Source organism: Strigops habroptila, chromosome 1, assembly GCF_004027225.2.
Source record: "Strigops habroptila isolate Jane chromosome 1, bStrHab1.2.pri, whole genome shotgun sequence".
NCBI classification, from domain to species: Eukaryota; Metazoa; Chordata; class Aves; order Psittaciformes; family Psittacidae; genus Strigops; species Strigops habroptila.
The window spans coordinates 3,754,895-3,826,111 of record NC_044277.2 but is presented as its reverse complement, the minus strand read 5'-3'; the positions used below and the strand labels follow the sequence as shown (position 1 = coordinate 3,826,111).

At 50.1% G+C, this 71,217-nt stretch overlaps 1 protein-coding gene across 2 annotated transcripts; it reads right to left on the bottom strand.

Moving 5' to 3' along the window:
• Positions 1-11,721: 11,721 nt before the first annotated feature.
• On the bottom strand, positions 11,722-61,165 carry PTP4A3 (protein tyrosine phosphatase 4A3). Of its 2 annotated transcripts, none has more exons than XM_030503446.1 (6): positions 61,012-61,165; positions 23,729-24,551; positions 21,970-22,062; positions 18,164-18,294; positions 17,439-17,513; positions 11,722-16,259 (listed from the first exon to the last, which is right to left on the bottom strand). In XM_030503446.1, the coding sequence occupies exons 2-6, from the start codon at positions 23,831-23,833 to the stop codon at positions 16,142-16,144; spliced, it is 522 nt and encodes a 173-aa protein (XP_030359306.1). In that variant the 5' UTR covers positions 23,834-24,551; positions 61,012-61,165; the 3' UTR covers positions 11,722-16,141. The 2 variants fall into 2 exon arrangements, with proteins under 2 accessions (XP_030359306.1, XP_030359310.1); XM_030503450.1 differs by lacking the exon at positions 61,012-61,165 and adding an exon at positions 47,528-47,798.
• Between the last annotated feature and the right edge of the window lie 10,052 nt (positions 61,166-71,217).

Sequence of the window (71,217 nt, the reverse complement as noted above, 5' to 3'; positions counted from 1 at the left end):
AAAAAGCAAATCAAAAAGTGTGAACTCTGCAAACTCTGAATCCAGGCTGAAAGATTTTCGTACGGAAATCAACAACATTGGCACACACAAGAAGTAAACATGGTAAAACCCCTATAGTCAACTACTATATGGGTTCAAACTTAAACAGAGGAAGTTCAGGTTAGATATAAGGAAGAAGTTCTTTACTGTGAGGGTGCTGAGGCACTGGAACTGGCTGCCCAGAGAAGTGGTGAATGCCCCATCCCTGGCAGTGTTCAAGGCCAGGTTGGACAGAGCCTTGGGCTTCGTGGTCTGGGGTGAGGTGTCCCTGCCCATGGCAGGGGTTTGGGACTGAATAATCTTAAGGTCCTTTCCAACCCAACCCATTCTGTGATTCTGTGATTCTATTTCACCATTCAAGAGAGAAAAAAGGGACAAAGAGCTTTGTGCCAGCCAGCAATGTGGCTTGGTGACCCTCAGTTTTGCAATGACACACGTTGTCTTTGTTATTCAACAAAATCCAAGGTCCTCAAATTTAGCTAGTTGCACAAGGTTGCATTTAAGTGCTGCTGAGGCCAAGGCGATTTAAGCACACAGCTCTGCGGAATCAGAGCCTCAGCCTGTAAATATTTGTTAACTTTGTCCAAGAACACAGGGAACACAAATCCTATGGATTCAATGAGTGGCTGGTGCACCAGTTGAGGCACTCGACCCTTTCTGTTGCTTAACCAGAAAAAGGACTTCAAACAACTATTCAAATATCTGCCCTTTGTTAATCTTTTCATGGTAACTATTATCCCGATAGACCAGTACCTTGTATGGCTGCCTATGAACACAAGGCATTATTATCTGTTCCATATACAATGGAAGAAAGCAGAGAAAAACTCCCCAGAGCATTCAAAATGTGTAATTAAGATAAAGGTGCAAAAAATCAAAGGTCTTTACTCGCATCTATCTATGTTTTCAATGTCAGCTCCCCAAATAATGACACGATAGAAATGAGTCCAAATGACTTACAGGAGAAAAAGACCTGAGTCAAAGCTCGTGAGGTAGCTCATGAGTTTCAGCTCCCATTATCCAGTTTGGTTTATGTGCCACCTAGAACTTCCAGCCCCACCTGCAAGCTGAAAGGGTAGTTGGACATTTTGCTCAACTGTTGTTCATTTGAGGTGTGTGTTGCCTGTGCTTTTTGATCCAAGGCTGGAAAAAATATCTTCTGCACATTACTACTAATAAATGCCCATCAGGAAACAGGTTCTAACTCCCCAAACTTTGCACTCCATGAGGAATACTTTATCTAACATTGTGAGATGTGCAGCTTCAGTAAAAGTATTCTTAAGGTGATGTGAGGTTCCTCTTGGAAGATCTCTGGAAGAGCAGACTCTTTGTGCACCCTCCTAGGACCGTTGATCTAGAGACTGATAGACTTCCTAAAAGCCAGCATCCAGCATCCGGGAGTAATTCCTTGGGCTGGTCTTGACAGACTTCATCCAGGAAGGGTTTGGTCCAGCAGCTCCAAAGGCACCAGCAGTGAAGTTATTTCAGGAACAAGCTCCCATAACTACTTGCTCCTGGCACTCAGTGTGGAGCTGAGGAACAGAGATGTAGTGAGTCTTTGACAGCTCTGGGTAACATTCCCTCTGGTCCTGGGCCACTCTCAGATGATATGAGACATCTCCCAGCTCGCTGAACTTATCTTCTTTACCTCCAAGATGGCAGAGCAATGCCTTCAATACCACATGGTGAGACCTGATGGAGATTTGTTACACGCTGCCTTGGTTCTCTCGCAGCTGAAACCTGACACATCAATAATGCTTGGTATACACAGGATCCTTCCACCGTCCCTAGCATATCTGCTCTCCTCTAGGTTGCAAGAGACCCTTCTATAGACCAGAGCACAGACATGAGGGAGCATCTGTGCCCACAGACATGAAGGAGTGAGTCAGGCTGCTCCAATTGAGGAGAACTGATTTACCAGCAGAGCAGTCAAGGGTACACCCCAAGCCTCCAGCGTTCACCAGCTCTGCATCCATATCCTCACCTACTGCCTCCTCCTACAACTAACAGTGATGTTTGCCTCCCCAGGTTGCTGGTAGGATCTGAAATGCCTCCACAAGCCTCCAGTTCTGAGTTAGGTGTCCCTGCATGTAATCGGGCATCACTATGAAGCCACATCCCTCAGCTCCTCCTTTCCTCCTCTCTCCAGCATGCATCCCACTCTTGCCTAAGCCCATGCTGAAGCTTGCATCTTCCTACATCCTCTCTCACTCTTTTTTTCCGCCTGTGAGGAAGTCTGGTGCAGTGGGAAATGCAACACAAACCAAAGCATGAGTGTACAAGGCTGTGAAGAAGCTCCCCAGTGAGGTCCACGCTTTCCTTTCAAGGGTGCAGAGCTGACAAACAGTCGTGAGTCTGTTTCTTCCTCAGAGGGGGATGAATTCACAACTCATCCACCCCAGCCAGCAGCAGGGCTGGGTTCAGAGCAGTCTGTGCAGGTCTGCAGAGCAGACACTGCTCTCCATCATCCCTGGGGTTGGCGGTCCGCAAAACCAGTGATGGTTTATGGTCTCCCAACAGTGCCAATCACAGAGCAGGGCTGCAAGACACCAGGGAAGGCTTTGCAAACGCAGCGGGGATGCTCTTGGCACAGCAAGCTGCTTTTACACCACACCCCAGCTTTTTTCCCTTGTTTTCCTTAAAGAAGCAAGATTTATGTGATTCATCCTGGGCAGTTTCAACCCCAGTGATGCTGGGTAGAAGAGCCCTCAAGGAGATTGTGTTCCCTCCAGATTTGCAGGGGAAAAGCAGCCACTGCCCTTGGGGACCGTGGCATTGAGGGGGCCCTCCCTGTATTTGGCAGAATGCAGGGCAGAGCCTTGCTGAAATCATGGGTGAAAAATGGGCTAAGCTGTGTCTCTGAATCCATGGGAGCCCCTTTACCCTGTTGCTCACCTCTGCACATCCAACCCTAATAGCCCCAGGCATAAAAGGTCCCAAACCAGTAGCTCTTCCAGATGGAAAAGTGCAGAGGTGGCATTTTGGGTCGGCAGGGCCTTGGCCTGGATGAACAGTGGCATGGATGTACAGTGAGTAAGAGACTTTGGGATGGGTTGGAATGGGTGGTAAGGTGGGACTGAAGCTTTGGGCATGGTGTGCCACCCATCTTATAGATCAGTCTGCAGGCATGGACTGTCCCCTTGTTCTGTGGAGGAGAAGGATGGCAGAAAGACCAGACAACCCTCTATTTTGCTATTGTCCTGTTCCAAATCTCCTTGGCTTCATCCCCCACTTCTTGATGTACCTTTCCACTGGTGTGTCACGCTAGTGCTAGGGCTTGCACTGACAGCTCCCCCAGCTCTTGGTGCTGGGGTCTTCATGCAGAATCATGCATGGCAGACTGGCTTTGAAAGCCTTTCCCAGTCTCCATGCTGGGCTGGACTATGGAGGGGTGCAAGCCAGGAACCACCTCTCTTGGCTGCCCACAGCAGGACACATATTTCTACAGATCTCAATTGCATCAACCTGTTTTGTAGGAGACACAGGCACAGACATTTCACCCAAGCTGTCTACCAAATCAAGGTGGTGGTTGGTGTAGGGTCCCAGGCCGGTTAGCACTACATGTCCATGGTGGACAACGTGGCTGAACCCCTCTCCATGGTCAAACAGGGGAGACCTCATAGCATCTCCTTCCACCACCAGCAGCATAGGGAGGCCAGGATATCCTCAGCTTCCCAACAGGAGTGCACAAAGCAAATGCCCCATTCACTTAGTCCATCAGATGGGGTTGCACACACAGCCATCATGTTCATTCCCCATCCTGGAGGGATGGCTTATTGCCACAGGATATGATAGGATTGGCAAGCCTGGCTGTGTGTGATGGGAGGAAGAGAATTGAAAGGGCAGGATGCTTGGATTCATCCTGCCAGGTTGTCATCTCCCCCCTGGATTTATCACCCGCTGCTAATTAGAGTCAGCCAGCTCTGTCTGATGTGGACAGGCCCTGGCTGTGTGCTTGCAGGCAGGGAGGACACAGCTTTCCACATCCAGGAGAAGGGCTCTTGGATTCTGGAGCTTGGCTCGTGTCCTCAGGAGTTCGCAGGCTGAGGGGGGGGTGGGAAATGTGAAGGGCAGCAAAAGAGAGGCAAGCACAGACTGAGCCAAGCTTTTCTTCTGGCAGCTGGCAACAGACATTCACAGGGGGATTATTTCCTTTTCTTTTCCTTTTCTTTCCTCCTGAAATGGCACAAATGGATCCTGGAGGAGAGACGATTATTTAAACCCTCTGGTCCTTCCAATGTGGTCAACCCTGAAGGGCTGCAGATGCTTTTCAACCTTCGCTCTCTGCCCTATATGCCAGGATCCCATCACTGCCCTATATACCAAGAACTGCAGATCCCACCCTGCTCATGCATGTATCATTCCCACCCAGAGCCCTTTTCCCTGGATGGAGACGCAGGAAGGCAGCCACGCTGCCCCGATGATCCCCCCCATTATCATCCTGGGGACACTCAATGACACAGCTGGGGTTGCGACCGATGATCCGCAATCTCGGATGCGATGCAGGGAGTGGGAAGGACCCGCGGCGCAGTTTGGTTTGGCAGCCCCTGACAGACAATAAAAGGTCAGGCTGCAGAGGAGCTTGTTTTGTGTTGTTTTATTTCCCTGGCTTTTGTTCAAGGCTGCGTCCTTAAGGACGGGGATTCTCTATGCTGGTGGCTGAGAGCATGGGTGGGCAGCTGGCTCTTTGTGCTGCGGGGTTTGTAGAATGCAAATGCTTTATGCAAGCACAGGCTGTGAGAGGAGAAGGCTGGGGTGGATGTGAGCTCAGGGCAAGAAGGTGGTAGAACTGTGCAGCAGGATATGGCTTTGTATCAGGTCCAAAAGCCGAAAGGTCTTCTCTTTTACGATGAAGTTTTAGGGGTTTTCAGAGGATTTGTCAGATCAGGGATTCAAGCGTGTATTGTGGAGGAAGCTGCACATGTGGGATAAAATGAGGGTAGCTCCTTTCCAAACAGAGCCTAAGATCGAGCAACAGGAGAGTTCATATGGAAATGGTCAAGCACGGTTTGATGATGTGGTCCAGTGATCTCAGCAGACCAGCTGCTTCACTCCTTGTATTTGGGTAGGCTTTGATGCTTTAGAAGTGGTACCATTGCTTCCTAAACTTCTCAGGGCAGGGACAGCTTCACACCCAGCCTGATCCCTGCTGTCCTGCAGGGACAAAGACCTCAACACACTGCTCTCACACAGAAAGGGATTTGCAGGGTCACCATGGTTATGCATCTCCAACAGCTCGGAGAGGCAAGTTAAGCTCTTGCCTGGGATATCCTCCCTGCTGTCATTATATCTAACTTCTAACTGAAATTTAGAATGCAACAAGGAAACTGGTTCTTAGATGTAGAGCAGCTGTTTCAGGCTCAACCCAAGCGGGGCTAGAGCTTGGTTCCTTGGAAGATGCAAAGGCTTTGATGCATGGGCCAGTATCTTTCGGTCATCAAAACCTTTACTAATATGGTTCTAAGCCTTAAGAGCCTGCTGAGCAGCTCAACTGCCTTTGTTGGCCAGACATATCTAAGAGTGATGTCAGGCTAATAATAACAGGCTGATGGTTAATAATAACAGTCTGATCTCCCATCTGATTTATGAAAGCATAAAGAAAAGAAATATAATAAATGCCAGTCATTGTGGTGTTATGGAAAAGGGGTCTTGTACCAACTTGATTTCATTCTTTTAGACTTTAAAGTTGGTTCATAAACATAACTGCATATGCAGTGGCTTGTAAAGCATTAGATTTGTACAGCGTGGCATTCCAGTGGGGGGAAAAAAGCACCACACATCAGTCGAGCACATGTTGAATGAGCTAAGAGTTGGCTAAGTGACAGATCTCAATAAATGGTGATCAATGGGGAATTGCTAGTGACTGGGTCTGTTTCTTCAGTGGAAAATCCTAGGCCCAAAGCCAAGCAGCCTTCTCCACCAGTGAGCTGGAAATAAAGGCAAAATAGCTCCTGAAGAAGCTGAGAAGGGAATAAAACGAGGTGGATGAGGACAGACACAGGGACTGGTCAGTCCCTCTTGGTATGAAGCTTTTTCCATGCAGAATTTATCCCAGCCAGCTGGAAAAGGACTCCACTGGTGGGCTTAGGGATTGAAGTGCAATGGGCTACAGCTCAACCTCCTCATGGTGTGACGTGTGGTAAATCTGCATCCCATGATAGAAACACTCCCAATGGAAAACAGGTGACAAGTTGACTGATAGGTGCGTGTAGAGAAGTGACTTAACTGCTTTAGATGCAGTCTGAAATTGGGTACAACATATAGTTCTGGTGTTCACACTGTAGAGAGGATACTAAATTGTCTATGTGGGGAGCATGCAGTCTGGACATAACATCCTCTGCAGCTATAGACACCTTAACCCTAACAGAGGGAGCTGGAGTTGGTCCATAAGAACCCTAACAAAAGGAGCTGGAGGACACAGTTGCAGTGTCAGGAGAAGGTGCATACCCCAGGGGAGCATCTTTCTGAAGTGTCTTTCAGTGACCCAGTGTTGCACCCTATGAGCTATACAATATTCTTTTCTTCTCTGGGATCATCATAAGACTACAAGATAATTCAGGCTGGAGGGGACCTCAGGAGGTCTCCTGCTCAAATCAGGGTCAGCGATGGGGGTCAGCCCCATTGCTCATGGCTTTGTCCTGAAACCCTCTTGGGATGGAGTCAGCAGATAGAACAAACTGAGGAGCTGCAACAAGGACTCAACTTTGCTTCCCGGGAGTGTCATTTGGCTGGAGTAGTTACAGACATGTCTAACTCTGCACTACTGAGCTGTGTTCTCTCCTTCAACCTACCAGATTTTCAACCCACAACAAGCCCCAGGATGTTTGGCCCTGGCATTTGGCAGCACTGGGTGAATTTTCATGATAATGCTTTATCACAGCCCTTCTATTGAGTGCTGAGCATCATCCATGCCTTGAACCATGGACCCAAGACACATTTGGCTATCCATCTCTGTCACCCTCAGCTGCCTGAGTGCTGCTAAACAAGCTGGTGCTGTTTGTTCTAAAGATCAGAGCTCATTTAAATGCATTGCTTTTCCCTGTCTCCACTGATACCAGACGAGATGCCCTGGCTGAGGTGAGTCAGTCCCTGGCTGAAGCCACTTATCTGTGCCAGGCGGAGGCAGCTCTCGCATCCTGCTTCTCCCATCAGGTCTCTAATCATCTCCCACCCCCAGTCCTTGGACCGAGCCCCAGCTTGGCTGTGACACGTCCCTGGAGGCTGCCTGGTTGCTGTGGGAGATGATGCTCTGCTCCGCGAGCCCCAAGGGAGATGTTGCAATAGAAACCAGCACCTGCAGCCAGGGAAGGGCATTTTCACAGCCAGGGAGCTCCCTGCCTGCCTGCAGCGTATATAGTTCTCCAATGAGATGCGGGAGAAGCCGAAAGTTGGTTTTCTTCCCTCCTTTTCCTTTTTCTCCTTAAGGATGCGCTGACACAGCTCCAGGTGGCTGCTTGGCAGCTTCCCCCTTGGCTGCTGACACCGGCAGCGAGTGACTCAGCCCATTCCAGGCTCTGTGTGAGTCTCTTCCCCTCCTGCCACTCAAATACTTGTTCTCTCCAACACTTAGAGCAAATTCCTGCCCAGTGAGTGGCTCCTCGCTGTGGTCACAGCATGGAGAACCCCCGTTCTGAACCATGGGGATGGTCATGTACGTCTGGGTGAGGAGTTTCTCCTTCCCCTCCTCGTCTTGTTTGCAGGGAAAGCTCCCAGGACAAAACCCACCCCTGGCAATCGCGTTACTGTACCTTTGCCAAGAGGAGCCTAATTCCCCACTTGACTTTTCAGCTGCATTTGTGGAAAACATCTTAATTTTCTTCCCAACCCAAGCTCTGCCCTACATTTTCATACCTACAAGCATGGGAGTTGCCAGGTGCCTCAGATGCAAGCAGGGCAGCACTTTCTGTGCCTCCTGCCCAGACCCATAACGTCCCATAGATGCTGAGACCTTTATCCCTGCAGCCCCCCATCACTGCACATCCTCTTCCTGATGGGCCATGTCTCCCTGGGCTCAGAAGGAAGCTGGAAGACCCTTTACAGGCAGCACAATGTACTCAGGTGGAGATGTTGCAACTTACATGATCCCATGTAGGTTGACAGGAGCAGTGATGAGAGCTGTGCTGTGCCCAAAAAGAGCTGGTGTTGGCTGTGACAGCCAGCAGCAGTCCAAAACAAGCAAGGGAAGGTTTCATAACGTGGCAAATAGGGAGCAAGGTGGCCCTCACAAAGCATTTTTTATCCAGTCTCATGAGCCTGGGCCAAGGCTGGTCCAGACTTTACCGAAGACCATTGAAGATAATGCAGCCTGTGCCTCTGGTTCTGCAGAGCTGACTTTCTGAGGTGGGTTAGTAACACTGACAGGGTGAGTTCTGAGCCATGGGCCATCTCCCAAGGCTCTGGGTATCTGCAGTGTGGGTGTCTCTATGTGAGCTGAGCATCTGGGGTACCTCTGTAGTGATGGAGCTCTGAGATTGGTCCTTCCTGAATCTCTAGTTGACTCTTTACTTGATCCCTGCTGTCTGGAAGGGGAGCCAGGGATGAGACCACATTGTGGACACCCTCTTTGAGTGGATCTCACTGATTTTGGCATTGGCAGAACTGAAGGCACTGCTGTACGTGGCTGTGATGGTAGGTACCCACCTCAAATGTGTATGGGCTAAGGCACTGCAGACCATGGCACTCATTCAGAACACACCCCAGGGCCTTTGAATGTCCAACTTAGACCTTTCCATAAACCCCAAAATCATGGGCTTACATAGTGCTCCTTTTAGGGAGGGCAAGAACTTGTGGATGGAACGGCACCAGCCTAACACAGGGATTCAGGATCCACAGGGGTGCACGTTTCTGGTGACGGAGAGCCAGGAGGAATGTGGGCAGGTAGGAGACAGCGTGTCCGGGCAGGAGAGCGTGCGGGTGTTTCTCCAGGGCTCAGAAGTACCCCTGGCCTCCTCGCTGAGAGGCGAGGCAGCAATTAGCCTGATTGGAGCCCCACTTGCTCATTGCACAACCGTAGAGCCTGTGCCCTGCGCAGCTGTGTGGTTCAAAGCCTGTGAGGAGATAAGGATCTGCCTTGCAGAGTGCATGGGGAGCACTGGGGCAATCTGGGGACAACGCTGGTTGTGCCATCCCGCTGCAGCATCCCCCTTTTCCAAGCTGGCATCTCGCTGGAAAGCCTTCCTGAGCCTACAGCAGCACGAGGGGAGTTTCCTCCCCACTTCCCTGCTTATCCCACACAACCCCTTGCAATTATTCCAGCGCTCACACTATTAGCATCAGCTTTTCTTGCTAACCAGCCTGTTCATGCAAACTCCTGCTCCTCAGCCTCCATAGAGACTCTGGTCTTTGCCTTGGTCATGGGGGGCAATTAAACCCCAAATGATTTCATGAGCAATGCCTGGTTTTGTGTCCAGTGGTGAAGCACTGAGATGTCCAATGGTAGGGTGTGTGTTACATCTCCTTTGGGTGGACTCTTGGGTATCTAACCGAGGTTAGACCATACCACTTAGGTCTTTCCTTTAGCTGCTGTTTTCATTGGTCTTGTAGGAATGTGGTGGTGGTGTGAGCTCTCATGCCCTGCAGGGTTAAATCAGTCACTGGATTCAAATTCCTGGGGTAAATACATGGACAAATGGGTCTTACAAGCCCTGTTGCAAATAGTTTAATCATTGAGACTAACACTGAACCATCAGTCTGGCAGTGGAAGTGTAGGGGAACCTGGTCACAAATTCCTCAATTTGGAGCAGTAACGTCAGTGTCCACTTTGTAGCAGCCTTGAAGCAGTTTCCCATGCAGCATGTGCCCCCTGGCCCTAACCCAGGGCTGAGCTGGTTGGATGTTTTCCCCTGGAAGAGCTTTGCTGTGGACAACACTCACTGGAGAGGGTCAAAAGCTCCTCAAGATCTGATGGATCTGTTGAACCAGGTGGTTCTGAAGAGCCCATTCCTTCAGCAGCCCTGCTGGTATGTTATAGTGCCTTGTTGCTCCAGGACTCCCAGATGTTGGGCAGGACTGAGGGGTCCAAAGTCGGAACTGGATGGTGAGAGTGGGTAAGCAAAATCCATCTCACATCCTCCATATCAGACCTCTTTTTCTAGCAGGCCCTTCCTGCAGAAAACATGGAGTCCAGGTCATCTCAATCTTCCCCATCTCCCAGATAAGGGAAGATATTTTCCCACAGACAACATGTACAGAAATGTTGAGGTACTTGCCATATCTCTGACTGTCTTGCTTCTGAGCCTGAAGAAGAGCTAGGCTGGACCACAGCTGACCATAAACATTAGTGGGGTTAGGGTTATATTACAGAGGTCATCCATCCAGACCTTGGATGGGAAAAAATGTCTGTCCTGTTCTTAGACATCCTCCAAGGGCTTGAACCTCATGTCCTCCATCCAAAAGTCCATTTCGCCAGCAGGAAGTCTACCATAATCCTCAACTCAGCTTCTCCTTGCTGGTGTGATGACCAGGCAACCCTATCCATCTTCCTGGGTGGACTGAGGTCAACATCTCTTGTGTTGCTCAACTGGGAGATGCTGCCTCAAGATCTCAGTCAGTGAGCTGCTGCTCTCCATTGGGTAGATGTAGCTGTTCAACTGGTCTATAATGGGAGAAGCAACAAGGGAAGGAGAAGCAGCCACCGGATCTCCAGCTACAAGATCTTCCTAAACTGGCAGATGTGTTTGTGCTGGTGGATGATGCATATTTAGGAGTTTTTCCCTCCCATTGCTGCTTCCTGCCAGAGTTAAGAGAGGCTGATCACAGTTGATCCAGGCATTTGGTGTGTTTCTGGTACAAGGGCTGCCTACTGCACAGGTGATCTCAAGTGGTCAGGCTCTTGCATGCTATGATTTATTAGCCATGGCCCCTTGGGGCCCTCAGTTGGGCAACTTGTCCTACAGACTTATTATGGGGTCAGCTCTTTCCATGCAGGACAAAAGGCAGCTCTGAACCATGTGGCATTTTATCCAACTACATCAGTTGAGATGTGCTGGACAGGATCAGGCTGTGTATGGGCTCTGCTTATGCCAATTATTCCATGTTGACGTGGGTACATAAGAGCCATGATACACTTTGGTAAGTGAGCAATGCAATTAGCTTGCTGAACCAAGGGAAGTCCACTGTTGCAGACCAGCACTGGGGTGTCTCCACTGCCAGACCCTCCTACGGAGAAGACCTTGCTTGGACTCAAGTGAATGCGATGGTTGGACTCTCTCTGGCAAGGTGCTGGCTCCTGACCCTGCTAAGGAAGCACTGGAGATGGAACACGCAGTGATTATGCTGGCTGGACAGAGGGCAGCCCATGGGGAAAGGGCCTTAATGTGGACACTTAGAACCCTAGGTACACCCCTAGAACCTACCTTGGCACTGGGCAAATCATCCTCTGCCTTGGGCTCCAGTTTATCTAATCTGGCTGCAGCCCATCATGTAATTGCAGTAGGTCCAACCCTTGCCCAACCACCTCTGTTGTCCATTTGGGAGCTCCCAGGAAAGGAGAATGGGATGACAGGATGGGATGATAGCCATTGTGATGGGATGACACATTTGGGGTGTGGGCTGAAGTCTCCAGCTAAGGGGAGGCAGCAGGACTCAACACACCCCTCCATTCATCCCTCTACCATCCCTTGGCTAGAGCTTGGCTCTGCCTTTGGCTCCCCATGTTAACTTCCCCATTAGCAGCACACAGGGATGTACAAAACAGTGAACGCTGTTTATTTTGCTGCTGGAGTGTAACCACCATCATTTCATAACAACAACAACAAAAAGTGATTACTAAAAGGCATACAGGGTTGTTTTTTCTCCTTTTTTTTTACACAAGATGTAAGTAAACAGACAAGTTTCTTTTTTAAAAAGGTTATAAAGTGTCAAGATCCTATACCTCATCTGCATATTCAAAGTGATGCCATCCGATACAAAAAGCATTGGGTATAATAACTTAGCTATGGCTCAGACCAGAAGAAACAATCCCCCCCCCCCTCAAAAATAAGTCATCTGGGCTTAATCTACATACTACTAGGATTGCCCATGGAGTTAGAAAGGAAAATATGCAGCTCTTTGTTGCACAGAAAGACACAGCAGGGAAGTGGAGAGTTCACTGGGAGATCATCGTCGGAATGCCCCCCATTCCCAGGAATGTCTGCAGGACCACAGCCAGCCCATGACCCCCCCCCGCTGCACAAAGAAACCAGCAGCATTTTCCTCCCAGCAGACAGCATCCCACTGAAATCCATCGGCAAACTGTACCTTCCCAGCCTGCTGGAAGCAAAGGAGATAGAAGAGGCTGGAAACTGCATGGAAGTCACGGATCTCCCTGGGAACTTTTCCCACTGGGACTAATAAAAACCAAACCAACCCAGGGCAAAAATTAAATCAACCCCAACTCATTCTGTTGTAGATAGAGCAAGACTCTGCTTCCTTGGGAAATGTGTTACTCATAAAGCCTCCTCACCCGAACCTCTCAGCCCAAGCACCGCGGTGTCAGCCCCATTGCAAGACTCATTCTATGAACTTACAGATGTGAAGCCTTTGAATAAGCATCACCAGACCTTGGTTAAATAAAGAGCTGGCCATTTGTGTTGCCTTCCTTCCCACCACTGCTCCCAACACCCGCTCCATCCCACTGGCAAACAGGGAGAACAGAAGGGACACATGAGCCTCTTAACTGAAATGCAGATAATGACACACACAACTATCAATTCCTGCTCAGATTTATTCCTCCACATGAGGTTCAGCCATGATTGATTCCTGGACAAAGTCTACAAGCTCTTGGCTTGTTGAACTGGGAATCTCTTCTTTGCCACCCCTTAGGTCTCCAGATCTCCTGCTATCAGTTTGGAGCCCTGTCCCTGCAAACTATGGAAAGATGGAGGCTTTCCATGGAGCGGGTGAGGAAGGCAGATATATATAATACCCAATTTGTGCCTTTGCTTCTGCAGAGAAAGGCAGGATAAGGTGGTAGTCAAAGCCATGGGGTATGTGTCTCCAATGACATGTGCCAAGACCCAATGTACACAACTGGAGCCATTAACAGAATTGGCAAATAAGTCAGATTTTTAAGGCTCTCCTTTCAATATCTTGGCATCTGAGGTGAAACAGGGATTAGAGTACAAGGAGACCCCAAAGCCAGCCCAAACCATGAGCCACTGGCCACTTAGGCCTTGCTCTGGTGCTGTGTGTCTACTGAGCTCCAACTTTCCCTCTAACCCAACTATTTTAGTGAGGGGACTCAGCTCTTCGTTGAGATTTCTAACCAAAAATCTGATTGGAAGACCACTCAATTTCCCCAGCCTGTTGTTTCTGTATCCCTCTCTCTAGGCTGAAACATCTAGGAGCTAATACCATCTAGGTGACAGCAAGTTCCAGGAAAGGGGGTAGATGCCCATTAAAAGAAGAGAAAAATGAGGACAATTCAACCAGCATTATTTTCTCTCTTTTTTTTTTTTTTGCAGTGACTCAGAAGAGGATGAAGATGCTGCTCTGCCAGCCAGGGGTGGTCAGGATTTGGCCACATGGATCGCACTAGGTCAAGAACTGCTCTTACACTAGAAGCTCCCTATTCTTGAGGTGGTTGGGTTGATGCTACATAAAGCAAAGGAGCAGTGCAAAGCCTCCTGTCCCCTCTGTGCTCCCCCCAGACAAGGCCACCAAAGCTGAGATTTGAGTGTATTATCAGAGCTCAGCACTGAGCACTTCCACCATCAAACCCTGCGTGAAGGAGGTGAAAAGTTCCCATGGCCAAAGGAGGCTGAATTCAAGCCCTTCTGTCCGTATCCTGACCCCCACTCAAAAGCATCATGGCTGAAGCCCTGGACCATTCGCCCTGGCCAATCTGCCATGTGATGGACCCATAAGCATGGGCAAGGAAAACATTTCTTCTCTTACCAGTGCAGAAACATCTCCAAGACTTCAAAGCAACTGTTCCCAAGGCTTATCCTCACTCTTTGCAAGTCATGGCACAGCCTGTGGTGACCAGGAAGCACATGGGATTGTGAAGTCTCCTAGATAAGAGGGATTGGGGCTGTCCCCATTGCAATGACAAGCCATCTCCTATTACCCCTGGGGACAAAGCAGCACCTATTGTAGCAGCAGGACACACCAGGCAGGAAGGGATGGTGACCACCCAACAGGACTGTTGTAATACAGGATCAGGCTTTTATCAGCACAATCTATCACCCTTCCCAACCAGCACAGACCCTTCGACCATTGCTGCCTTCCCCATGAGACATAGGAATCAACAGCCTGGAATGGGACAGGAGAAGCTCAAGGGACCAAGGACTGTCCCACAGTATGGAGGCTTGGACAGGCCAAAATGTGCAATATGGCAACCCTGGGGCCATGCATTATGGTCCCACCTCACTCAGCATCACAGCTCATCCCATCGGATGGCTATCCCTGCTGGGCAACAGGGCTTGTTCCCACTGGGAGAGAAGGAGTCACACTGGGAATGGCTCCAAGCTCCTCCTTTGCCTACGTGTGGTGGCACGAAGCCACCCCCTACCCTTCTGCAGGTACTGTAGGTGTCTAACCAGCCTTCCTCACCCTTTATCCCAATAGATGAACCCTCTGAAGCCAATGTCTCTGGACAGTCTATGTTTTGGAAGGCACACGAACCTTTGGAGATACCCAACACAGGGCACTGAAGGCACCTCAAGTTGGGCAGCCTAAAACCACAAGACACTGGGTGTCTAGCCCTCCTTGTCCCCTAAAACTGCGATCCTCTACAGCTGAGGGGTGAGCAGCAGCGAGCCCAAGGGACACCCAGAGCATCCATTGGGCCACAGGTATGACAGTGGATGGTACCCAATTGTGACCCAGTGCCATGGATCTCAGATGGGAGAAAGAAAGGCCAGAGGACGTGTGGAAGACAAACATGTTATTTTCTTCAGGTTTTTTTACCTTTAATTAGCAAATTTCTTCTTATTCTCACCAAAAGAAAACCCACCCCCTGCCCCTACGTGCCCATCGCTCCAGCTGCTGCAAGCGTTCAAAGGCAGAGAGTGGAAGAGATGTTTAATGTCTGGGCTGAGGGGCAGCTCCAAAACACCCCCCCAGGGCATGTGCCGGGGGGTTTTGGGGTGCCAGATGCTGTGTTACGGATGTGGGAAAGGCAGGAGCGAAGTTTGGTGATGTGCTCTTGCCAGGAGCACCCAAAATCCCCCAGGGAAGCTGCAGCACAGCCCCTTGGCCAGCAAACACAGGGGTGGAGGACATGGATGTGCTCCAAGAGGCACATCCCCATGGGTATTGCAGGCAGAATCAGGGCTTGCGCCAGGGCTCAGTGGTGGGGACACGACAGAAGAGAACCCACCACTCTGCGCATTGAATTTGGAAGCTGTAAGTAAGAGCACCCAAACTTTGCAGGGCATCAGTGCTGAGCCTGCACCCTGGCAAAGTGGGTGCCTTAAAGCCCTGCCATGGTCACCTCATGCAGCAAGCACCATGTGCAGCATCCTGGCTGGCATCAAGGTAATGGGGAGATGCCGAGTGGTAGAGGAGCCAGGAGAAAGGGAATGGTGCCAGGAGGACTTAGCTCAGCCCTTCCCATGGCCACAAGGCCAACACCAAGCTCTAAGACCCTTTTACCTCTCCCTCCTATCACCATCTTCCCCGAGGCCATTGCACCATCCCCACCTCTGTCCCTGCTGCTGCAGCCCTTATTTATAGGGAAGAGGTGGGAAAGGGTTTTTCTGGGGGTGCTCCAGCCCTACTGCTCCCCATCCCTTCTCAGCTGGCACCATCCTGCCTGCATCACCCTAAACCGAACACCCTGGGATGGGCGCATCCCTCTCAGTGCAACAGGAGGGGAAAGGGAGGAGGAGGAAGGCGATGAAGAACCATCACGAGCTCACTGCTAATGCCAAGAATCAAAGGGCAGTGCTGCCTTCCCTCCTTGGGGCTGTAGCTGGAGAGAGCAGCCCTTTTCAGGGGTCCAAGATGACAGTGCTGTGGGTGCTGGAACATGTTGGTGGTGCTCCACGTCCCCCCTACCCCAGCCCTGGCAGTGGGGCAGCGTGTGTGGATGCACAGGGCTGGGCGAGGAAGGTGAAGGGGTGGGATGTGTGTGAGCGCCCGGGTGTCTGTGTGCACGGGTTTTGGCAAGAGGTCGTTGAGGTTACATGATGCAGCATTTGTTCTTGTGGTTATGAGGGTCCTTAAATCGGAGTCTCTGCTTTGGTCGGTATTTTTCCAAGTACGTCAGCTGCTTGCTGTTGATGGCTCCTCTGCGCTTCCTGCGGGGACAGAGGAGTCAGCACAGTCACTGGGGTGGTAGGAGAAGATCCCCCCCATCCCAAACTCAAACTATTGGGTGCTGAACCCCCCCTGCCTGGAGCTGGAAGGGATTTTGGAAGCTGTGGCCATGTGCATCCTCCAGGGATGGGGACAGGGACTGACCCCAGTGGCTTTTCTTGCTCATCCACCCTGTGAGCATCAGGACACGGAGAGCTGGGGGAGAGCTGGGTAGCTGCCAGAAGCAGAGTGCCTGCTGAAAGCCCCCCAGGGATGCTCCCAGCTGCTGCTACAGCCTCCTGATGCAAAGGTGCTTGATGCCAGCACCTCCCTTGTCCTCGCCCAAAGTGCTGTGACGCCAGGTTACACCAGCAGATAAGCTGGAAAGCTGCTCAGTGGAAAAGGACCTGGGGGTGCTGACTGACAGAGCTGAACATGAGCAGCTTGTACCCAGGCAGTCAAGAAGGCCAATGGCACCCTGGCCTGTATCAGCAATAGTGTGGCCAACAGGACCAGGGCACTGATTGTTCCCCTGCACTGGGCACTGGTGAGGTTGCACCTCGAATCCTGGGTTCAGTTCTGGGCCCCTCACTACAAGAGAGACATTGAGGTGCTGCAGCAGGGCCAGAGAAGGGCAATGGAGCTGGTGAAGGGCCTGGAGCACAAGTGTGATGAGGAACGGCTGAGGGACCCGGGGGGGTTTAGTCTGGAGAAGAGAAGGCTCAGAGGGGACCTTATCGCTCTCTACAACTGCCTGAAAGGAGGTTGTAGTGAGATGGGGTCGGTCTGTTCTCCCAGGGAACAAGCGATAGGACAAAAGGAAACGGCCTCAAGCTGCACCAGGGGAGGTTTAGATGGAGATTAGGAACAATTGCTTCCCCAGAGGGTGCTCAGGCATTGGAACAGGCTGCCCAAGGCAGTGCTGGAGTCATCGTCCCTGGAAGTGTTCACAAATCATGCAGATGAGGCCCTTAGAGACATGGTTTAGTGGTGGCCTTGGCAGTGCTGTGGTAAAAATTGGACTTGACGATCTTAAAGGTCTTTTCCAAACTGATTGATTCTATGATTCTATGAAAAGCAACCCCAGCACCCTGAAAAAAACCCTGGGACATGACAGACCTCTCCGTTGCCTCGGAGAGGGGCTGCTTTCTCCCCTGACACCAAAACACCACTTGACTTACTGTCGGATGAACTGGATGGCATCTTCATATTTCATCCCGCTCTCAATCAAGGCCAGTGCGACGAGGACAGGAGCGCTGAAAGGCAATGTCAGTGGTGGTCACTCTCTAGCCACGCAGCACAGAGGGTGACATCCCATCCCGGCGCAGGGGGACACACCATGGGGCTGTAATGTTGGCACTGTGGGCAGTTGCCAGTGGTGGCTTCTAGTTCATCATTTCTTGCCATTTGGCTGCAAGCACTGGCCCAAGATGCATTTTGGGATAAAACCCCTAGGACAGGGCAGCTGTTTGCTCCTTGTCTAGTGAGCACGAGGACTTTGGAGGCAAATCTATTGGAAACATGGATGCAAATACACATGCAAAACCTGACTTAAGGCAGGGGAGCAGCACAATGCAGCAGCTCTCAAAAAACATCAGTTCCCTGTTGTAGCAGGAGGCATTTTGCAAGTATTTCCATGATGAGCTCTTAGCAAAAGGAAAACAGCCGCAGGACAGCACCAAGACACCCAGGTCCACCCCAGTGCCCAGGAGTTGGCCATAGGAAGAGCAAGGAGAAGCTCAGGCAGCAGACCCTGCCATCAACACCTATTCCCACTAAGATTTTACTGCATGCAAAAACCCTGCTCAAAGGGGGACTAGGGAAGGGAAGGAGGAGAGTGGGCATGGTTTCCCTTCTCCTCCCTTCATGGGGAGGGTGGAATATGGGGTGTCGGGCTCTGACTTACCGCCCCAGGCCGGCCACGCAGTGCACAGCCACGCAGCAGCCGGGGTCTTCGCAGAACTTGGTCTTCAACAAGTTGAGCCAATCTTCCACTATCTTGGTGGGAGGAGGCGCTCCATCGTCAAATGGCCAATCCTGCAGGAAGGGGGGAAGGTCAGGGAACAAAGAAACGCTCTTAAGGCCCTGGAGAAAAACTCAGGGGATGGCTTTTCACTCAGGGCGATGGTGTTCAGGACCTTGGCAACTCAGGATTTGCAGCCACATGAGTCTAGGTCTGGGGTCCTCCCATTTCCTATGGACAGGTTCAGTGTTCAGGAGCCCCTACAGGATCTGTGACATGGTCCCCATGTCCTCCTGCCTATAAAGACAATGGTGGCCATTGCTTGCCTCCTCCCCATTCAGATAACCACACTTTGCTTTGGGATGATATAACTCTTATCCTTCCCCCTGCCAGCTCCTGTCTAAACCCACTTGTAGGAATATTTGAGCAAAGGTGGCTTGGAGATGGCTGAAACCTCAGGGCCTGACACAGTGCTGAAATTCAGCTTGCTGCAATACATGCAAGGGGCAGTAAACAAACAGATCCTGAAAGGATGCTCTGGGGACCCCCCAGCACAGCCCTACAGAGAGATGAAGGGAGACCCCTCCAAATAGGGCCATTTAAACAGCATCCTTCAGGAAAGGCTCTTAAGGGACGAAAAAATAAAGCCCATCTTCTTCTGAGCTTCATTCTCAAGTTGTATGGACTCAACATCTACAATAATGTGAGTAAAACGGGTGTTGCATTAAGCATTCTCAGCCTTGGGCTCTGCTACGGGGGAAAAGGGTTCCCCCCCTTGCAGTGACTGCTGCAGCGTTTTGGGGAAAGGATGGTCTCTCCCCATGGGCACTGGCAGCCAGTCGAGGCTGCACGTCTCTCCCAAAATGTGGATTTCTCTCCAAAATGGATCTGGAGGGAGGAGCGTGGCCACTGGTTACGCAGCAGTGGGAAAGAGGAACACGGCATTGCTTGGAAGGGATGTGGTATGGTGACCTCCAGTGGGAGGGAAGCACAGGCCATAATCCTGGTGTTTGACCAGTGAGTCACTAAGCTGCAGTCATCCTGGGGGTCAGATGGCAAAAGAAGCTGCTTTACTTAAGTATTTGAACAGGTAATGTGATTTCAGTTGGGCTTTGCTAGGAAAGGAGCATGCTGGGCATCAGGGTGTCCTAATGCTTAAGCCAGCCCACCCCGCACAGTCTGTTGCGTGTCCTGCAGGAACATCTCTTCCCACAGTGCCCACAAAGTACTGCTGCAGCCATGAGTGTGGGTCACAGGGCTCGCAGCAGGGATGACACTGATACCACAGACTATCAAATCATAGAATGGTTTGTGTTGGAACAGAACTTAAAGCTCATCCAGTTCCAACCCCCTGCCATGGGCAGGGACACCTTCCACTAGAGCAGGTTGCTCCAAGCCCCTGTGTCCAACCTGGCCTTGAACACTGCGAGGGATGGGGCAGCCACAGCTTCTCTGGGCACCCTGTGCCAGCGCCTCAGCACTCTCTTCATAACAAGTTTCTTCCTTATATCCAGTCTAAACCTACCCTCTTTCGGTTCAAAACTGTTGCCCCTTGTCCTGTCACTACAGGCCCCAGTAAAAAGTCTTTCTCCATCTTTCTTGTAAGCCCTCTTTCTATACTGAAAGGCTGCAACAAGATCTCTCCAGAACTTTCTCGTCTCCAGGCTGAACAACCCCAACTCTCTCAGCCTTTCCTCATAAGAGAGGAGCTCCAGCTCTCCGATCATTTTTGTCCTCTGGACCTGCTACAAGTCCATCTCTTTCCTGTACTGAGGACCCCAGAGCTGGTCGCAGTACTTCAGGTGGAGTAGTAGAGGGGGAGAATCACCTCCCTCGACCTGCTGGTCACAATTCTTTCAATGCAGCTCTGGATACAGTTGGCTTTCTGGGCTGCAAGCGCACATTGCTGGCTTACATCCCATTTTTCATGCATCAGTACCCCCAGATCCTTCTCTGCAGGGCTGCTCTCAATGTATTTATCACCAAGTCTCCACTGATACTGGGGACTGCCCTGGCCCAGGAGTAGAACCTTGCACTTGGCCTTATTGAACTTCATAAGGTTCGCATGGGCCCACTCAAGGTTCCTCTGGATGGCATCCATTCCCTCTAGGGTTATCAACCACACCACTCAGCTTGGTGTCATCTGCAAACTTGCCGAGGGTGCACTCGATCCCACTATGTTACTGATGAAGATATTAAACACTACTTCTATATCCATCCTGCACCATAAACCTTCCAACAGTGAAACCCATACAGCATTGGTCCTCCTGCAGGCTTTCTGCCCCATCTCTGACCTGCTGGAAGAGCTGCCAAGCAGATGTTCATGGCATGGTTCACCTGCATCTGGCACAACTTGGTAACTGCCATCAGCTTTAGAGATTGCTTGGGATTCCCTGCAGCACACAGAGGAGCCAAAAGCACGAGGCATCCAAAACACCCATGAAGCATGCCCAGGATGGGACCACTGTACATGTGGGCACTGTGGCTGTGGATGCTGGCATCCAAGCACACCAGACCAGAGTCAGGCCTTGACTAACTTGTGCCTGTTCCCCAAAGAAAGGGGTAGGATATATAGATATAGTCTATATATTTGATATAGGTGTATGTAGAGGTATCTATCTGCATAGGCACACCTATCCATAGATATATAGGATATAGATATCTCTCTATATAACTCATAAAGTTTTTGTATAGTTATACATATAGAAGCTATACAGTTTCCATAGTGTCTTATACAGTTTCTGTATCTAGGATATTGATATCTCCCTATCTAAAAAATATCCTAGATATAGATCTCTCTCTGTTTAGAGAGGTATGGATATCCTAGATAGAGAAACTGAGACTGAAGGACTCCAGGGTAAAAGGCGGAATTTGGTTTGTAAGCAGATATGATATCCTACATACAGATTCTATACGTAGGATACAGCTATCTTTCTCTGTAAGACAGATATCCTATAGAGGATACCAGTAAGATATATCCTATAGAGACATAGCATTTATATCTGGAGAGTTATGCATCCAGAGGAACTGTATCTATAGAGACATAGGATCTACTATCTATATCCCAGAGGATCTAGGATATAGCTAGCTATCTCTGTAGGATATCCATTATACAGAGAGAGCTATATAGAGAGGGCCTACGCACAGAGGACCACCCCAGGAGACACGAGGCACTTCCAAACCCTTCCCTAAATGAGCAAAGCCTCCCTTTCCAGCTGGAACTGAACTCCTTGGCAGGGCAATCATGCCTGACATCATCTCCAATTACTTATCAGCCGAGATGCAGCCCAGGCAGCTGCCTGCTCTGCCTCTTTGGCTTTCCCTGCTTGCTGCCTGCTGCCTTTCATTCCCCCCTGAGCTGCATCAGCCGGCTGCTGGAAGAGCAAAGAGCCCACACACCCCACCCTGGGTAAGATAACACTGCGGGTAACAGGAACCATGTGCAGCTTCCACGTGGGATCAGGCGCTTTCACCCCCTGGATGCTTTAAAGCCCGAGCGACAGGCAGGGGAGGCAGCTGCCGACTCAACCACATGAGTCACAGTTTCGGTGTGTGGGCAGCTCTTTCTTTTTCTATAGCACCAGCCCCATCTCAGAGCTCATCTGCTCTGCCCCGAGGATGAATTTGGGCTTCAAACCCTCCTCCTGGACAAGCGCGATGCTGCTCTGTGACATGCAGGGTGTTAGCAGACATGAGGGATGGGGGGTATTTAAGCAACCCACCCTGCACCCATCCTGCTGCCCACCTACCATGACAGTGATGCCGTCCTTCTCCAGGGGGGTCTTGTCATAGGTCACTTCGCACACTCGCACAACCGTGGTGGCACCGTATTTCTTCAGGTCCTGGGGAGGGAAGGAGAAAGAGGGGTCTGAAAAAACCCTGCCAATTGCACCCCCTTTAACCCCAACATGTCCAAGTCCTGCTTCACCATAGGACCACTATAGTCCCTAATAAAATAGCACCGTATACCCCATCTCTGGACACTAAGCAAAGGCCCCTGTGGTCCATTCAGCCTGAGAAACACAAAGAAACATGAAATCTCAGGGTACCAAATCCATGTAGGATTTTTACCCAGCAGCTTCACAACTTCTTGGAATCATGAGTGCCAACAAAGCCATCTATTTTTAAGCCCTGACAGCCACACCAGCAAGGACTCTATATTGCAGGCAAAGAAACATCCTTGATATGGGCTCAAGTCCCCCAAAAGAGAAACTATTTGTGCCAAGGGAGGTGGCAACTCCTGCTGCAGAAATGCATGGAGGTGGCTGGGGGGGTTACAGCATGTCCCACCAACCACACTCAGCATCTTGCAGAATGCTCAGGGCTCCTTCTCGACCTCGCTGCCATATCCCATCATCATTCCAACACGCTGCAGGCTGGGGTGTGGGATTTGGTCCCCTTCCAGCCTGTCTTGTCACCCGCTGCGAGGATTGCCCCTGGATTACGTGCCGGCACACCGGCCTCGCCAGGCACATGAGATCATCCCCCTCAGTGATCCATCTCCTTCATTCCCCACATGCATTTGCCAGGCAAAGCCCCACACGCTCGGGAGCTCAGCCAAAACTCCAACAGGCAACAAGAGGAGAGGGAATTTTTCCCCATTCCCACTGGTGTTGTCCCCATTGCCTTGTGCACAGTGTGCAGGGTATGTGGGGGCTGCCCCCAAACTGCAACCATCTTCTTGCAGCTTTCTGTGCTGGTGGTGCTCACACGTGGGTTTTTGGGTGAGCACTGGGGGAGTTTCCTTGAACTCAGTGTCCTGTCACTGGTGCCAGCACATCGGACCTTAATGTCTAGGTTTAAGGCAAAAATCCTTCACCAGGCTCATGTGCAGCCCCAGGTCCCCCCGGGAATACACAGCATTCCAAAATGACTCCTCATGAGCAGAAGCTGCTTGTGCTGGCTTGGCTGAGCCTGCAGGACATGGTGTTTCCTCCAGGCATTGATAAGAAGAGCAAGTTGAAGCCTTTTAACCTGGACCACGGACATGCATCCATTAATCCCCCCCAACTCCCATATGCTGCCAGTGCCAGCGCTCCCAGGCAGGGCGCCATCACTGACTCATGCAGCATTGAGCCCTCCAGCTCCTTCTGAACCACTCAACATACTCTGGGCATTGAAAGACTCTGAGATATTTGGGACGAGAAGTCCTTATTGAGGTGCTGGGAGATGCAGGGTAGGTTGCGTGCATCCTTAAGCATCATGGCAAAGCCCCTTGATGTGATGTGCTGGTGGAGCTGGCAGGCGATGCAACAGGAATGGGGAAACTGCTCCATCTCTACCATGCCCAAACACAGTGGTTGGGGTCCTCCAAACCATCTTACCCCAAAAAGCCAGCAGTGATTGGGCCCACAGCCCTGGGATGCCACCAGAGGCTCTGGTACTAAAGAGGATGTGCTGCTGTCTCACTCTACACAAGGTTGATCCCTGTTGCATTTCAACATCAGCTTTTAGCCCCAAAATACACAGCTGGGTCCCAGTCCCCCACTTCCATCCTCCCCTCCTTACCTCCAAGAAGGTGTTGAGCGTGGCATTAGTGGGGTTATGTGTGATGAGGAACCTCATGTTTTTGTAGCAGACCTCCACCGGCGCAGGGCGGTTCATCCGAGCCATGGTGGGACAGGAGGAGGGTGAGGTGATGCTGATGGTGGTGGGGGCAAAAAACCCAAGAGAAAGCGTGGCGTGGAGGGTGGGGGGGGAACAAAAAAGCCCCAATAACCCCTCTGCACTTCAAAAATAACCCCAAAACAGGATCGAGAACTCAATATACAGACGTTGTGCAAATAATCCCAGCTCTTGGGAGCGCGCCGGCTTCCTCAACACCACCACAAGCTCCCCAGGGTGGGAGGGGGGGAAAAGCCAGACGGGCAAAAAATAATATTAATGATAATAATAATAATAATTAAAAACCAAAACCAAAACCAAACCAAAACCAAGAATCCCTTTGCTGTAGTGTCGGCGTCCTCGGTGCGTGTGCGACGGCGAGCGGCTGCCGCACGCTCCCGGGCGCTCTAGAAAGGCCTCTGCATATGGGGGGTGTTGAAGGTGGCGGGAGGGTGACCCCCGTCACGTTACCCCATCGGGGTATGTGGAGTACTTGGGGGTGGCACGGGGGGCCGGGAGCCTACGGGGCGGCGTCGGCGGCGTCCGGCAGCGGCGCCTCGCTGGGGCGATCCATGCACGGGAGCCTTGAATGGTTGAGTCGGAGGGTCGGGATGCTGGGGGAGACGAGGGGAGGCGGCCGGGCGCTGCTTTATGGGGCGAGCTGGTGGGGGCTGCGGGGCTCAGAGCTGCTCTTCAGCACCTCCATAAATCCCAGCGGACAGCGAGGCTGTAGGGGAGGGAAAGGGAAACATGGTGGTGAAGGTGTTCTCCTCCCCAGGCTTGTTGCATGGTGCAGGGAGGGACATGGTACTCCCACATGCACCAGCACCCGCATCCCATATGAGCATCCCTGACCACCCTCATCTTTGCAGAATTAGAAAGTGAGATAGTGTTTAAAGTTGAAATATCAACTGAAAAGCTGAAGTGGGACTGGAAAGCCACAGGGGCAACACGTATTTCCCCTGCAAAAGGGAAAAGCACATGGCTTACTCTCATGCCACCCAACATCAGCACCCGATGGTGTATTTAAGCACCCAAACCATGCGAACAGACCTCCCTGGCACCCATCCTCTCTCACCCAGACCTCACCTTTGCATTCCTGAAACACACAGCGAGTATTTCTGCCCCAAATGCAGTGTTAATCGGCCACATGCTCCGGGTGCTGCTCGAGCGGCTAATGTCCACCAAATGCACCTCTAATGCTCTTAGGCAAACTAAGCTGCCTGCAAATGAGCTTTCTTGGGGAGGGGGGAGCAGGGGAGGGGGAGGTGGGTGAGCAGTTTTGCCAGCTCTAGTGATGGATGTGTCTCCCTGCTCGCTCACCCGCACTCCCATCACTGCCGGCACATCGCTCCCTGTGAAGTACTGCATCCTCACATCCCGGGGCATCTTTGCCTCCAATTCTTCCCAATGGGAAGAATTAAATCAGAAAGTTAATTCTCACTGTGGAAATGCCAAAACCCAAGAGAGGATGGGCCAGGAGGGGAGGAGAGTGTGCTGCAGCCTTGCTCAGAGCAGAGGGAAACCCAGTGCTTCCCTGGGTCGTTACATACCAGACTCTTGTTTTGAAGCTGGTCCTTCCCCTGGGTCAGCGGCTGCTTAGTGCCATGTGGACAGAGCCTCAAAATAGACCATAAGCACATAAGTAACCCGAGCCAGGCCAGCATGAACCCCTTCGCCTCTCCTCCTGATGCCCCGGCTCCCAGAAACATTCCCCTCTGGCTTGTTTTACTTTGATGCAATGAGACAAGGTGGCAGCATGGAGGTGTGCTGAGTACTGAGCAGCTCATCATGCTGCCTGGGTGCTGTTGCTGGGCTGCTCCATGCCTGAGCATCATTTACAACCTGCTCGAGCATCATATACAACCTGCTTGAGCATGATTTACAACCTGCCCAAGCATCATTTACAACCTGCTCGACAGCTCTTGCTTCACCAGTGGAATGAAAACATCAAATAGCAAAAGATGAAATAGCAAAGGGAAAAAAAGCCAGGGGAGGTAGGACGGGGAAGCAGGGCTGCTCTCCCTAATGTGTCCAGCTTGGATGTTTAAATCATGTGCTTTCCTGCCGGCAGGGCTCTAATTATTTACTATTAGCAGCATGTGCGAGCCCTGGTGCTACTCCGGTGCACAGAGCACCTCTGTGCCCATGGTTTTACAGCTGGACTTTTGGAAAGGGGGTTAGAGAGGGCTAGGAGCTGGGCAAGGGCCAAAACTCAAGGAGATTTCAGCACTGAGCCCTCCCCACCTCCTCTGCAGATCCTCACAGAATCACAGAATGGTTTGGGTTGAAAGGACATTAAGCTCATCTAGTTCCAACACCTCACACCAGACCATGTCGCCCAAGGCTTGGTCCAACCTGGCCAGCTCTCAGCTCTTTAAGCATCCTCTGTGTTTAACAACATCTTGCCTTCTGCCCCTTCAGGCTCGATGCACTAGCATGAGAGGTGCTTGCAGTGCACAAGGAAAAGCAGCAATAAATACCTTTTCCCCCTCCAAGCAACCTCAAACCTTGTTTTAACCAGCCACAGCATCACATCAATAAGAGCCATGCCCACGTTTAACAGTGTCCTGGATTAAACCCACCTGCTCAGCATCCCTATGGGACTGGGAGCTGCTGTGAGCACCAACACGAGCAGCACACCCCAGGAGCAGTGGTTTGCTCCCCATCATCATCCAGCACACTACTCCTGCTCCATCGTCAGTCTGTATCCCATATAATGTTTTATGGGCTTGGATATGCTCGCTGCCAGCAACAGAGGTTCAGTGGGAACCGCCTGCGTACGAGAACAGTGAGTGCTCCTTTCCCACATGGTCTCCTCTCCAGTGGAAGCATTTCAAGTGTTCTGGTAATGCACATCCCGGCAATTCAGCCCCGAAGCCCATAAATCCCTAATGGATATTCAATCACAAATCATCCCCAGCACCACAGGCTGCAATCACCATATTAAGCACGGCAGACCAATGTGAAAAGGCCTATTTTGGCTAATATTAATAACCTGCCAAGTGGGTATCCTTCTGATTTGAAGCATCTGAAGATGCAGTGAGCAAGCCCCGATGAGGATGCTCAGCAGTGCAGCACTGGCCCTTCAGGATCAAATCCATCATGATGAAGCCTAATGAAGGAAATCCAGCATGGATGACTGCAGGAGCTGTACATCCTGCTGCCACCATCCCCCTGCCATGCCTAAAGGATGGGGATCACCAGCCCACAATGCAACCATCACTGTAAGCTCACCTCAAAGCTTTGCTGGCAACACTTGCCTTTGAATCTCCACAAGTATTAATATGACAGAAGGCTCCTTCCTTGCAATGCCCCCAAAAGTCACACATACCATGCGAGCCACAATGATGCCTTTTGCCACGATTGTGGAAGTTTCTGGTTCTTCCACAAGAAGTTTTGCAGCCAAGAGACCAGCAAGGATCCAGGGTGAATGTACTCTCTTGTAGCAAGAAAGCAATGGAGAGTAATGCTGCTCTGGGGCATGGGGACCAAGCTATGACCTCCCTGCCTACACCCCAAAGTGGAGGGGATCATGGGATTCTCCTAAGTATTCCTTTGCAGCGTGGCAGCACCATTATACATACCTTGGCCTTGTCCCATATGTCAAGAGACAGAGAGTGCAACAGCAGTGATGAGGCTGCTTTTCCTCCCAGCACCTCAATGCAAAATAAACCATGGAATCATAGAACGGTTTGGGTCGGAAGGGACCTTAAATATCTAGTTGCAACCCCCTACCATGGGCAGGGACATCTCCCACTAGACCAGATTGCTCAAAGGCCAGGTCTTCACTGCAGTCAATGAAAGGGCTTGGCTGGAGCAGTGAGCGGATGCCAGATCTGATGGCTATTGCTGCTGGTCCTTGGGCTAGAGGGATACAGCTGGTGAAGTCAGGTTTTCCTATACACAGCAACAAAGGAAAAGGAAGCTCTGCAGAGCCAAAGCTCCACGTGGGCTTTAGCAGCAGGACTCGGAACAAAGGCTCTTACTCACCCAAACAATATGTATCTGACCCACATATAAATATAGCTATCTCCCGAGTGAGCACTTCTCATGTTCAAAGTTCACCTTCAGAATAATCTAACAAAACACCCATCTGTGTTACATTTGCTCAACCTCTCTCCTGATTTCAGCTGACATAGCAAGACACCAACCAGCCCTTTCCCCTTATGGCTGATCAAGTCCTGCTCTGCCTGCTCCCAATCCCACCTCTGCAACAAGCATTTATATCACGATGAATCATAGATTCATAGAATGGTTAGAGTTGGAAATGACCTTAAGATCATCCAGTTCCAACCCCCTGCCACGGGCAGGGACACCTTCCACTAGAGCAGGTTGCTCCAAGCCCCTGTGTCCAACCTGGCCTTGAACACTGCCAGGGATGGGGCAGCCACAGCTTCTTTGGGCACCCTGTGCCAGCGCCTCAGCACCCTCACAGGGAAGAACTTCCGCCTAAGAGCTCATCTCAACCTCCCCTGTTTCAGTTTGAACCCATCACCCCTTGTCCTACTACTACAATCCTGGATGAAGAGTCCCTTATCATCATCATTGCAGCCCCCTTCAGACACTGGAAGCTGCTCTGAGGTCTCCACACAGCTTCTCTTCTCCAGGCTGAACAGCCCCAACTTTCTCAGCCTATCTTCATACGGGAGGTGCTCCAGCCTCTGATCATCCTCATGGCCTCCTCTGGACTTGCCTCCAACAGCTCCATGTCCTTTTTATGCTGAGGACACCAGAAGTGCACACAGTGCTCCAAGTGGGGTCTCACGAGAGCAGAGTAGAGGGGGAGAAAACAGATCAGAAGACAAGCTTCTGAGTAGTCCCATGTAGCAGTTCTGCATACATGTACTACCACTGCCATGTATGACCACACTGAGCAGGTCTAGGAGGCTTGGTTGCACACATGAGGAGACCCACCAGCACCACTGTCACCAGCACGACCATCACTGCCACCAGCACGAGCAGCATCACCACTGCCACAATTGCCACCAGAACGAGCATCTCTACCACCAGCACCACTGCGTAGAAGGACAGGTCCCAGCACACAGAGAGCCACAGTGCCATCCCCAGACCATGACTGCAGCCAGAACCCGGCCACAGACAAGCCCATGTGTTGAGATTTCCTCTGGCTGCATCCGCACGGAAGGAAACGGGAGAGATCCGGGAGGAGAGGGCCGGAAACACAACACCCCACAGGAGCCAGCATCTGGGGGCAGAGGCTTAAGCAGCCACCAGCACATCCTGCTCCAGGTGCGGAGCTGGAATGAGCGGAATGGGATGTGCTGGAAAAGCTGTGCTGGGAACCATGGGGGAGGCAGCAGAGTGGAGCAGCACCAAGGACCATCTGCCAGGGAAGCGGTGTGGGGCTTTTCCTCCGGAAAGTTATTGTCTTGTTTGTTTCTTTGCTGCAGGGGATGTTTTCTGAGCAAAACAACAAGGAGGATTAGAATTGCAGAGGTGCAGAGGGGGACCTATTGGCAGCCCAGCAAAAGGCACCTGCAAGATAAACCAGGGCATGCATCTTCCTCCACATTCTTTTTGGTGCACGGTAAGCGCTGGCTCACATGTAAATATGCAGAAATGAGCCAAATGGCCCCAGATTTTATAGCTCCAGTCAGATTTAAGAAGTTTGGTGGTATTTAGGCAGCGGGGAAAGATGCTGGGATGATGTTGGCGTGGAGATTTGCAAGAAGGAAGCACTTAAAAGACTGGTAAAGAGGGAAGAACGGGCAGGATGAGCCAGACAGATAAAGAGAAAAGCACAGTGTTCCCAGCACTGTGCAAGCTGGGAATGCACTGGAGGCCCTGGTAACATGACTGACCCCTTTTTAGCTTTCATTTGAACAGTTTTTCTTTGAAAAGAGGCTGAGACACAGTATGAAAGTGCCTAAAATGGCCCTTTGGGAGTTGTTTTCCCACTCGCCTGCTTTGGTTGCGGTCCATGACCATGATGGGACATGGACCCTGTGCTGATGCAAGGATGCCTGTGATGGTCACTGATGCTGGGGCTGTGTCCCCTGTTCAGTGCTTGTGGGGCAATGCCCCAGAGGAAATACAAGATGCTCCAAGCACCCCCTGCACAGCCTTTTAGCTGCAATTTCAGGGTTTACACCCACATGCAACCCCCAAGCAGCTGCAATTTGGGGTCTAAAAAATGCAAAAAGGAGCATAACCCCGCATTTTTCCTAAGGACCATCCCTAGAGCTGCATTTCTGCATGCAGTTTCAAAGCATGAGGTTATAGGAATCATAATCACTGTTATCCCAGCACTGCCAAGGCCACCACTAAACCATGTCTCTAAGGGCCTCATCTACATGATTTGTGAACACTTCCAGGGACGGTGAGTTCACCACTGCCCTGGGCAGCCTGTTCCAATGCCTGAGTGCCTCTCCGTGAAGAAATTGTTCCTAATATCCAATCTAAACCTCCCCTGGCACAGCTTGAGGCCGTTTCCTCTTGTCCTGTCACTTATCAGCTCATAAACCCACAAAAAGGTACCAATTGTTCAGCATAGGGGGGAAAAGACCTCCCCAGCCAAACCCAGTCCCTCACCCACCCTTCCTACCCTATGGGCAGCCCCACTCACAGCAAGATCCTGGTTATATGATCCGGGATATCCCCTCTGCTGCCTTCCCCCAGCAGCCACAGGGTGCAGACGTCAGAGGCTTTTCCTGGCTTGGATTTGAAGGGAAAGGAGGAGAGGGGAAAGAAAGAAGGAGGAGGAAGAGAGGCCAAATCCATAGGGAAAAGTAATAGGAGGCTTTGGGCTGGCTGCCTCCCAGATCTGCAAAGGGAGTGCCCCAGAGGGGCTTTATTTAGGGGGGGTGAAAGGCTCGGGTGTTTGGGGACAACTGGTCCCCACGCTCCGGTGCCCAATGCACAGGGATGTCAGGCACTCCAAATGCTGGGGCCAGCTCCCTGCATCCTTCAGGGATTTCTTTTTGGCCAGAGGAATCAGGGAAAAAAGAAGCAATTCTGCATCTGATGGGGTATTTCCAGGCTTCCTGCCTTGTCCAAGAGCATTCTTGGAAAGACAAAACTCCCAAAGCAGCTTTTCCTTGCCCCAAAACACACATAAGGAGGGCAAGCTGACCGCAGTGGTCCCCTCCTTACAACTGCCACCACTATGCGACTTTTCCACCCCAAATCTCTGGCATGGCTGAACATCTGCTCATCTTTTCTTGCGGTTTCTTGCAGCATTTAATGAATTTAGTGAATTTAAATGAATTTAAATTTAATGAATTTAGTGTATTTAATACTTATGGCAAGTGTCTGAATGGCAAAATGTAGCGTGAAGGGGAGCAATTCCTTTCAGGAGAAGCACCAGGAGCACAGGCAGCACAAGACCTGTTTGGAAATGTCCCCACTTAGTGGTGGCATTCCCTTGAGAAGATGTCCCTACACTGCCCGGTCCTATCTCCTCATCAAGCCAACAGCAGCCCTGACCAAAGGGCACTGCAGCCCCTTCTGTGTCACCGGTGTCTTGCACAATCCCCAACACCAACTGGCCGCGGTGGCTTTGATGGATGTTTGTTGACAAAGAAGGGGCCTCCAGGGGACTCAATCAACCCAAGGAGTAGATTTTGACCTGCAGATAGTGTTGAAATAGTGCTCCATGGCATGCTGGGGATGGCAACAGGATGGAACAGAGATGCTGCATGCAGGTAGTAACTGCTCTTGAGGGCTACTAACAATAGAGATGCCAGAGGAAACATGATGGGTGTCAGCCATGATAACTAAAAGCCATGGAGCAAACACAGGGAGATGGGAATCCCTTCTTCTTCAGGGGGTGCTGCAAGGTCTGACAGTGCCCAGACATGCTCAACCCCGGCATGCTCATCCCACTGAACTCAAGTCCTCCAGAGAAGGTTTTCCCTGCAAACCCCTTCCATACACCTCCTTATTTCCAGCAAAAAGCCACAGCACAGCTCCCTGGTTGCAGTGGGACCACTGCTCTGCAAAGCAACACATTGGCAAAGCTCTAAGGACAAAGGTGGGTACCTCCGAGCTGCCAGTTTTGGATGCAGGACTACAGGCATGGCCTGATACTGTGCCCTTTCCTACCCCCTTGCACTGGGCGACCGCCAGCAATAGCAACAAACTAGTCTGGTCTGAGCTGCTGCTGCTCTTGCGCAAAGCCCCAGCACCAAGGGACACCGGGCTGGCAGCGCCGAGGTGTCACCTGCCCGTGGGTTTGCAGAGCAAATAAAGGTGGTTTTCCTTCAAACAAAGGATCAAAGGGGATGAAATGCCATGTTGAGTGGTGCGGTTGATAAGCTGGAAGGAAAGGATTGCGTCTAGAGGGACTTTGATTGGCTTGAGGAGTAGGGCCATGTGAACATCATGAAGTTCAACACGGCCAAGTGCAAGGTCCTGCACATGGGCAATCCCCAGTATCACGAGTGGACTGAGAGCAGCCCCCTGAGAAGGATTTGGGGGTGCTGATAGACGATAAATGGGACATGACCTGGCAATGTGTGCTTGCAGCACAGAAAACCAATTGCATCCTGGGCTGCATCAAAAGCAGCGTAACCAGCAGGTTGAGGGAGGGGATTCTCCCCCTCTGCCCTGGTGAGACCCCCCCGGAGTCCTATGTCTAGCCCTGGGGTTCCCATCGCAAGACAGACCCATAATGCTGTTGGAGTGGGTCCAGAGGAGGCCATGAAGATGATCCGAGGGCTGGAGCACCTCTCCCATGAAGAAAGGCTGAGAGGGTTTGGGTTGTTCAGCTTGGAGAAGGCTCTGGGGGGACCTTAGTGCACCCTTTCAGTGTACAAATGGAGCTTATAAGAAAGACAAAGACTTTTTGCTAGGGCTGGTAGGGATAGGGCAAGGGGCAGTGGTTTAAAACTCAAAGAGGGTAGGTTTAGTTGAACATAAGGAGGGAATTTGTTATGAGGAGAGTGGTGAGTCCCTGGCACAGGGTGCCCAGAGAAGCTGTGGCTGCCCCATCCCTGGAAGCATTCCAGGTCAGGTTGGACAGGGCTTGGAGCAACCTGGTCTAGTGGAAGATGTCTGTGCCAATGGCAGGGGGCTTGGACTAGAGGAGCTTTAAAGGTCCCTTCCAACCCAAACCACTCTGTGATTCTATGACTCCCCGATGGCCAGAGTGGCACTGTGGCCCTTCCCCAGCAGTCTCCACATTGGCTTACACCCAGCTTGCCTCTTCATTGAGTGGTGTCCAAACTGGATTAAAGATTAACCAGGGGATTAAAACACCATGCTTGAAAAGGACTTTCTGAGCATTGCAAAAATGGGCTGAAAACGCCTTAACACCAGACTCCTACAATGCTGCAGCTTGGGACGTGGTTCCAGACTGCTAAAATAGGCTCACCCATTACAATCAAGCCGGTCTCCTTCTGGGCTGCAAACCAGAAGCAGAAAGCAGGCTATTGGCACTCCGGATGAGCATGGTTTAAATCACACCCTCAGCTGCCACGCAGTGATGCTCTGGATGCCAAGGCTGCTCCCGGATGCTGTTTGAGGCAGAACCAGCTAAAAAAGAATTGATGGCAAACTGTGGAGATGCCAGTGCTTCTTTTCACTTAAATGAACTGCCTTTGATACCTAAGATGAACAGTCCTCAAATCCTATTCCTGTCATTCACAGGAAGGATTTCGGGCAGCAGCTCTATAAATGCCAGCAAATGCCTTGGCATCATGTTCAGCCTGGAGAAAAGAAGCTGCGTGAAGACCTCAGAGCAGCTTCCAGTATCTGAAGGGGGCCTAAAGGATGCTGGAGAGGGACTCTTCATCAGGGACTGTAGCGATAGGACAAGGGGTGATGGGTTCAAACTGAAACAGAGGAAGTTCAGGTTAGATATAAGGAAGAAGTTCTTTACTGTGAGAGTGCTGAGGCACTGGAACCAAATGAAGTGGTAAATGCTCCATCTCTGGCAGTGTCCAAGGCCAGGTTGGACAGAGCCTTGGGCGACATGGTCTAGTGGAATGTGTCCCTGCCCATGGCAAGGGGTTGGAACTGGATGATCTTAAGGCCCTTTCCCACCCAAACCATTCTGTGATTCTATGATCTCAGAAAGAGAAATTGCTACGATTCGCATGAGCAAAACATTTGTGTCAAAGCTGCTGTTGGATGCTGCTACTTGCTCCTCTCCCCATCCAAGCAGGGAAAGCAAGGAGAAGATTGTGCAGCACAGCACAGCTGGCTGTGATGGATTGTGCCCAGGTGATTCTGGAGACCATGGGAGAAGGACCACATCCTCAGGGGAATGGCAGGAACAGGAGGAAACCCATCCTGCCTACAGTGCTGCTGTGGAACATCATGTGAACACTGCAACAAGCGGGGATACCACGTCCCATGGAATGGTGCAAATCCGACAGTGGGACACTGCAACCCCAAAGCACCTTTCCAGACTGATACTGGGACAATGTGGAGGTGAAGTGTCCATCACACAGCACTTTTTGGGCTGGAGGAGCCTGCAGCCAGCAATACCACACTGCTTCTCCCCAAAACACTGAAAGGTTTGCAAGACAGCACCTGACTGCTCCAGAAATGCCCAGGAATGCTTACTCATGAGCATGCTTTGGCTTTGATTTCCTTTCATCAGGATATTTGCATAGAGCTGGTGCTACCTTTAGGGAAATGCAAATTCCCTGCAGAAAGGGACGCGTTTGAAGGTGCTGGCTGCTCAGACACGCTGGGCTTTTATCACCTGAAAATGAAATAAAGGCTGAGATGTGAAACCTCCCCACCCTGCTAAGCAGGAAAACTTCCTCAGCTCCTACGGCCGGATCCAGCAGGGACGGGACAGGCAGGATGCGGTGTTTCATCCCTGCTCTGCACATCCTCCCCAGCCCCAGGGGTAAGCTTTAATGGCCTGGAGACACGCAAGCTGCTCCGGCTCTGCTTGGTTTCCCTGCTCCAGGATGGTTTCAGAAGTGTTTTGACACCCCGGTGTGGGTGGCATTTCCTGGCCACCCTTGCTGTGCTGGAGCAGGCTCTAATCAAGCTGAAAGCAAACAAGTTTCCCATGGTAAATTAAGCTGCAACCCCAAATTTAGCATTGCGGATGAAGCTAACAGCCAGCTACTGATGATAGTAAATAGTTTTGGAGATGCACATCTCTCAGTGGGGGAAAGGCAGAAGAGGTGAATGAAAAAGCAACCCCAATTACAAGCAAAAAGCCAAAGCTGCTGTGCAGGAAAAAGGCCCTTCACACAAGACCTGAGAAAGAAGCAAACCCAGAAGGTCTCATTCCAACCCAAGCATCTCAACAGCAATAGAGCTGCTGCCATGGGCTCCAAAAAGCTTCACCATGGGGCATCACAGCCAGTGGTCAGAGTGCAGGGCAGTACGCCGCAACACCACCAGCAAAATGGGACCATGCTTAAAAGCCAGGCTGCCCCACCACCATCCCTTAATCCCTCTGTCCCACTGCACTCACTTGGTGCTGCTGATCCCTGCCCTGGCTTCCTCACTGAGCAGCACCAGCAGCTCCTGCATGTATGGGATGTATAGGGGATCCATGGGACCTACCCTGGGTGTTCCTGGTGGTCATCAGTAGCAGCTCTGCTATCTGTGTTAAACACTTGCTTTGAGATCTGGCCAGAGTGATCACTGCCTCTCTGCTCCCAGGGGCACACAAGATGGATTAAGCCTGGGGATGGAGACAAACAGCCATTCCCAATCCTGCCTGTCATGGGTACACCCTAGAAGGGTTTATCTCCAACTCTTTTTCCTGCTGCTTCCTGAAGTGCCAGGCTGCAGCAAACAGAGAACACAACATCGAGGAAGATCTACAGACACGTTGCAGAACTGCAGAAACACCCAGCACTGACTTAGGCCTCAATCGATTCCCCCATTATAAGCTCCTGTGGTATGGAGAAGCAACCAAATGAGGGTATTCCTGTAAATATACGTGGCTCCATGCTGAAATCTGTGCTATTTTAACTATTTTAGTAGAGAGACATTACTACTGCTCAGCCTGGAGACAAGAAGACTCCAGGGAGACCTTACTGCAGCCTTTCAGTACTTAAGAGGCCTATAAGAAAGATGCGGAGACACTTTTTTAGCATGGTCTGTTGTAATAGGACAAGGGGTGATGGTTTTAAACTAAAAGGGCAGATTCAGGCTGGACATGAGGAAGAAATTCTTTACAACGAGGGTGGCAAAACACTGGCACAGGTTGCCCAGAGAGGTGGTGGATGCCCCATCCCTGGAGACATTCAAGGCCAGGCTGGATGTGGTTCTGGGCAACCTGATCTAGTTGGAGATGTCCCTGCTCATTGCAGTGAGGTTGGACTAGATGAGCTTTGAAGGTCCCTTCCAGCCCAAACTATTCTATGGTTCTCTGATTCTACAGTGCCCTATAGGTGCTGTGCATCGAGTACTCAGCAGCCAGCACAAAGGATGCTTTACTATTTCAGAAGTAATTTCAATCCGGCATCAAACATGACAACCAACAGCAAAACCAGCCAAGGGATGGGCTGTCCCACTGCTGTCCAGCCCAAGGGAGCAGAGACAAGGGGCACTGAAGATGTCCCTTCCAGCCATGGGGCATGGGGCTCATCCGCTACAGTGTAAAGTCAAGCACAAGGCATGAGGGCATTGAGATGCCAACAGCCACCTTGGTGAAGGCACCCACGAGCTGATCTCACCTTGGGAGAATTCTTACCAAAAAAGATGCAAAAAAGGATAATTTTCAGATTGATCCATCCCCAGTCTGTCTCCTTGCAAACAGGAGCTGTACTGGTGTGGCACTATGGGCAGTGCAGGGACTGGGACAGGCAGCCAAGGGCTGCTAAATGAGCATTGTAATTAAACACTGAGGAATGGTGAGAAACTCCACTGCATGTTCCCAGGTGGGAATTTCCCTGGCATTTGCTTCTATCAGCTAAATGATAAAACACTCCCCACCCTGTTTCCAGATCTACTGTAAGTGTCGTTTGTCAGATTGAGTACATCCTCTCCACTGTCATTAGCACACCCAGGGCAGGCATTTACTAGAAGCACAGCAGGACTTCCCTCAAGCTCTACTCATGTGCTGCATTTGCTCCACCCAATGGTGGCACCTGAAGGACTTTGGGGACCTCACCAAGAGGCTTCCCTGCAGGTTTGGAAACACCAACTGACCTTTCCCACGAGGCTGGACCCACATCCTCCCTTGCTGAGCCTCTGCAAGGCCGCAGGACTATGGTGATCTGCACTGGGATGGACACCCAGAGAAGGCCACGAGGATGATCAGGGGCTGGAGCACTGCCTGTATGAAGACAGGCTGAGAACATTGGGGCTGTTCAGGCTGGAGAAGAGAAGCTACGTGGAGACCTCAGAGCAGCTTCCAGTATCTAAAGGGGGCCTAAAGGATGCTGGAGAGGGACTCTTCATCAGGGACTGTAGTGATAGGAAAAGGGGTGATGGGTTCAGACTGAAACAGGAGAAGTTCAGGTTGGAGAGAAGGAAGAAGTTCTTTACAGCGAGGGTGGTGAGGCGCTGGAACAGGCTGGACAAAGAAGTGGTAAATGCCCCATCCCTGGCAGTGTTCAAGGCCAGGCTGGATGGGGGTTGGAGCAACCTGGTCTCACAGAAGAACCCCCATGGCAGAAGGTTGGAACTGGATGAGCTTTCAGGTCCCTTCCAAACCAAACCATTCTATGATACACCAGTGAAGCCTTCACCTAACCCAATCACAGAGGGGCACCTGCCCCAGGTCTGCACCCAAGGGACTGGCATGAATCTTGCGTAGGGGTAGACACAGGAGATTTTGGTTACTGCCACAGATTAACTCTGAGCTCACCCACTTCACCAGCACAACCACAGGCAGGAGCTGGGCAGGAGCATCATCAGGAGCACCGCTGCCTCCAAAGCTGGTGACAACATCACCAACTCACCGGCATCCCCCCGGCTTTCAGCCATAGCCCCAAGGACAAGGATGATTCCCAGCAGCTGGGACCATGGGTACATCCTTTGATGCCAGGGCACTGATAAAACCCCAGTCTTTGACCCATCCACTTCAATAAAGCAAGCAACAGCTCAATGAAACCTCTGCTAACGTTAGCACATGCCAATTTTAGCAGCTCGGGGGAGGAATTGCTGCCCCGCTGCATGTGTGACACCTCTTCTGTGTTTGCATCCCTAGCAGAGCTTCAGGCATATATTCTGATTTGCTTGATTCCTGAAGACAGTTGTGGGGAATATACAGCCATTTTTAAAGTAATAGGGAAAATAAATCAGTGTTATAAAGGGAAACAGAGAACAAGAAGCCTTATTTTGGAATATCATCTGCAAAAAACCCCACAGGACTAAGATGTGCTGATAAAAACTGCACCCACACACATGGGAAATCCCTAATTCCAACCCCCACTCCAAAGTGTGCCATGAAATAGCAAAGCCAGGCCATGGGCTGCCCCATTGCCTGCACTTGTCCATAGTTCACAGCCAGCCTGGGCTTGTTATCATAGGGGGAAAGGAGTAAGATTATGTGGCTGTCCTGAGCAAAAGTATATTGCACATTTGTCATCATTTAGGTGGGCTTCAAATGTGCTATTTTCTTCAACTTTCATTTTTAGAAGTGATTTATCATGCTCCTACGGTTTAGCAAAGAGCAATGAAGGGGGAGGATGCTCAAGAGCAGCTCTGGGATCCACAGCAAGATATATGCATGTCAAATTAACCCAGCTTTTTAAAAGACAAGATTCTGAGTCAAACTTGCAGTCCCTAAATCACGCCTTTTTCAATGAGTTCATTTTCAGGAAGCTGCCCTATACACTCTCCTCGAATAATGTTTGTCTCTGGCTTGTGTCCATTAAACCAGATAATTGGGGAGTTTATAAGTTCATAACTTGAACTGAAGTCAGAAAGTTTTGTCTTTCATTTTCCAGAGCTGATTCACGGCCAGCCTGGCCTGAAATGTGGGCTTGCTTCGAGTTCACTGTCATCTCAGAGTTCATCTGCAGTTTAAAGCCATGCTCTGCTCCTGCCTCAAGTCTCCTGCATTCTCATCCTAGCTTAGGGCTGGTGTGTATATTGTCATGGCTTGTATCTGCACTCCCTAAAGCCTGCATGGACCCATTGTTGACCTTGCTTGAGAGAAATGCCCCTGGATTTGCTTCTTTGCTAGAAATCCAGATGGATGTCATGGAATGATTTTGGTCCTGGGGCTAGATATTGTGGGCTGCCCTGTGCCTGAGTGATCATCCTTGATCCTAAATGCAGGTGGCAGAGCTGGAGCACACCACCTTGGACTTTTATCTCTAAAGTAGACACCTAAATATGATCCTGTGATATGAGCTTTCCCAAACTGAGCTTTTTCCCTTCTCTGCTATACCAATACAAGAACTCGAGCTTCCTTATTTCACTGAACCCGGCTGTATTTCTGGCCCGCAAAGTCAACAAGAGGAGCAGCCAGCTTCTTGGCTCCCTTGGAAACTTTGGAGTCCAAGAAAAATCAGACGAAACAGTCGAATACGCTCAAGCTTGTTCGTCAACAGTCTGATTTCTGAGGGACCTGACCCCGCGTTCAGGCCGAGTGACGCTGCACCGACAGCAATATTTTTGGGTCCTGTGTGAAATACTCCTGCAATGGCCCTGCTGCCAAGTCTTGCAAAAGTTCCCAGGCTGAGGGGTTGCTGTTGGATGTGAGGAAGGAGCATCCATCCATAGCAGGGTTCATGTGAGTTGCTGCAACATCTCAGGACACCAGGGAAGGGTCAGGAGTGGGGAGGGAGATGCACCACATTAAATACAACTCAATAAAATACATACACGCAAGCGCCTAACATCTCACATCGACTGTCACAGAAGGGTTGAGGATGCACAGGACCACCTAACCTTTCCAATCAATGAAGCATCACCATGGGCAACACACCATCGATGCCTTGGCACCTTCATGGAAGCATCACCACTGGCATGCCACCATTGATGCCTTGGCACCTTCATGGAAGCATCATCACTGGCATGCCACCATTGATGCCTTGGCACCTCCATGGACATCCAGCAGTTGAATCACCACATTCGCTCGTCCCTGACATGCCTTGATGGACAGACAAGATTCCTGGTCCTGGCTACTTGGATTGTACTCCTGTCAGGAAACTTAGCATCTAAAGTACACGTCTAGGATTAAAGGATATAATTTTCTTTCTCTTTGCCCTGCCCAGGGTCACTGAAGGACACAGACCCATATATAGGGCATCCCAACCCATTCTGGAGACACAGATCTGCCTTCCCAGATGCCCCTTCTCAGCTCCAAGCAGCACCAAAAAGTCTTCCCTTGGGGTCCTTCATGCAACAGGAAAAGCAGCTTTTAATCCCAAAACATGATCATTACCCTGAATGCTCCAAGAAAGCTTGTCCACAAAGCCCATTCGAGGCATGGCACACTGTCACAGCCCAGGGACAAGGCATCTGGCCGAGCCCACAAGGTGGAAAGTTCAAGTGGCTGCTGTTTATTTGGCTTTGCAGAGAGCAGTCGCCCAGCCTGAACGTGGGCCAGGCACCTTCCCATTGCAGGAAGCAATGTGGGAGTCTTTAAATAACCCCCAGTGGTCAGGGTTTTGGTTTACAGCTTCACTGGGTGGAAAACCATCCCTTACCCACGTCTGCTTCAGCTCCTTCCTAGTTATAAATGGCAGCTGCTCACCTCCCTGCCCCCTAGGTCTTCATGTTTATACCCACCAGACCCACATGCCTTCTGCATGATGAATTCTATGTCCTACAGTCAAAGCTTTACCTTGTTTTCATGTAAATTAGCAGCTCCTTGGGGGTCTCCTCACCTTCCCCATCCTGCCATTAAGATCATAGAACCATAGAATGGTTTGGGCTGGAAAGGACCTTAAGATCATTCAGTTCCAACCCCCTGCCATGGGCAGGGACACCTTCTACTAGACCATGTCACCCAAGGCTCCGTCCAACCTGGCCTTGAACACTGCCAGGGATGGGGCATTTTTCACTTCTCTGGGCAACCTGTTCCAGTGCCTCCGCACCCTCACAGTAAATAACTTCTTCCTTATATCTAACCTGAACTTCCCCTATTTCAGTTTGAACCCATCAACCCTTGTCTTATCACTATAGTCCCTGATGAAAAGCCCCTCTCCAGCATCCATACATAACATCTCATCACACTTCAACATTGACCTGCATACTTTCAGCGCCACCATAAGGTGCTCTTCACCTCCCTGCCGCTGGGCTGGTGCGTTGCCAGTTCATATGCTTAAAACCAAGAATAAAGAATTAAATCCTTCCCCTGAGGGAAGCAGAAAATGCCAAGATCAGGCTTTCTCATGTATTTCCCTGGGGGACTTGAAGCCAGAATCCATGCCAAGAACCCGGACTGAATGGGTCACCCAGCAAATCCTGCTTTACCAATGGAAAGTTCCCAAATGCTGTTTGCTGGGAAGCCTGGGTAGTTTGGGATCTTGGCAATATGGGCTTGCCAGGACTCTGGGGGATACAAATGAGGTTGTTTTTACCTATAGCTGTCATTAACAGTTTAACCTAAAATGACGGCTGCTAAGGAGAAGCTCCATAAACAAGCAAAATAGCTTTTTACAGTCAGAAAACAAGACCTTGCCCTGACCTCCTCTTGGGCAGATTCACTGCCACACAGCAAAACAGGGGTTTATTTTAAACTCTGCTTGTAAGAAGTAAAGAAAAAGCTGCTTCCTTGACACTTAAGTCAGGTAAGGACACAGTGGGGCTATTCTGCCTTAGAAATAAGCCTGCTCTCGTACACATGTGTTAAAATAAGATTATGAAATGTAGTAAAAAAGCTTATGAAAAGTATAAAAAACAAACAGGGCTGAGCCAGGTTTCCTTTGCTGCTTCAGACCTTACAGGGGATGCTAACTTGGACCCCAAGCCCCCTTAGAAACACTCTCACAAACACACAATTCCATTTTCAGTGTTTGCAGCCTTCTTGTCCCCTGAAGGAGTGTCTAAAAAATGAAAAAAGGAGCATAATCCCATATTTTTCCTAAAGACCATCCCTGGAGCTGCATTTCTGCCTTGGTTTTGAAGCACGAGTGTTATAGGAATCACAGAATCAACTAGGTTGGAAAAGACCTTTAAGATCATCAAGTCCAACCATTCCCCACCACTGCCAAGGCCACCACTAACCCATGTCACTGAGGGCCTCATCTACACAGTTTCTGAACACTTCCAGGCATGGTGATTCCACCATTTCCCTGGGAAGACAGAGGAAGGAGAGGTTATGATGGGAAGGGCAGCCCATGTGTAGTGTGAGCGCCTTCCATGCTGCCTACCATCTTTGCACTATTGAGATGGGCAATTTATCTACTTGTCCCTGTCCTCTATGCCCCAGGAGAGGAGCAAACCACCAGGGCTGTAAAAATAAATCAGTCTGGGTTTGGAGGGGCAGGTGCACGGGGAGAAACTATTTTTAACCCCTATTCCCCAAGAGGGGAACGCCGGGACTCCTCGAGCGGGGCTTGCCTGGGTTTAGGAGATGTATTTGGAGGCAATGGAGGGGTCTGGCTGGTGGTTAATCCTGGTGCTAAGCACTTGGGGCCAGGACAGGGACATCAAAGCATTCCTGCATCTGCTGGGGAAGCGGAGAGGCAGACAGTGGCTCTGCCTCCTCCCAGCTTGGCTGCTGGGGCGACAGGCGGCATAGACATGATGCTTGCGGCTCTCCATGACCCAGGAAAGCTGTTGAGATGTCTGAGCAAAGTCTTGGGGATGGATCTTCCCACTTGATCTGTTGGATTTTCATCCTGCTGCAAGCACAAGCCAGGTAAACCATGAGGAGAGGAGGTAGGGATGCCCTCACATATGAAGAAAGGCTGAGAGAGTTGGGGCTGTTCAGCCTGGAGAAGAGAAGCTGCGTGGAGACCTCAGAGCAGCTTCCAGTGTCTGAAGGGGGCTACAAGGATGCTGGAGAGGGACTCTTCATCAGGGACTGTAGTGATAGGACAAGGGGTGATGGGTTCAAACTGAAACAGGGGAAGTTCAGGTTAGATATAAGGAAGAAGTTCTTTACTGTGATGGTGCTGAGGTGCTGGAACAGGCTGCCCAGAGAAGTGGTAAATGTCCCGTCCCTGGCAGTGTTCAAGGCCAGGCTGGACAGAGCCTTGGGTGACACGGTCTAGTGTGAGGCGTCCCTGCCCATGGCAGGGGGTTGGAACTGGATGATCTTAAGGTCCTTTCCAACCCAAACCATTCTATGATTCTGTGGGAAATAATATGATCCCAATGGAGACCAGTTGCTGCCACCAGACAGAGAAGGTGTGTGAGACTTTCTTCCATGCCAGCTAGACCCAGATAAGTACCCTGCAAGCTTTGCACTTTGTTCCCTCCCTAATTAACAGAGAGAGAAAGGGCAGTTGTCATGTCTGTGGAGCAAAACAACTTCTGCAGGTATCTCCCCATCCCTTATACTGACTCTAGCAGAAGTATGAGGCAGTCACCTCCGTAAATTAATAGGTATGATAAGATAACTCCTTGGTGTGCATACATCAATTACACTGGAAACAGGCTATTTCAATCTGTTCCTGCTGAGACCATTCTTTCTCACACCTTAGGACCTTTCCCACCACCCTTGGCACCACACTGCTAAGCATAGTCCTAGCAATGAGGATGGAAGACAGCAACTTTAAAGAGCTTTGGCAGCATCCTATCAGCTGAAGGAGACAAGCACAAGGAGCACACCCCAACAATGGAGGTGGCAGAGCACTGCATGGGGAGTTTCACCTAAAGTTTAACTATTGGTTTGAGGCAATACTGTGAGGCAAATACTTGAATAAAAGCTAGAAAATCTGTTTGCACTGAGGGCTGTTTAAAGTCTTGTGCCACGTGTTGGGGACTCTTTGTTCCCCTGTGATAGGACCACACTGTTATATACAATGGTCTGGCCATCAGAGACCAACCACTCAGGGGTCAAAAAGCTGGTCCAACAGCCCCAAGCGGGATTCAGGGAGGACCAGCTTCCCTGATGGAGGAGGCAAAAGGAAACTTCTAGGCATTTGCCCACTGTAAGTGGAATACCAAGTGCTAAGGAGTCAGAGAAGCTGCAAGATGAGCTCCAAACAATTACCATGGCTGGTGTCCCTATGTCCACCCTGGAATCCACAGAAGAAGCTTTTCCTAGTGGAGACAGAGGATGGTTCAAACCTCTCGTGAGTAGGCTCTACAGCAACCCAAGAGTTAACATCCGGCCTTGGAGATGATGAGCACATGAAGGATTTAGCAGGACCTGACATCTGAAGGGTGGCTAAGGTAACTTTGTCAAAGGCTGGCATTCAAGACTCCTCCATCCAAGGAGCCAAATGGCTCCAGGCAGGCTGCCCCAGGGGGACTTCTGGGTATACCACATAAATCTCCAACCTCATTAAAGCTCTGAAGACCACAGGATCCAGCTCCTGACCTTCTCTGGAGCAGAAAATGACAAAACACTTCCTGTTATTTATAGCAGCTGGAGATCCTGATGGGAAAACCCCACTTGTGAAACACGGGCCGCTTGCCATGGTTGCTTTGCAATGGTCAAGCTGCTCCGAACTCCTGCCCATGGACTGCTCCACCCCTGTGGCCACTTCGCCCCAGGCAAGACCGTGCTGAGATGCTGATCAAGAGGAACATGTGTACAGATCATAGAATCATAGAATGGTTTGGGTTGGAAGGGACCTCTAAAGCTCATCTAGTCCAACCCCCCTGCAATGAGCAGGGACATCTTCAACTAGATCAGGATGCCAAGAACCACATCCAGCCTGGCCTTGAATGTCTCCAGGGATGGGGCATCCACCACCTCTCTGGGCAACTTGTGCCAATGTTTTGCCACCCTCATTGTAAGGAATTTCTTCCTCATGTCCAGCCTGAATCTCCCTCTTTTAGTTTAAAACCATCACCCCTTGTCCTATCACAACAGGTCCTGCTAAAAAGTCTCTCTCCATCTTTCTTACAGTCCCTTTTAAGTACTGAAAGGCCACAACAGGTCTCCCTGGAGTCCTCTCCAGGCTGAACAACCCCAACTCTCTCAGCTTTTCCTCATAGGAGAGGTGTTCCGTCCCTCTGATCATTTTTGTGGACTCTCTCCAACAGGTCCATGTCTTTCCTGTCCTGAGGACTCCAGAACTGGATGCAGTACTTTTCCAGGTCATGTCTGCATGGAACAAGATGAATTCGGCAAGGCTTAGCATCCCAAGAGAGGCGGCTTTAGCTGTTTGGTTACAGGGACCTGGCATCCCTTGAGGAGCACCTCTCACCTCTATGAGGCTCTAAATATGACTCCAAGGCTGACCTTACCTTGGAGGTGACTGTCAGCTTTCTAGGGAAATTGAGGCACAGCCCCTTTGCCCACCTCCCTTGGGTGCTACCCACCTCCTCAAAGCATGGTGGGACATGCACTGGTAAGTCTGTTTGCTGGCAGATGGATTTCCACCACCTTGGCACGCACCAAAGGTGCTTTCCAGCATGCTCAGTCATGCCAGTACAGGAAACCTTGCAGCCCAAGGCAAGCTCTTCCTGCAATGGGATGGGCTTTGCTGCAGGCTTGTTGGGCAAGAGCCTCCCAGCACCGGCCCTATTCAAGACGAGTGTTTGCTGTCGTGCTGTTAAGTAGGATTCCCAAAGCTTCTGTCTTGGGTTAGTGCCAGTGCGGGCTTTCTGCTCGTGTCCAGGCCAAGGGAAGCAAGCTGCTCATTGTGAGCTGCTGGTGCTTTCCAGACATGATAGGAGCAGCTGGTTCTGGAGCTTGCCATGATGGCAGCTCTTCTCTATAGTGATAGGACAAGGGGTAATGGGTTCAAACTGAAAGAGGGGAAGTTCAAGTTAGATATAAGGAAGAAGTTCTTTACTGTGAGAGTGCTGAGGCACAGGAATGGGTTGCCCAAAGAAGTGGTGAATGCCCCATCCCTGGCAGTGTTCAAGGCCAGGCTGGACAGAGCCTTGAGTGACATGGTTTAGTGCGTGGTGTCCCTGTTCACGGCAGGGGGTTGGAACTGGATGATCTTAAGGTCCTTTCCAACCCTAACTATTCTATGATCCTATGATTCTATGACATGGTCTAGTATGAGGCATTCCTGCCCATGGCAGGGGGTTGGAACTGGATGATCTTAAGATCCTTTCCAACCCAAACCATTCTATGATTCTATGAAATGCTGTGATGGAACCCACAGCCACATACCAACCACTGCCCTGCTACAGCCTAAAACAAGCCACTGGGCTGTGGGAATGTCAGAGCGACAGTGTCACAGAATCATTAGGGTTGGAAAGGGCCTCTGAAGATCATCTGTATTAATGAGGTCGGACCCCTGGAGATCATCTAGTTCAAGCCCCCTGCCAAGGCAAGGCCACCCTAGAGAAGGTTACACAGGAACACGTCCAGGCAGGTTTGGGATGTCTCCAGAGAGGGAGACTCCACAACCCCCCTGGGCAGCCTGTTCCAGTGCTCTGCCACCCTCTACTTAAAGAAGTTCTTCCTCATGTTGATGTGAAACTTGTGTTTTAGTTTATGGCCATTGCTCCTCATCCCGTAGCTGGGCACCACAATGCGCCCAACTGCTACGTTGGCATATGTCTCCCATGCCAATGCAGCAGTCAGCAGCTGCTGAGATTTAGGATCATGTTGGGAGCAACACAGGTCACACTCCTGAACTTCACCTTCACCATGAAGGTGTTGCTCCTGCCCGGGCAATGATGCTATGGATAGGATTCAGCTTGAGAGCTGAAATCTGAATTTAGGGGCCCAGGAGTCTCATTATAGTCATCATAAAACCTCAGAATAGTTTGGGTTGGAAGGGACCTTTAAAGATCATCTAGTTCCAACCCCCTCATTAGCAGGGACATTTTCAACTATATCAACAGAGCCCATTTCAGCTCTTTCTCAAGGAATCACCTGGTGCCTAACTTGGTGGTGTCCTCCTTGCCCTTCTCTGCTACAGTTCCAATGCCAGCTAATACTCACACTCATATGGTCACCGTGGGGACTGAGATCGCTACAGAGCTCATCCTCAGCAACAAACCCCCAAAGCAGAGCCATGGCCAAGACCCTAGATGCATCTCCAAAGAGCCCAGCCAGATCTTCTCCCACGGATATATCAGCCCTTGTGATGGACAAGCTCCTTCTAAATATCCCCAAGTAGTTTGCCTGCAACTCCAATTAATAACACCGTATTTTGTCAACAAAGTTAGGCCAGCAGCAATTCATAGGCTTCATACTGGTTAACCTTTTTCCACCAAACAAGCCCAGGGATATTTTGACTCCCTGCCCTTGAGAAGTTTATTTGGGTAGGACCCATCCACTTACTAGCTTCCGGCAATGGAAAGACGCACAAGGACAGTAACTGCTTTCTAATAGCTGGGGAAAGGCTTTATGGCTGTAGCTCCTCGGCACTGGAGCTAGAAAAGCAAAGCACCTGCCAAAGCTCCTTGAGAGAGTCCAAGAGGATTGTAATTAGCTTGGGAGGGAAACCAGGGTGAGTGCAACAGTGCAGCCATCACCCCTAAATAAAACGAGATTCTCTGCAGAGAACCTGGTTTTCTTCTTGCTGGAGGCAAACCACGTGGAGTGGGATTATGGAGCTCCAAAGAAGACCCAACAGAGGAGGCACATCACAGAAGGCCATCCCCACATCCAGCCTTTTCCACTTCCCATCACCCAGGATGAGATAACCCAATACCAAACCAATCCAAGCTTCCCCAGTGCCCTCCACTGCGCAGAACCACATCTCACCCTCTGATGCTCCCAGCATGTTGAAGCACCAGCAGACACAAAGCAAGATCAGTAAAATGGTCTACCTTAGCCTTTGCCTGACAAGGATTTCATGCCTTTCAGAAGAAGATCTCCCATGTGTGGGACGCATCTTTCACCCCAGGACCACAGGATGCCGCAGCTCACAGATGCTTCCACTCCGGGTAGCCCAGAAACCTTCCCTGTGATTTGAAAGGTTTGGCCAAAAGGGATTTGCCCGAGACTCCCTGGGCTCTCCTGGCAAATGATTTACAGATGCTGCCTCTGGCTGGCGCGCTCTTCACCCAGACAGAACAAGCATCTGGCAGGCCCATTATTTAAGAGGCATTAGTGCCTCGCGTGGAGGGTGTGTTCTGGAGAGCCTGGAGATTTATTGTCCAGATATAAAGCTCCGTCTGAGCTCTGTCCCAGGAGCACCGTAAGAGAAAAGCAAAGAGTTTCTTCATACAAGAGCCTGCTTATCACAATTGCAATTATTTGCACACAGGAGGGCAAAGGCACCCCAGGGTGACACGGGGAGGTGACACGGGGCTGGCTCCAGCGGGTGCTGCCAATGGTGGAGGAATGGCCAACCCGGAAAGGGGCAGAAAAAGCTGTGCCTTTTAACAGCAGTTGGGATATTTTCTCCAGCACATTCCTCTCCTTCCAGTAATCTTGTGGGAGCCTGGAAAGACGGGTTGTGAAACACAATCCCTCCTCCTCGGACAGAGCAGCCTTGGATGGGGTCAGGACCAGCGTCCATCACATTACAAATGCCAAGATACTGATAATTAAACTGGGTGGTGAGGAGAAAGCCTTTCCATCATATACCTCCACCCTGGGCTGGCTTGTCCCTGCAGCAGGGTGGACACAGGCAGAGCTTCTCAGACTGGGGCAAAAGGTATGGCACGCTCAGCGTGATGCAATATTTACCTCTTTTTGAGGTTTGGGTTGAGGTCATGCATTGACATCACGTTGGGCTGTATTTGCTCAGGGATAGAATGTTAAACCCCCCAGGGTTTCAGAGTAAACCCCAGTTCAGAGCACTAGAAAATCATTAGGGTTGGAAGGGACCTCTGGAGATCATCCAGTCCAACCTCCTGCCAAGGCAGGGCCACCTAGAGCTGGTTATACAGGAACATGTCTACGGTGGGGTTTGAATGTCTCCAGAGAGGGACACTCCACAACACCCCTGGGCAGCCTCTCCAGTAGCTCCTTGTTTTTCTTGTACTGAGGGGCCCAGAACTGGACACAGGACTCCAGATGTGGCCTCATCAGGGTCAAGTAGAGGGGGAAGATCACCTCCATCGACCTGCTGGCCACACTCCTCCTGATGTACTCCAAGATATCATTGTCCCTCCTGGCCACAAGGGCACAAACTGCTGCCTCATGGTCAACTTACCATCTACCAATACTCCCATATCCTTCTCAGCTGAACTACTCTCTACTAGGTCAGTAGTACAGTAGCCTGTACTGGTACCTGGGGTTCTTCCTCCTCAAGTGCAGTACCCTACATCTGCCCTTGTTGAACTTCATTAGGTTTCTCTCAGCCCAATTCTTCAGCCTATCAAGGTCCAAGAAGGCCACTAGCTGGAAGAAAAGCCCAGTGAGATACACTGCCTCCTGGGTGACTCCTGCAGGCCAAGCAGGACCTTATGTGGTACCTGACATGTCTGTCCATCCCACGATGGGCAGGACATTGCGTTGCATCTGGCAGCAGTTCATGAAGACACTGGTCACAGCCACATGCTGGGCTGCTGGTGGTACACATCCATGCGACGTGCCTTTACCCACCTCTGGTTTCACTTAAAGCCACCGCTCATTTTGGCATGAAAACCCTGCACCATGTGCATCCTGCTTTGGGCTCACTAACACCAGCCAGATGTGGTGCTCCTGCAGGTGCCACGGTGGCCACAAGCATGCAGGTGGCTTTGCAGGGGGAAACTATGGCAAAAACCACCAAGTTATGGGTCATTTCCATCAAACCAAGTCTTCCGGACTGAGGAAAACTGAACCGAGCCGGTCCTGGATGCTTTACTGGGCTTGGGTGAGGCCCTGGGGCTGTAATGGTTTTATTTAGGGTGTGCAATAACCTTTGGCTCCTATTGTATTTGCGTTTGCCAGAAAGACAGTTGGTCTGGCTGGATTAAAGCCGGCCGTAATTACATACCAATGCCTCCTCTGTAGCGAGGAGAGGCAAAAGGGAGAAAGAAAACCACATGTGCATCCCACCACGCATCACTTTGTGTGGAGACAGCCCCTCGCCCTCCCAGGAATCCAGCTTGTGCCCAGCTTTAGCACTTTGGGAAGTTATTGACGATGCAGTCCGAAAAGCAGAAGAGATGTGGAAATCGCTCCCAGTGTCAAAATGTGTTTCATAAGCAACCAGCCATATCCCCTCAAGGACTCCCTCTGCTTTGCCCAGCCACCAACCCAGCGAGAGCCTTCCTCGCTTCCCCAAAGGAACGTGCAGAATTCAAACCAGATGCTCCAAAATGCCTGGTTGAAGACATTCCCTTTCATCTGGTAATTGCTGCTTCCGAAGAAGGAGATCTTAAGGCGTCCTCAAACCCTCTTGAATGATCCAGTCACCTATTTTTGTCCCTTTGGGGCTTCAGAGCATCATTGGCTTTGGCATCTGAGCCACTCTGCTGCTTCTCATCCCCTCTCCCTAGCAGTTAATAGCTAGTCTTAGCCTCCTCACCAGCATTGGCACCCCTGGGGCTGGTTTACAGCCACCCACTTGCTACCACTGCAAGGAGTGCCACGATGCCACTGAGATGGGCACTGCTGCTCCCCCAGTTTTGGCTGGGCATGGAGCAGGAAAGACAGCTTGGGGGGTGCAAAAATAAGGTCCAAAAGGCAAAACTAAGATGTTATTTGCAGTAATGGCAGCACTGACACCTCCATCTGAAACTGCAGCAGAAGGAAATCCCCCTCCTCATACCCATAGCATATCCATAGCTGCTATGGGTATACCCCGCCAAAGGTTCTGACTTATGCAAGCTTGAATTTAATTGAGGTCCATCTGCACTGAGGATTTCCTCTTGTCCTCTTCAGTTGCTGCATTTCTAGCTTTGACAAATAAACAGCCAAGTCCTCAAACCTCAGGCTCTTTATTGCTTGTGGTTCCTTCCCCTTCATTTCTAAGAAATGAGTAACAGGAGCAGAAGGTTGCAAAACACACACTGGCCACCCCTGGCTTTAAATACAGCAAGAAATCAAATAAATGGGGAGAGAGGAATGAGGAAGATTGACTACAAGGAGAAAATGCCCAGCTGCACCCACCCTAAGTGCTGGAAGCCATGGATGCTGATTTAGGCAGTGAGAAAACACAATGCAAAGAGCAAAACCAGCAATACCACCGATGCAATGAACTCCTGTGCTGGAGCTGCGGCTGTGAAAGAGCCCACAGGCTGCTTGGAAAACACTAAGGGTGGAACGTTAATGCCCAATGTGATGTATTAAACAACCATGGCCTGGAGAAGAGGAGCTCAGGGTCAAAAATCACTTAACATGGCAAGATGTGATGGGATCTGCTGATTTCCTCCCAGTTATTTGCTGCTGATCCTCAGTGCCGCATTAGCATTGCTCTCTCTGACAGCGGAGGCAAGCGTTAGGGGGAACTGTGTTATACCAGCCAAGCAGCTTCACTGGAAACCATGACAGATGAGAATAATCCTGCTAATAACCACAGAGCCCAGCTCCTCCTCAATGATGCCAATTTACGTGTGGTTTAATAAGGGCACGGCACAATGGAAGGGCACTGCAGGGGAATATAAAATCCTGCCTCAAATGGACACGCGCTGATGCAGTTTAAATTAGGCAGGATGAAAAAAAACTGACCAAAAGCAGGTTCTTAACTAAACAAAAACTTGGAGGAAGCAAGAATGATGGCACCTAGAGCATATTTTTGGCGCCGTCCCTGGAGACATCCAATGCCAGGTTGGATGTTGTTCTGGGCAACGTGATCTAGATGAAGATGTACCTGCTTACTGTAGGGGTGTTGGACTAGATGAGCTTTGAAGGTCCCTTTCAATACAAACTATTCCATGATTTCCTTCCATCAAAGGTATCAGCTGAGCTCTGCCTGACAAGGAGAAGGCAGAGGTCCAAATCAGGATGGGCAAACCAGCACAAAGCCTTAAGCCCACTTGGTAGGGTTTTGATCAAAAGATATCGCATCCTGGATGGTCCGACATGCCCAAAAGAGGACCAGTGGTAAGAAGCTGCGTGCATATTTTACTCTGATGAACTTAAGCGTCGTAAATCCACTTCAGCCTTTGAGCAAAGGGCCTGGTACAGCCATGCACAGGAAACTTCTGCTGCAGAAGTCCAGGGCTGAGATTAGCATGAGATTAGCACGGCTGGGAGTGTGAGCAGTTATGCTGCTACCCAAGGGTTTCAAATGAAAGGAGAGGGAAGGGTGTTACTGAAGGCTGCATTAGGGAAGAAACACCTCATCCTCTGCTAACATGGCTTTTGCATTGCAAATGCTAATGAAATTAGATGATGGCTTTGAATCTGAGAGCCTGTGTCAGCAGGGAGGATGGTCAGGGTGTCCTTCTGCAGGTTGGGACCATCCCTGGTGAGGATGTCAGAGGCGGCAGGGTGGATTTTCCTCTGTCAATGGGAGGACAAGCTGCAGACAGAGCCACTGGGGCTGTCTCCACTGCAGCAATGGGGAAGCCTAGATGCCCGTACACCCATTCTCAACCAGGAGCACTGGGGTTATTTAGGTTGGCAAACCCAGGGTACAGCCTGCCAGAGAATAAATACCAGAGCAGGGAAAAAAAAGCCACCCGAGCTAAAAGCCAGTACAAGAAGAACAAGGCCAAATGGGTACGAGTCATCCACAAATAAATATAAGCTGGAAATGAGAGCAGTTTGTATCCGTGTGAGCAGCAAGGCTCTAGCAGCGGCTTTCCCGGAGGACTTGCCAGGGTCAAACGGCTCATTAGCTTTAAGAAGGAAGCTGGCAGGGGGGTTGCATTGCAGCTGCCTGTAACAGGAAGAGGGGGGGACCAGCCTTCAGACCAGCCAAAAATCAGTGGTGACCTTGGGGCTTCATCATGATGTGGGTCTTCTGCCACAGCTTACATCCTGCTTGGTGGCTGTACCTGCGGTGGTGCAGTACAGAGGGATGCAAACAGCATCTAGGAGAAAGGGAAGCTGCACAGGGAGGGGAAATAAAGAGGCACAGCTCCGTTTTTCCAGCTGACAGGAGCTTAAACACCGGCTGGGATTTGGGCTCAGGGCCCTCCACGAAATTCCACTTGGCTTGTCTTAAGACAGCAGCTCTACTCCCCGAGCACCCTACGAGCATTTCAGTAATAGCAGGAGGAATCAGACCTACTTGTCAAGCGTGTTGCTATTTGTGCAAATGCTGTGTACCGGAGGGAAGCTTGAAGAACAAGTCCCCTTTTTATAGCGTGCTGTACGCTGGCAGCGAGCCTGCAAATTAGAAGGAATTCAGAGAGAAGCAACAACAACAACAACAAAAAAGAAGCCTAAGGGGCTGGAGGGATTAATTTTGGAGGGGGAAGAAAAATAGAGAGAGAACTAAGTGTGTGGTCCAGTGGATGTTGATTTGGGGCTGGGACTGAACCCACTTCTGTCCTGTCCATTGCAAACCTATGCAGGTTTCCCTACCTGTCCTTAAGAAGCAAGATGTGTTTTCTCCCACCTCAGAAGACAGCTTCATCATGTCCATGCAAAAAAGGAGTATTTAAAATAGAGAGAAATAGTATTTAAAATGATAGAAAGTTAATTAAGAACCTGCCAGAGCAAAGGACAGCCCATGAACAAAATCAGTTTGAGCTGGGAGCAGCAACAAATGGTGCATGGGGAGGAAATCCTCTCTGCAATGGGGTTTCTAGGGTGCTTTTACCCCAGACTGGTCCAGTTCATCCCCAACCTCTCTGAACATGCACACAGAGGTGCAAGCTCCCTGCCTGGATGTGGCCCTGCTATCAGCATCCCTATCACTGGGGTACTGAGAGGGGTAGGAGGTGACCTGGATCATGGGTTTAATCACCAGTCTTCAGCCTGGCTGTGCTTGCACTGGTGGCAGGGCCCCAGAGAGGGGACTCTGCCAGGAGCCCAGCACTGTTCCTGCAGGGAAAAGCTTGGCTGTCCCTATCTTGGGGTACCCAGCCTCATGGGGACAACCCTGTGACCAGCAGGTTGCACCCCATTGGATGCATCACCCTGGCGCAGGGACATCCAGAGCCTTTCAGGGTAGGGAATTAGGCATGCCATAAATTATCCTGTTTGTTTTCCAAACCCCCTGTTTTTCTGCCAGCCACACAATCAAGCAAGAAGCTGTAATTTGCCACTGACGGGGTGTAGGAGAGGAGGGGATAGAGAAGCTGGCACAAGCTTTCCCTTAAATGCCCCCTTAACGCCACCTTAAGAAATAACGAGCTGGGGGCAGCGGAGGTTACTGCTTTGGTATGAGAATTTTCATGAGCATGAGAAATAAAAAAAGAGACCACATTGCTCCAAAGTGGTTTTTTTCCTTTAAAGAAAGCTTCAGGGGCTCTGGGAGAGCAAAGCTCGCTGCAGAGTTTGTTTTCTGTTGTGCCCACGTTACCAAGCAGAGCCTGCAGAGGAATGTGCGGCGAGGGGCACCCGGTTGGGTAGTGCCCCTGGGTAAGCACTGATGGCCAGTTGATATGGGATGGTGAGGGTCACCAAGCTCAGTGCTCAATGAGCCATCTTCCCAGTTTAATGCAAGGTTTGCTTCCAGCAGCGCTCCACTGCATAGAATCATAGAACGGTTTGGGTTGGAAAAGACCTTAACATCATCCAGTTCCAACCGTTCTGTCATGGGCAGGGACACCTCACACTAGACCATTTCACCCAAGGTTCTGTCTAACCTGGCCTTGAACATGCCAGGGATGGAGCATTTACCACTGCTTTGGGCAACCTGTGCCAGCGCCTCACCACCCTCACAGTAAAGAACTTCTTCCTTATATCTAACCTGAACTTCCCCTGTTTCAGTTTGAACCCATCACCCCTTGTCCTGTCGCTACAGTCCCTGAAGAAGAGTCCCTCTCCAGCATCCTTGTAGCCCCCTTCAGACACTGGAAGCTGCTCTGAGGTCTCCACGCAGCTTCTCTTCTCCAGGCTGAACAGCCCCAACTTTCTCAGCCTTTCTTCATACAGGAGGTGCTCCAGCCCCTGCTCACCCTCTGATCATTGTGTTACACATTGAGCTAGTAAATAAAAATATTATCACATTAAATATAAATAAATCACATTCAATAATAAATAAATCACATTAAAAAAGTGATTCTAGAGGTTGGGATAATCAGGGCAATTCTGCCAGGGAGCAGCGCAGTAGCCGGCAGCTCCCAAAGCCTTCTCCAGAAAAGTTCAAACCCTCAAATACTTGGAATTGCTCTTTGAGGGAATTTATTTTAAAGCCGCTTTAACGGCAGCTGGGAATTACCAGGGAGGCACTTTGCTCTGCGATTTCCCAGCTGCTGACCCCGTTCACATGAAGGGGGCCCTGGGCGACCGCCCAGCTCGGGAATATGTGCTAGAGCCAGCAACTGCCTGGAGCTGCACCCGCATTTCCCCTTGCCCCATGTTGTGTGAGAAGCACGGAGAGGGCTGTTGAGCATGGCAAACAAAAGAAAATAGAATCATGGAATCAACCAGGTTGGAAAAGACCCTTAAGAGCATCAAGTCCAACTGTTCCCCAGCACTGCCAAGGCCACCACTAAACCATGGCATTGAGGGCCTCGTCTACATGGTTTGTGAACACTTCCAGGGATGGTGACTCCACCACTGCCCTGGGCAGCCTGTTCCAATGCCTGAGCACCCTTTGGGGAAGGAATTGTTCCTAAACTCCATCTAAACCTCCCCTGGGGCAGCTTGAGGCCATTTCCTCTTGTCCTCTCACTTGTTCCTTGGGAGAAGAGACCAACCCCACCTCACTACAACCTCCTTTAAGGCAGTTGTAAAAAGCGATAAGGTCCCCCCTGAGCCTTCTCTTCTCTAGGCTAAACCCCCTCAGGTCCCTCAGCCATTTCTCACCACACTTGTGCTCCAGACCCTTCACCAGCTCCGTTGCCCTTCTCTGGCCCTGCTGCAGCACCTCAATGTCTCTCTTGTAGTAAGGGGCCCAGAACTGAGCTCCAGCATCCAGCAATGAGGGCATGTGTCTGGTTATCTGGGATGTGGTAGGGGTATTTTTGAAGACGTTGTTCCCATAAGGGCTGAAAATTGCACCCAACTGTGTTGCTTCATCCCTGGAGCAAAAGCAGAGTTGGAAGGCTGCAAGCCTCCAAAAAACCAAGCCAATATCCCAATGTGCTGGTGGCACATTGCTTTTTAAGTAGCATTTTGTTCTTAACAGAAAGGTTACTGAACAAAATCACTAATGGCAAGCTAAGTACCAATAGGACTGCGAGTGACAGGTCCTGCTTGAAGACTGGAAGATGCCACCAGCTCAGCTGTGGTTGTACCTCTTCCAAAACCTTCGTGCCCCCCTGCCTATCGCATTGTCCCGAGAGGGTTATGGAGCCCTTCTCTGCTCTAAACCTACATGAGGACATCTTGGTCATCCTGGCTGGGTTATCTGACTCAAACCCTGGAGATGAGGTGGTAGCCCTGAAACAGATGAGTCTGGTGGTGGGTAAAGGCAGCCCCATGCCCAACTGCTGCCGGATGCCAACCCACCTGCACCATGCAGCCAGCATCCAAGTCACTCGTAATGAGGGGGGCCCCCAAAGCCACAGGCAAGGGTTGGGCTGATAGGGATCAACCCTCCCGCATCACCTGTGGCCCCACACCGGCTTTCTTCTCCCTGTTGTCATGCTCGAAAGACACTTGTGGAAAAACACAGCAGAAAAGGTTTGAGTGGCAGGTTGGAGAAGGAAAACAACTTGGCAAGGAGTGGGCTGAAGGACAGAGGCGTTTCCATTTCAGTGCAGAACTCCCAAGGGTGCTGCTCACAGGGTTTATTGACCAACTCAACTGCTCTCAACAAGCTGGCCTTGCAAACCGTGGCAGGGAGGGACACAGCTTCTGGTCAAGGCTTCAACGGTGGCACTTTATTAACTCTATAATCAACTGGTGACATAATCAACAGGGACTCAACGCAGTTAACAAGACACAGAGGGCTCTGCAATCACTGCACCAGCACTGTCACCCCAACATAACCACAAAAAAAGCCATCAAGTGGTCTCTGCAATGCTTCAGGGGACCAAACAATAAAGGGAAAAACTAAAAGTCAAAGTACAATCTGCTTAAAATAACAAAGGGGTGCGCCCTTGACTCCGTCAATGCAGCAGATAGAGAGGATTGAGTTGCTTGGCTCAGTATTAGAAGGAAAAATAATCATTGCCATAATAAAATAAGAACAATTGGATGCAGCCAGGTCAGGTTCATTAAGGGTGAAAGGCAACGGTTTGACTTCAAACCCAGCCTGAAAGGTTGCATCGATAGGATCTTCCCCAGCACAAGTCTGTGCGGGAACTCGTCATCTCCCCCCCCCCTTTTCCTTGCAACACGCCACATCGCCCCCAGCTCTCACGTTAAATATCTTATTAACTGCAGTGACGCAAGAGAGGAAATCTCCGAGAACTATCAAAGAGAGGGAACACATTCACCATCGACAAGGCTGCAGAGATCTGCATGTGAAATGCATTCAGCCCCTACTTTCCCCCCCGCTCCCTTTCCTCTAATCACTCGATGTCATGGGAAACTAAACCTGACATCCAAACAGAGAGAGACTCGCAGTAAAAATATTAAGATGAAAAAAGAAAAGAGCCATAAAAACTTGCCTTCCAGGAAACCATTTGGATGCAGACCCTACGCAGCTGCAGCCACCCTCCGCGTTGTGTTCAACCCCTCCTGCTTTTCGGCTTGGAAATCAAGGCAGGGTGAGGAAGAAAAGGGGATAAAAACCAGAGGATAAAGAGGAGAAGCGATATTGCAGCTGATGAGCCCGAGAGGCTGTTGGCAAAGTGGTCCAGCAATCATCTGAAATTCAGACGGTCACGTGAGGAGCCTGTCTGCAGCTCCCGCTCAGGCTCAGCACTTCCCGAACTGCACACGCAGCAGTTCTCCCGCCCCACTCCCACCCGTTTTCCAGCCCTTGCTCCATCCGAATCGCACTACCACCATCAGGCTTTAAGCACTGCAAGGTGACTGAGGGCTTCCTGCCAAAGATGCTCCAGCCACAAAGGTGGATTCGTGCCATGCAAGCGCAGATAAAGCATCGCTATGCTGCAAAGCCACCCTCCCTTTTAGGTTTTCCACCCATACCCTAGCGGGCAGCGGTGTCTTCTCCATCAGGACGTGCACAGTGGCCATCACCTCACCATGGGGTTGATGGGGGTCCCGCTGATGTGGAGGAGCACCCAGGAGAACATGCTGTACCTGCTCCTGGGGCCAACTTGTCCCTGGGCAACCCAGGGCATGCCCAAAACTGGCCCCCAAGCTGCCATGGTTGCATCAGAGCAGGCAGGTGAGCCCAGACACCTCCAGGGCGAGGTGGCAGCTGCCTTTTTTCTTTATTTATTTAATTTTAGGGGTTTATTTGCTTTAGTTTTCATCTGGAATGTTGCTCGCACCCAAAGGATGCTCCTTCTTCTCCCATCCTGCATGGCCCTATGGTGCGGCAGTCCCCAGGGATCCACCAGGACCAAGCAAAGGTCTCTCTGCAAATGCTGCTCTATACACCCTCACCATCCCACTCCCTAAAATCTTTGGGACAATGAAAATGGATGTTTTTCCTCTGCTTGCACCCATTCTTGAGATAAATTCACACGAGGATTTAAGAGATTTAAAGGCTTCACGCTGCCTCGTCTTCACTGCCTGGCTGGAGATGCATTGCATTGCATTGCACTAAAGTCAGGCAGATACAGTGGGACTAAAAAAAGAGCATGTTTTTCTTTTTTTAAAGCTGGATTGCCTTTCACGGCGTCTATATTTATAGGTAGAGCTGTTGAAATCTTAAGGGCTCCTTGCCACAGGAATCCGGTCACATCTCGTGCTCGCAAAGTGGCGTAACTGGGCAAAAATGAGCATTTAACGGAGTGATGGGAGCTGCGTCCCTCCTTTAATCTTGGGTACAGTCAGAGGGGAGAAAAGAGAAGATGCAAAATGCACGGGGGAGATGTGCGTGCCCCAACCATGTGCCATGATCTGTAGTTTCCAGGTTTGGAGCATAGCGAACATGGGATTTCACACCCACACGCTGGACTGGCACTTTTCTTTTCAGTCAATGATCAAAAAAGAAACCCCGAAACCTCCTTTTTCAGGTGCTGACTTTTGCTTTCGGTTAGTCTATCAGTGGCACACTCAAACCCTCCCCTGCATTTCATTTGATGATTCAAAAACCCCAACGGGGTTCAGCTCCGGAGCGGTAGAACTTGCTCTCCCCATCCAAAGCCGCCTTGGAACACCATCTCCGCCAACAAGCCACGGCACACGATGCCCAGAAACCACACAGCCTCAGCCCAAAAGCTTGCAGCTTTCTTACACAACAGCACGCTATGCTGCTAAAAACCCCTCTTTTATTGTAATTTATGCTATAAAAACACGTCGCGCCACGTCCGACGACGTGCTACCACCCCGCTGAGCACGTCTGGATGCTCAACTCTTTATTTCCTTATGGCAACCTATGCCTATTCCAGACAAAAACCCAAACCGTAATTAAAGTTATTGATAGGAGCCAATGTTTACTGTTTGCTATTTTAATATCAAGTGCTGCTGGATTTCAAGCCACTGATTTCCATTGCTTGCAGGGGATGATTAAGCTGGAAAGATGCCTAAACGCTGGGGGGGGTTTTGACGTTTCTACAGGCACTTCTGCTGTCAAATCCAAGAGGCTGATCCCAATGGATGCTTCTCATCAAGGACCACCTCGACTGGAAGCCAGTGAGTGATTTTTGAGCACATATAGAAATAAAACTAAACCAGTGGTAATGAAAGCTTTTAGCAGTGCCAATGGGATGAAGGTTGGTAGCGCTTAAGTGACACGACTATTTTCAGCCTCGTGAAAGTTTAAGTATTGCTTTCCCAAAGGAATGGATTTCAGGTTGGAGCATTCACTAGGTTAAAAGTCTCTTCTTTCACTTGCCCACGTGTCAGATTTGGCAGCCCCTACCAGCATCTGATGTCCTCCAAAGAGGCTATGATGGGAACTGTGCTGCAACACAGCAAGAGCCAGTGCCTGGGTGGTTAACTCTGAAGCCTAGTGACAACACACTACGAAGATCCTGGATGTATGTAAGTATTGGCGGGTGTACAAAGCTTCCAGCTTTAAATACACCTGCGGCATTTTCAATATACGCTACTAGCAGTGATATGACCAAAAAATCAGCAATCATGATAACCATGGAATTCAAACCCAGCTCACAACAGGGTAGGGAGATGCATGAGATTTAGTATACAAACAAGTCACCAGGCCCATTTATCCACACTACTCTTTTTCCACTGCTCTCAATAAACACACAACTTCATTAAGGCCTAATTTACTTGCTGATCCTCCTTTAGCAAGGAGGATGTATGTATGTAAAACCAACCCAGCAGCTCCAGCCGCTCCGTTTACATTTCAGCTCCTTTGAGCAGAAGGATGAAGCCGTAACCGAATTAACTGGAAACTGGCAGCAGCACAAACTTGCCAGATTCCAGCTAATTGCTCGGATTAGTAATTCCAGTCGCATGCAAAATCCACCTTACCTACGGCAGAGAAAGGGAGCGCATGGGGTGTCCTCCTGCTATGTGACCCGCCTGCTTGTACAACAGAGCCCACCAGCCTCCCAAAGCCCCCTAAAAGCTCATTAGCACAACGGAAACACGCTCAAATATGGCCCAGGAGAGGCCGTCACTGCTGCAACTGCAGCGAGCGCAGCCCCACGCGTTTGACGCCGTTTTCCTGCAAAGAGGTGGGAAACGTCCATTGGGATGGCACGACCGGACAGCAGGGAATATTCCGCGCTTCCCCCCCCGGGGCCCCACGCAACGCTGAGAGCGTGATGAGGCCGCTCGGAGAATGGAAGTGCCCATGATGCGCACCCTGCAGCGCACCCAGCGCGTATCGCTATGGGACACGGGCCTCTCGGGGTGCTCCGGTGCTGTCCCATGATGGGGGGAGCGAACGCAGCATCGCACGTGGTCTTCCCACCGGCGCTCCTGCAGCATCGTGCATGGTCCCCCCCCCGGCTCTGCTGCACCGCGCAGTGCCCTGCTTGAGCCCCGCAAAGCTCTACCTGGTCTCCCCCGCTTGGTACCGGGGTTACCGCACCCCCCGCGCATGGGGGCACCGCATCGCCGGCAGCGTGCAGCGAGCGCCGAGCGCGGCCTCCCCGCCGCCGCACACCGCTATCGCCCCGCTCCCGGCCTCCCCGGCGGAGAGAGAAAGGAAGGAAGGAAGGAAGGAAGGAAAGGAGGGATCGCCCCGCACCCGGCCGGCCCCACGCTTCGCTCCGCGCATGGCTCCCTCCCTCCCGCCCGCATTGTTGCGCAGGCGGCCCCACACGCTGCCGCCTCCGCCTCCTCCTCCTCTTCCCCGCCCGTCCCACGCACTGACCCGCTCGCTGGCTCCGGCCGGCCCGTTCCGCGCTGTCCCGTTGCGTTGCCGTGCCGTGCCGTGCCGTGCCGTCCCGTCCCGCTGCGTTCCGCGCCGCTCCGCGCCCGCACATGCAGCCGCCGCCGCTGCCGCCCCGGCCCCGCCCCCTCGGTCCGGCCGCGGCGTCACGTGGTACAGCGGAGCCAATGGGGAGAGGAGGGAAGAGATGGCAGGGCCGGTGAAGGGGCGGGGTTAAAAGGAGGGAGGGGCGCGGAGGGAGGGGCGGGGCCACGGGGTGGGCGGGGCTATAGAAGGTTTTGCCCATATTTGGTATTTGGGCGGGGCCAGGTGAGTGGCGGGGGGGAAGGAGGAGGAAGAGGGAAAAGGAAAAGGAAAAGGAAAAGAAGAAAAAAGAGGAGAAGGAGGAGGAGGGAGAAGAAGATGATGATGGTGAAGAAGATGAAGAAGATGATGAAGATGGTGATGAAGAACACGAAGATGATGAAGAAGAAAAGGAGGAATAAGAAGAAGAGGAAGAGGAGAGAGAATAATAATAAGAAAATGAGGAGGAAAAAGAGGAGGAAGAAGAAGAATAGAAGGAGGAGGAGGGAGAAGAAGATGATGATGAAGAAGATGATGATGAAGATGATGATGAAGAAGAAAAGAGAAGGAATAAGAAGAAGAGGAAGAGGAGAGGGAGGAATAATAATAATAAGACGAGGAGGAAAAAGAGGAGGAAGAAGAAGAGGAGGAGGAAGAAGAACAGAAGGAGGAGGAGGGAGAAGATGATGATGAAGAAGATGATGAAGATGAAGAACACGAAGATGATGAAGAAAAGAGGAGGAAGAAGAAGAGGAGAAAGAGGAGAGGGAAGAATAATTATAATAAGACGAGGAGGAAGACGAAGAGGAGGAGGAAGAAGAAGATGATGATGAACAAGAACAAGATGATGATCATCATCTTCAAGAAGATGATGAAGAAGAAGAAGAGGCGGAAGGAGAAGATGATGATGGTGCAGAAGAAAAAGAACGGAGGATGATGAAGAAGGAGAAGACGATGACGAGGAGGAAGATGAGGAAGACAAAGAGGAAGGTGAGGAAAGAGGCCTGGAGGCAGGGGCAGAGCAGGCTGCACAGGCCTTGGTGCAGCAGAACCCCCCTTCCCCATGCTGGCCAGGCTGGGTGCAGGGAGGAGCCTCTCACTCCTGTAGCTCTATGAAGGATGTATTCAACATCTCACCATGAGCCGTGCTGGGCACAGTGGTGCCACCCATGGGGTCACTGCACCGGGGTCTGGTGTGATTCAGGAGCTGCCTTTGCTCAGCCTGTCTGGCCAAGCTCCCCGCCTCAGGTTATCAACCTTTGTGGATATAAATCCCTGCATAGATCTGTGGCATAAAGAATAACCATAAATTCAAAGGAACAGGAACAGAGCACCTGCCTCTTTTCATTTATTTCTGATTTATTGAGAACTCTTTTAGCAGAAGTCACTGTGGAGTCAGCCAACGGCTTCGCAGCCATTAAAGCAATAGTAGGATAGGGCTTTTAGGGTGACACAAGACACAGAGGGATGAGGTGATTCCTCAGGAGTCAAACACAGATATGCAGGTATGAAAGGACGGCAGCTGAATATCAGGAGATCCTCAGATGTACATTTGAAGGATGTTTTTTCCTGTGCTCTGAAAGGCGCTAAAACGCTGCCCTCTAAACCAGAACCATCTGACAGTGCTTTGTGTTTCTGAGAACACTGTTATAAAAGGGCCAGGAGGCCTCCTCTTTGGTTAAGGGTCACCTGGCATGACCTGCAGCAAGTCCTCCAGCAGAACTTGAGAAAGGCTGATTTGGCACAGTGAGTGTTTCCAACAGGGGAAAAAAAAAAAAGAGGAGAATGAAAAAAAGAAAGGAGAAGGTTCAGAATTTCTTCATTCATCATAAAAAACCCCAAAATCAGTGAAGGAAACAAGTCAATTTTAGGTTTCTTAATGCGATGGATCTTGTGCAACTCCAGTGTGTATGTGTAAATAAATACAACAGACCTTTGGCTAAAACTTCTGAATCTGTTGGCCAATTTAAAGGATATTGGAGCTTTTCCGTTTCTGCAAGTTTGAAAGCAGGCAGCTGGATGCAAGGGATTTCCATCAGCACGCCTCCCTCCTTCCCCTTTGCCTCTCAAGGCAGAGGCATAAGCTCAAGTTAGACACCAGTAAATTCACACCTTGCAACAGACGCCTGCTGAAAGCAGAAAGCAAACTGTTACTTCCCTTGCTATTGACATTTAGGTTTTGCTGTTTGCCTCCCTGCTCCTTCTTCCTAAGTGAGAAAATTATCTGTTATTCACATCAACGTCTCTAATGAAATACTCAGAGCGTGACTTTCGGTGCTGCTAGAATCAGGCAGGCAAAGCTTAGCGAAAGCTCTGGAGAGCAGAAGTCCTCCTGCTATTGCTGGTGCTGGTAGGACCCACTGAGAAACCCGCCTGCGAATGCTTTCTTTAAAAGCAAAACCCATTGAAAATTGAAACAAACAAACATCATAAAATCCAGCACAAAGCAAAAACAACTTTGCAGCTGCTCTGGTTGGTTGGGTATTTTTGGTCAAACCCTCTCTTGTTAAAACAGCATGACCCCTTTCCCTTCCATGGGGATTCCCAGGCATGATGGGGAACTGCATTTGGCTTGGAGGGAATATGTTTGTTTGTTCTGTATCCTTTACTGTTTGTGGATATGATAGACCCGCCTTTGGGTTGCAGCAAATGCCAGTGATCTGTTTCTGCTTAGCTGAGAACCTGAGAACGGTGGTTGGCAAGCTGTTCTTTGCTTACCATTTCAAATGTCACATGGCAAATTCGAGCGCTCGAGCACAATCTCAGCTTGACAGCTCTGGCACAAGAAAAAGGGGTAACAGCATGAGCCTCCACCACATCGCCTCTGAAGCGCCGTCAAACCCAGCTTGATCTCTCTTGCATGGGTGAGGATGGAGGTTTGCTGTGCCTGAGAGAGGAGCTTCTCAGCCCAGGGTGTAAATTCATACCAGTTCTGCTGTTGCTCTTTGTAAAGGGAACTTTTGTCCATTGTAAGCTGGAGGGGAAAATGAAGGTGTTAAAAATGGTATGAGGAACACTTTCAGGTCTCTGGGCAAGCCTGAATCCATCTTCAGTCAAGCCCTGCCTCACTTCTCAAGGGAGGTTGGAATTAGATGACCTTAAGGTCCTTTCCAACCCAAACCGTTCTAGGATTCTATGATTTTAAAGAATCAGGACAGAAATGTTCCCACAATCAGGTCGCTGCCTTAAGAGGATCAAATAGGCATCACGTTAGCTGTAATTTCCTGCATTTGAATGGATTTTCAGCACAAATATCGACAATCTCCTCCACGTGTTACCATTCTTGAGCACGTTTTCCAGCGTAATGCGCTTGAAAAGCAATGTGGAAGGATTGAAACCTCTGCGTAGATACTAATCCCAGAGGGCTGAGTTTGCCTTAGTGATAGTGGAAAGCCTGGCCATGTTTTAATGTGTGTTTGTCAAAGCGCTTGTATTACAGCTAGGATACTTTCCTGGATCAAGCCCACACAACCTTCATGTTTGCAGAAATGATGGAAATGCAATCCATACACCTGCTTTGTCTGAGTTTCTGTCATTGTTTTTCCCATGGTCCTCCCCTACCCCTTCTGTCATTTCCATTTCAGCCCAAAGCAGCTTTTTTTTGAAGCCAGGACACCATTAACACTGAACTGATGGAAAAAACTACTCTCCTTTTTGCCACCTGCAGACAATACTTCTCACTGCTGCTGTCTTAGAGAGGGGAGCAAGAGAAAAGTGATTGGGTTGGAAAGTTTAGAGAAGGAACCACTCCTCCAGGGTAGGAAGTGAAACGTGAATTCTTGGTATGTCAGTGTTAATGTTCCAGCACTGATGCCTCTTTCCCATCCACTGTTTAAACTGAACAGACTTTGTCAGCCACTGGAGCTTGTGTCTTGATTCTAGATCAGGTACTTCTCCTTTGATGAAGCACTTATCACACCATGTTCCTCTGGGATTTCAGCATCTGTATGAGGTTTCCAGCCACCAGTCCTGACACAGACATCACATTCACCTGCACTACAAGTGACCTGAGTTTCTCCAGCTTTTAGAGGTCCCAAAAGCTGCTGTACATTGACTTTTCCTTTTCATTGATACCTTTCCTTTCTGGGAGAGATGAGAAAACCCAAAAACAAACCCTATGCAACAGTTAATTCACATTTTATTTATTTTCCTTTTTCAAGTTAGCTTTTCCTCCAGGAAAGGCTCAAAACAAAGCACTTCCCTCTTCAAGAAGAGTCATTTAGTAGCTGGACCAGCACTTGGAATTCACTCGAAGGCACTGACTAATTCAGCACATGAGTGAAACTGAAGTTCACTCATACGTGGTAACGCCTTTCTTTTTCCCACACTCATCAAAACCTTGTTTGCCTACTTCACAGATTCCCCAGGTATTAATAGCCAACAAAGACTTCAGAACAGAAAGAGCTGGGCCCAGAGACTGAGAGGTTGCATTTGCATGTAAGAGAGATGGGGGAGGCTCTAAAGGGATCACTACCAAGTGCTGCAGATAGCCTGGCTCTTTGCCCTCCTACACAGCTGAAGCTCAGTCCTGCTTTCTCAAGCACATGGCATAGTCCAGGGCTTTCATCTGGGCTGAGAACGTGGTTAAATCCTTGCAGGCACCACAATGTGGAATGGTGTTTTAACCACATCAGGGAAGGCAGGATGGGTCTCCTAGGGTAAGGCTTCTTCACATGCGGTCCCTGCACTACTGGTGGTCCCTAGCATGCCTGAAGGTGGTCTGCAAACTGATTACAATTAAGAAAACAAAACCATACACATTGCATTCCCACGCCTGCAAGCCAGCAATCAGAAAGGAGATGAAGTAAGAGTAACAGATAGTCATGCTGAGCTTTAGGTTCCAGTGACAGTTCTTTCAGTGATGCTATGGCTCTCAATTTCTGCCCTTTTATATTAAATAAGGTGAATAGCTCATTTGGTTGAAGGAGGTTGGTGGGGGACCAAGCTGGTTGCTCCACCTAATCTGGCACTGGAAACCTGGGCTGGTACATACTTCAAGAACCCTACTCGCAGCCAGAAGTTACCTGGAGCCAACCCCACATACCTATTCAAAGAGCCTTCGTTTTCCTCATTAAAGGACATACTTGCATAATCTTGCTTGTTTGACAAGGAACACTGCCTACTTTCTATCTCACAGCCAGGCCTCCAGACTTAGCCAGGCCTAAGGAAAGGACTATTCTGTGTAACTAGCTCTACTTGGGAATGTAGACAAATCCTAAGCACATGATACTGTCAGGGTTGGGGATAAGGGTGTGCTCCAGGCATCCAGCAAAGGTGAGCACTGTGACTTGCAGGCTGGTGTAGAGACAGCAATGGGAAAAGGGTGAGAAACATGGAGCTTAGAAATGTCTCTGTACCTTAGAGAAGATTCCTCCTTGGTCCCATAAGAAACAACAACAACAGTGCTTCATTTCTTTTGCTTGGGGTGACTTTGCTGTTTATCCTGGGAAGGATATTTGAAAGGTGCTGCTGAAAATAAACTAAGGAAAGGAAGCTTGCCCACATTCATCTTAAGTTTGGTAAGGAAGTGTCTGCATTACCAGCTGAACGTCAAATAGTTTGACTTGGCACTATTCAAACCACAGAGTCCAGAAACTGTATGAGGGATAGATCTCTAGCCCCAGCTCTGATTTGTTCTCCTATGAGCTCTGTAGGCTCTCACGTGGCTAGGCATGCATCATTCCTGTGTGGATGCTCTTAGTATAGACAGAAGCATCTTGCTGGGGTTTAGCTTAGACCACTTTGGTAAAACCCAGAAAACCAAGCACCTGGAGCAGGATCTGGCCTTTCCAAGGAGGTTTGGTCACATTCAGTGATGGATGTGAAAGAAAGTCATGGTTCCTGGGGTGGCGAAGGTAGGGGATGAGTAAATCAGTTTGCAATTGGGAGTATGGGAGGTAACAGGGCTTTTTTTCCCTTTCAAGTTCTAGTGATCCACTGCAGGTCTGCACTGTTCCAGGAGACAATAGCAACTGGTCTGTAAGCTTAAACTGGAGATGTCCCTATTCATCAGGGGCTGTAGTGATAGGACAAGGGGTAACAGGTTCAAACTTAAACAGGGGAAGTTCAGGTTGGATATAAGGAAGAAGTTCTTTACTGTGAGGGTGCTGGGGCACTGGCACAGGTTGCCCAGAGAAGTGGTAAATGCCCCATCCCTGGCAGTGTTCAAGGCCAGGCTGGACAGAGCCTTGGGCGACATGGTTTAGTGTGAGGTGTCCCTATCCATGGCAGGGGGTTGGAACTGGATGATCTTAAGGTCCTTTCCAACCCTAACTATTCTGTGATTCTATCCTATGATTCTACATTCCTACTTTAAATCCTCATTATTCCCTGTTTTAACACTGTTGGTGGCAGCAGGGTGAGCAAGCCTTTATTCCACGGAAAGTGGAGGCAGGCAGAGGTTAAGTGACTTTCCAAAGGTCATGTAGGAAATCAGTAGGGCAGGAAGCTGGTCATTAGGACATCCTTTCTGCAGAATATAACAAGAGATGGACCAAGAGGTGCAGAGAAAGAACGGGACTTGCCCAAGGTTGCGGGATCACCCCACCTCCTGAGGCACTTGCCCTGGCAGCAGAGATTATCACGTACTTCCCGTATCAACACTGCAAGAGATGAATGTGAAGGGGGGTGTGGGGGAAACAAGCCGGCTGCTATTAATTCAGTTGAGCTTGACTGGACATGCACAAGCAATCTGGAGAAGGAAATAGTTCTAGTTCTGTCTGGTTCAGCAGAAAACTCCTCCCACTGAAGCTTTCCGGCAGGAAATCAAGTTACAAACATTACATGATCTGAGCAAATTCTCATCCACTGATCCTGCCCTGGGGACAGGACACTTTTGTGAGCTGCTTATTGAGGCTGTAGCTTTAGATGCCTTAACCCTTTCTGCAGTGTCACTTTGAGGTCATCACTTCTTGTGCTGGCCAGGCTGTAGAGATCACAAGGAAATGGATTTACAACTGATGGGGTCCTTCTTCATCAATGAAGAGGTCCTGAAAGCTGCCTTTATGTGGAGGAAAGAAGGGGAGGGATGAGGAGTCTTTATTCTACTTACTTTTCCTACTGAAGAAAACTGAGATCTGTAGACAACGTTTCCTGGAACACCCTAAAGATGACCAAAAAACGTGTGGTTTCTGGCACCAGCCTGACCATGCAAGTGAAACCTCTCAATGGAGAAACGAACTAAATTGTGCTTGGACTGTTTTGGACCCATTGTTTTATATTAGCAGAAATGCCTGAAAAACAATAGGAGAGAAGCTGCCATCGTGAAAACTCAGACACCTACTGCTTCAGCTAAGGGTTAAGATAAATTGTAATCTGCATGTTCAACTGATATAATGAACCTTAAGGAAATAAATCCTGACACTTGTTAATAGCCCTGAGATTTAAAACGCAAAAGCATAGAGAGGGAGGGAGCTTTTCTTCTCACAGAATAGGGAGCAAAAAGGACCCCAGCTCCTATTTTTCTCTTTATCCAATTACCAGTGATATAAACAAATGTCTGACACTGAGAAAAGAGGAAAGGTGGAAGCTGCCTGCAGCGATAGCAAGGCTGTTTTTCATTTGATGGCTGATTCAGGGGCCTTGTAGCCCCTCAGCATGATGCTGGAGGGTGGGAAGGTGGGGATGGCCCCTGCAAGCAGTGCTTCCTGCTTGCATGCAGTGTGCCATGTCTCAGTTTCCTTTGTGTTCATCTAAGAAGCAGAGCATCTCCTGATGAAGGTCACAGCTTTGATCCCCACTGCTTGCTCTGGTGTTTATGGATGGCCATTATTAGTAACACAGGCTAGTGCATGCAACTGCTCGGTGTCTGCCCTTGTCTGACTGCAAGAGAGCAGGGGCAGCGTAACAAAAGAAAGTATAAATAGAGCCTTTTTAAAAGGCTGTTAAATAGAAGTAGACTTTTAGGGAGGAGAGAAAAAGAATGAGGCGTGTTGCCATAGGAACTGCCAATAGTTTATTTAAGAAGGGCAAAGAAACAAACACCACAAAAAAGCAAAGTCAAGAGGAGTTGAAGATTGCTGAAGGTATCTGCCAGGTCACAGACATGGAGGGGCCAGGTGAGAGCAATGAGTTTCTACTAGAGCTGTGCTGAGGAAAGTTGTCCTGTTTTACCTCTTGTGAGGAGGTCTGGAAAATGTTAATACAGGGATCAGAGGGCTGGAGCAGCTCTGCTCTGGAGACAGGCTGAGAGAGCTGGGCTGGTTCAGCCTGGAGAACAGAAGGCTCCTTAAGGGGAGACCTTAGAGCAGCTCCAGTGCCTAAAGGGGCTACAAGAAACCTGGAGAGGGGCTTTGGACAGGGACCTGTAGGGACAGGACAAGGGGAATGGCTTTAAACTGCCAGAGGGGAGACTGCGATGAGCTCTTAGGCAGAAGTTCTTCCCTGTGAAGGTGCTGAGGCACTGGCACAGGGTGCCCAGAGAAGCTGTGGCTGCCCCATCCCTGGCAGTGTTCAAGGCCAGGCTGGACACAGGGGCTTGGAGCAACCTCTTCTAGTGTGAGGTGTCCCTGCCTGTGGCAGGGGGTTGGAACTGGATGAGCTTTAAGGTCCCTTCCAACCCAAACCATTCTATGATTCTATATAATGTGTGTTTCCAGTTGGAGAAACTGTGTGTCCATGGTTTTTGCGGGTAGATGGTGGAGAAATGCATGAGAACAAATGTCAGATTGGTGAAATCATCAGGAGCAAAGGGCCACATTATCTCTGTCCAACCTGAACCTACTTTGTGCAAAGCCTAACTCATGCGTTTCATCATCTTGAAGTTAGAGGAATAGTGGAGTACATTCTCTCGTGTTGACATTAGATGAATATTTTTTACTATCGTTTCTGTAGGTCCAGAATCAAATTCAGCCCTGACATAGGTACATCTGAGAACTGGGCTCTACTGTGATTTTGAACCCACCCCTCCATCTGGATCAAGTATTATTGAAGACTTTACTTCCCTAAGTTGCTCTTGCATTTTTATCTCCAAAGTCAGGTTGTTGCAGCAAGCAGAAGCATTCAGGATTCCTCCCTTCTTCCTCCAAGTTCCCATTACTTAAAACAAAATGAAAGCAAGCTTTAGTCATAGAATCATGGACATTTTGGGCTGGAAAAGCTCATCTGCAGCAGAAATAAGTGGTAAATCCATGCAGTTTGCAAGGCAAATTTGCAGGGTTCATGGAAATGACTAAGAGATCAATTGGTCAAACAGATCAGGGCTCGTGTCCTCTTTGTGTGTGTTGTAAGTGCAGGGTGAGGAGCAGGGCAGTGAAATCCAGCTCAGAGTGACCTGACCTTGCAGAGGGATAAGAGCAGAGACGTCTGATGCAGCAGGTCAGACTGGTGTTAGTGGTTGGACATGGCGCTGCACAAGGATGGCTGCACTGCTCTGGCCCCTGGGAGCAAGGCCTGCAGAGCTTGCCTGTGTCTGGTCAGCCACATGTCTGGGAAGCTCTGGCTCCATTTCCGACCTTTCCATACCATAGTGCTGTGGAATCTCAGGCCACTTCACTCCCTGGATCAGCTTTTCCCACCTGTAGAGGCAAGGACCATGTTTCCATCATTGTGCCCTGCCTCAAAGGTGTGTATCTGTAAACCATCTGGGAGTGGGAATATCTTCCTGTTTGTTGGTACAGCGCTAATCAAAGTGGGAACCTGACCAACAGAAGGCTTTTAAGGGCTCTCACGATGTCAGCTATTAAAATCTGGACCCGAATGTCCCTTTCTGTGCGCATCCTTATTGTTCCTTTGCGTCCAAGTGAAAGGTCTCACTAGGTCTGGAGCAAATACCAAAGAGTGGAAATGCTGGCAGCTTGGTAGACAACAGTGCTGTCTTCTTTCCATTATCCCATCTGGTATCTTGCTTTCTCCTCCAATGCTTTTGCTCAGATTATTTGTTTCATAGCTAAAACGACTGATCTTAATGATTTGCATTTATTCTTCCTGTGCCCAGGAGGCTGCACCCTGCCTGAAGATCACCTTGTGCTAAATGCAACACGTTCACACGGCAGAAAGGTGCTTTTTACCCTGAAGAGCTCTTAATACAAGCAAAGAAACAGCAGCTAGAAAAGCAGGTGTGATGGTAAGCAGAAACACCACAATGGGACTGTTCAATTCTTGACCTTAGAAGCTCAAAGACCAGAA

What these genes read in the sequence shown, in the direction of transcription:
- PTP4A3 (XM_030503446.1), bottom strand. Translation starts at nt 23,833, where the DNA reads ATGGCTCGGATGAACCGCCCTGCGCCGGTGGAGGTCTGCTACAAAAAC. An exon ending in CGCTCAACACCTTCTTGGAG is followed by an intron (nt 22,063 to 23,728) that starts GTAAGGAGGGGA and finishes TTCCCTCCCCAG; the next exon opens with GACCTGAAGAAATACGGTGC. An exon ending in AGGACGGCATCACTGTCATG is followed by an intron (nt 18,295 to 21,969) that starts GTAGGTGGGCAG and finishes CCCTTCCTGCAG; the next exon opens with GATTGGCCATTTGACGATGG.